The 65,474-nt window shown below is 43.4% G+C and overlaps 1 protein-coding gene across 1 annotated transcript; it reads right to left on the bottom strand.

The window, feature by feature from the left end:
* Window positions 1-30,607: 30,607 nt before the first annotated feature.
* On the bottom strand, window positions 30,608-63,499 carry PGGT1B (protein geranylgeranyltransferase type I subunit beta). Its single transcript, XM_075601435.1, has 9 exons — window positions 63,298-63,499; window positions 59,295-59,413; window positions 47,020-47,087; window positions 44,750-44,901; window positions 43,075-43,207; window positions 37,686-37,731; window positions 35,195-35,379; window positions 34,302-34,410; window positions 30,608-32,666 (listed from the first exon to the last, which is right to left on the bottom strand). The coding sequence occupies exons 1-9, from the start codon at window positions 63,414-63,416 to the stop codon at window positions 32,488-32,490; spliced, it is 1,110 nt and encodes a 369-aa protein (XP_075457550.1). The 5' UTR covers window positions 63,417-63,499; the 3' UTR covers window positions 30,608-32,487.
* Window positions 63,500-65,474: the final 1,975 nt, after the last annotated feature.

Here is a 65,474-nt window from a genome sequence, read left to right as displayed (position 1 = left end):
TTGATGGGGGAGGGGGCATGCACGGTGGAGTGAAGATTTCTGCTTTTAAATTCCGTGAAAAGATATAAATGCTTTTTATTTTTCCATAAATTGGTATGTTGTGTTTATAATTAAGTACAGTACTATTTATGAGGTAATGGGTTGGTTTTGTGAGGAGAGTGATGGAAAGGAAACATTCACAGTACAAGTAATGTTTATAAAGTAAACATAAGCTCTAATAAATGCTTATGAACACATGAAATAAAGTTACTGTATGTATACACTAGTTCCCTTACCTTAGTAAAGAAAAACAACTGCAACCCCTCCAAAATGTTTCTTATTCAAATAAAACCGTCTGTTTGGGAGGGGGAGGAGGGGGTTGAACAAAAAAATGCATTGCGGAGAGTTAAAGCTGCAGACCAAGCAATATCCTACATGTGTGTTTTTTTTAATAAATCAGTTCTGTACTATGAGAAAATACTTGTAGCATTTTTTTAAACAACTCTGAATGACATTTTTATGTATTATAATGTAGCAAGCATTTTTTGTTTTTATAGCAACCATTTACAAAGTCACATTCGCTTCCTCTTCTGAAACAAGCTCTGGTACACCTTTTTTGAGCCCTGCCCTCTCTCTAGCAGTGCACAAATTCTATCTAGCGACTGCCTGGTCACATGATATTCCCCACAGAACTTTGCATCTTTGGTCCTCTTCTGCTGGACTGAGCCTTTTAGTGAACCCCTAAGCCGAATAATCACCGATCGATCATAGGAGAACGGATCGATCGGCAACTTAGCTAATTACTTATGATTGTGTGGATTGTATTTTTTGAACAGCTGGTGGCGATTATTACCCTTTTGTTACCTGTCTTTGTTTGTACAAACACACCACTGCATGTGTCAACATTATTAGGCAATGTCTGCTGCTGTGTTAATAAAGCAATGAGTTCCCCAATCTCTGATTAATTGATCACACATCCCGGAGTAGTCTCCACTCCCCCGCACAAACATACAGGCAGGGCTGGCTTGATATCAGTGCAGTGGCACCGAGCCCCGCGCTTACAGAGGCCCCGCGCTCTTCCCCACAACAGTGCGGTAGTGTCCGGGGAGCAGGCAAGCTCCTGGACTAGGCCTAAGATATACACCCCATAGGCCCCAGGCAGTCCCCTCACTGTAGTGAAGTGTGCAGGGCCAGCCGTATCATTAGGGATCTCCCTGTAGTGAGGGACCGCAGTGGAGCGGAATCCAAGCAGCAGATGAGTTCTTCTGCAGCATTAGCCTCGTGCAGCATCCGGGTGTGAGGCGTGAGGAGCTACTGTCAGAGACCCCACCCCGTGGGGCCCCGTCACTGACCGCAGCTTGTCTGGAGTACTACCTGGTTAGGCTGCAACCAGGCAGGAAGATACCTGTGCACCAACGCAAGGGGGAGGGTAGCGCTGCCCTCATACACACATTGGGAAGGGTTTTTTGCCGGACACCAGGGTATAGGTGCCCAAGCACCCTAGGCATCATTGGGGCTAGCTACCCCGAGGCTTTCTACTGTTATTATTCTTGTTATTGTGTACTGTGGGTAATATTTGGGGACTACTGTGGGACACAGAAGTAAAGGAGTTATTATATAATCCTGTTGTGTTGTGTTATTGGGGTATACCATAAATGTATACGTGTTCCTATGAGGAGCCATCCCGCTCGCCGGGATCCTCATAGGTGGGGGCGCTGCACCAGAGAGAGAGAGAGAGAAGACACCGTCACCCCCGGCTCCCCATGAGCGGAGGCTCAGGCCTTCTGTAAGTCAAACAGGCAGCACCAGTACCGTAATTACCGCTATTTCCCATAGGGAGAGGGTGTAACATTTATAGGCGCTGCTGAGATTCAGACCTGGGGTGCCCTGAACCAAATTAAACCAAAGACTTACCGTCTTTGTACCATCAAGACAGGAGGTCCACCAGTGTGCGGTGGAGTTCCAGGTACCACCCTGCCACGTGGTGGCTGTTGTCATTACACTAGTGAAGGAAATTGAGAGGGGGGGAATTGAGTGAAAAGAGGGACTTGGGTGAGGGGAAGAATTGATTGAGAGGAGAGGGGAGTGATTGAGAGAAGGAGTGACAGAGAGGGGGAAGAGGGAGTGAGAGGGGCAAAGAGGGAGAGGGGCAGAGTGAGAGAGGGGGGAGCGAAAGACAGAGAGTAGGAGAGAGTGGGACAGTGAATGGGGAGAGAAATACATGGGGGGGAAAGTGGAAGTGTGAAAAGAGGGGGGGAATAGATGGGGGAAAAGGAATAGAGGGAGGCGTGAGAGCGAAGAGGTATGTGTGAGAGAGTGGAGGTGTAAGAGGGAGATGGGGGAGAGGCAAAACTGTCAGCAGCCCTGCCCGGTCCATACATTCTGCCATTCTCCCCCTCCCCTACTGCACCCCTGCGGCAGCGACTAGGAGGACAGTAGCCTGCCAAAAAAACTGTGCCCAAAAAGGTTCGCCACCCCTGCACTAAACTAAACGTGATACAGTACTTGCTCAGCACTGTGAGGACAGTACATGCAGTAAAGCACGCAACGTAGATACACCTTTCAATGGAACTCACAGCCACTAAAGATATTCACAGTGCAGCTCCATCTGGTGGTCAGATGCAAAAACTGACATTAAAAGAAAAAATACCTCCTAACCGCAGGATGACATTGTGTAGCCTTCCAACAGCTGGCACGGTACTGGGAACAGTAAGTCTTGCTACATCAGAACAGTACATCCCAGGGGGGGCCATATTGTTCTCTTGACAATAATTCTTGTCGTAATATTGAAATGTCTGGAGATGATTGGGTGCCCCGGGCAGTGAGTATCACGTTTCCATACAGGGTACCGGCTGCATTAAATAATCTAAAAAAAAAATGTATTTATAAAACATTAATGTGCAGCATACTGTGTTGTTTTTAAAGATATAGGGGCCTATGTAATAACATATTTTTTTCACATTTTTCTTGCTACAAAATAATACAAACCTTAAAAAATGTGCACCATACTGTATGTTTGAAGACTTTATACTGTATAATATGATGCAACAATTTGCTGTTTGAAATTAATTTAGGCATATCCCTGATTGATACAATTGAAATTAAAACTAAACTATGTATACTTTTTTTTTATTTATAACTAGACTTAAATAGCATGAAACATCCATGCTGCGTCAATTATATTTTTAGGTCATACATACTGTAGCAACCTCGTACAGTGCTAACATTATTAACAGTCTTTTTAGGATTCACACACGTTGACCATGGCAAAGACATATCTGTACGCCAAGCGAAGTGTATTTCTGTGCAGCAAAACAAATGGGGGGAAATAATTTTGACGCAGCTGGTGCAGATAGAGAAATGTGAGGTTAGTACATAAACTCACACAAGTGGAATTGAAATAGAGTTTGACATAGGACAATGTTAGTACATAGGCCCCATTAGGTTGTTCCTTTTTACTGAGCGCTGGTTTTGTTTCTTACACACACACACACACACACACACACACACACACACACACACACACACACACACACACACACACACGACTATTTGGTGGAAAGGATGTATAATAATGTTGAAAAGAAACATGGAAGAAAATCTAATATGATGTTGTTTAAAAATGGTTTATAGTAAACACACCACAGTACAATGTATATTTTGGTGGCATAAGTAATGTAAAAATGTGAGGTATGTGTCCTTCTAGGGTGTGAGTGGGTTAGAGTTGTTGGGTGGGTGATCAGTATGGGTGGCGGGTGGGTGTTCAGTATGGGTGGCGGGTGGGTAGTGAGTGCTGGCTGTGGGTGGGGGTCCCGCTAGGGTGTGAGCAGGTGTGAGGCGTCGGGTGTCTGGTGAGTGCGGCCGGCGGCTGGTCAGGGATGTTGGTGCGTAGGGGTGTGAGTGTGGTGGGTGGTGAGTGGGTGCAGCGGCTGGTCAGTGATGTTGGTGTGTAGGGGCGGGAGGCAGCAGGTGTGTGTCGAGTGGGTGAGAGGTGGTGGGTGTGTGTCGAGTGTGGCGGGTGGGTGGGTGTCAGCAGGTGTCTGTTGAGTGCGGGCGGCGGCTGTGGGGCGCAGGGGTGTGAGGCAGCGGATGGGTGAAAGGCAGAGGCGGGAGGCAGCGTGAGTGTGGGCGGCGGGTGGGTGAAAGGCGGGAGGGTGGCGGCGAGTGGGTGAAAGGCAGAGGCGGGAGTGTGGGCGGCGGGTGAAAGGCAGAGGCAAGAGGGCGGATGAAAGGCAGAGGCAGAAGGGCGGGCAGCAGGTGGGTGAAAGGCAGAGGCGGAAGGGCGGGCAGGTGAAAGGCAGGGGCGGGTGGGTGAAAGGCAGAAGTGGAAGGGCGGGCGGCGGGTGGATGAAAGGCAGAGGTGGGAAGGCAGCGGGAGGGTGAAAGGCAGAGGCGGGAGGGCGGCGGCTGGGTGAAAGGCAGAGGCGGGTGGGTGAAAGCCAGGGGCAGGCAGTGGGTGGCTCAAAGGCGTGGGCGGCGGGTGGGTGAAAGACAGGGATGGGAGGCCAGGCGGCGGGTGGGTGAAAGGCAGGGGCGGGAGGGCGGGCGGTTGAAAGGTAGGAGGGTGGGAGGGCAGGCGGCGGGTGGGTGAAAGCCAGGGGTGGCCAGTTGAAAGGCAGGGGCGGGCGGGAGGGCGGGTGGGTGAAAGGCAGGGGCGGGCGGGAGGGCGGGTGGGTGAAAAGCAGGGGCGGACGGCGGGTGAAGGGCGGGAGGGCGGGTGGGTGAAGGGCGGGAGGACAGTCGCGTGAAAGGCAGGGGTGGGAGGGCAGGCGGCGGGTGGGTGAAGGGTGGGAGGGCGGGCGGGTGAAAGGCAGGGGCGGGAGGGCGTCGGGTGGGTGAAAGGCAGAGACGGGAGGGCGGGCGTCGGGTGGGTGAAAGGCAGGGGCGGGTGGGTGAGGGGTGGGAGGGCGGGCGGCGGGTGGGTGAGGGGCGGGAGGGTGGGCGGTGGGTGGGGGAGGGGCAGGCAGTGGGTGGGTGAAAGGCAGGGGCGGGAGGGTGAAAAGCAGGGGCGGGGGGAGGCAGGGGTAAGGGGAAGGCAGAGGCAGGGGGAAGGCAGGGGCGGTGGAGGGGTGGCGGGGGGAGAAGGCAGGGGTGGGGGGGAAGGCAGGGGGGAAGGCAGGGGCAGGGGGGGAAGGTGGTTGGTATGGGTGGGGGAAGAAGGCAGGGGGAAGGGCAGGCGGGGAAAGGCAGGGGGAAAGGCAGGGGCAGGGGGGGAAGGTGGGGGGAGGATGAAGGCAGGGGCGGGGGGAAAGGCAGGGGGAAGGCAGGGGCAGGGGGTGAAGGTGGGGGGGATGAAGGCAGGGGCGGGGGGAAAGGCAGGGGGAAGGCAGGGGGTGAAGGTGGGGGGGATGAAGGCAGGGGTGGGGGGAAGGGCAGGGTTGGGGGGAAGGCAGGGGGAGGGGGGTGTCACTGTATCTGTCACTGTGTGTGTCTGTCACTGTGTGTGCCAGTGTGTCTGTCACTGTGTGTGTCAGTGTTTTCATCACTGTGTGTGTGTCACTGTGTGTGTCGGGGGGAGGCAAAAACGGAGCTGGGGGGGACAAAAACGGAGCTGTGGGGGCAAAAACGGAACTGGGGGTAGCAAAAACGGAGCGGGGGGGGCAAAAACGGAGCAGGGGGGCAAAACGGAGCGAGGGGGCAAAAACGGAGCGGGGGGGCAAAAACGGAGCGGGGGGGCAAAAACGGAGCGGGGGGGGAAAAAACGGAGCGGGGGGGGCAAAAACGGAGCGGGGGGGGGGCAAAAACGGAGCGGGGGGGCAAAAACGGAGCGGGGGGGGCAAAAACGGAGCGGGGGGGGCAAAAACGGAGCGGGGGGGGCAAAAACGGAGCGGGGGGGCAAAAAAGGAGCGGGGGGGCAAAAACGGAGTGGGGGGGGCAAAAACGGAGTGGGGGGGGGCAAAAACGGAGCGGGGGGGGGCAAAAAAAGAGCGGGGGGGCAAAACCAGAGGGGGCGGGCAAAAACGGAGCGGGGGGGGCAAAAACGGAGCGGGGGGGGCAAAAACGGAGCGGGGGGGGCAAAAACGGAGCGGGGGGGCAAAAACGGAGCGGGAGGGGGCAAAAACGGAGCGGGAGGGGGCAAAACGGAGCGGGAGGGGGCAAAAACGGAGCTGGTGGGAGCAAAAACTTAGCTTGGGTGGAAAACAGAGCTGGGGTGGGGCAAAATCGGAGCTGGGGTGGGGCAAAATCGGAGCTGGGGGGGGGCAAAAACAGAGCTGGGGGCAAAATGGAGCTTGGGGGAGAAAAATGGAGCTTGGGGGCAAAACGGAGCTGGGGGGGCAAAACAGAGCTTGGAGGGGCAAAACGGAGCTGTGGGAAAAAACAGCTGGGGAGGCACAAACGGAGCTGGGGTGGCAAAAACGGAGCTGGGGGGGCAAAAACGGATCTGGGGGGGAAACGGATTTGGGGGGGCAAAAATGGATCGGGGGGGGCAAAAATGGAGCTGGGGGGGCAAAAACGGAGCTGGGGGGGGCAAAAACTCACACGTCTCAGTTAAGCCCCCCCCCCGCAGCAGCAACAGCCACCACCACCACCACCACCACCACCACCACCACCACCACCACCACCAGGGAGCATATCCTCACCTCATGCGGCAGCAGCAGCAGTGTGGCTGGGGGTTGGGGACCCCTGGGTTAGAGCGCACTGCCCAATGAGAGCCATGGGGGCGGGCGGAACACACGGGGGGGGGCGAGACACACCGGTCAATGAGAGCCGTGGGAGGGAGGGGGGACCGACGGACCAATCAAATGGTCTACAGGGACTCACAAACAACATTTTACGTTTTATATATATATATATATATATATATATATATATATATATATATATAATATAATATATATATATATATGTATGTATATATTCATGTAGAGGTATCAGTACCGTGTTAGCCGAGCTTCAATAATCAAAAAATAAATAGATGATACCGTTCTGTGGCTATCGAAATGCTTTTAATTGTGCGAGCTTTCGAGATACACTGATCTCTTCTTCCGGCGATGTTACAATGAATGAAGCAAGCAAAAGGTATACTTAAAAACAGTGTCTCTTGGAATGTTATCTGTGCTTGTCCTTCCCCCGGTGTGGATGTGTTTTATATATACTGCATTTGCTAAGCTAATTCCCTGAGATGTGTTTACTGCATAGAGCACACCAATTACTTTTTAGCCCCATTAGCACATACAGTATAATATTTTGATGTTGTTTTTAAGCAAAACATGCATTTCAAATATTTTGTTGCAATGAATTTGGATAATGTCGGTTTTAATGCCGAATTGAGGGTCTGAGTGTGTATTGCTATTATGTTTTTGCTTTGTACATCTGGAGTTACATGCAACTTCCTGTAAATGTTAGAACAAAGTATACTGTGTCTGCACAGTTACAGTATGCATACGTACAGCAGTTATGAATTGACCACACACTTCACAAAAATGCTGACATATACTTTTAACTGTTCAACATCAAATGGGATCTAGCTACAGTACATACTGACAGTAATTGTAAAACAGAAACACTGTTTAAAACATTTTGTTTGTAGCTTTTATTAGCCAAAATAAAAACTGGAAATAAAAAGTTTTGTACATATTGTAGAAAAGGGTCATTTAAATGTTACTCTACAACAGGAATAGAGTATTGTAGTTCCTTTTCATGCTGGTTTCCGTTCCAACACTTGGCTGATACTGTTACTGTATTATACTGAGGTAACATCATCTGAGCATCCTTCTTATGAGTCCGAATGTAAAATAATATCTCTTTTCTTTCTCAGGAAATGGAGCATGTGAAGAGATATCCTTTCTGTTTGCTATAAGATACGGTATAAGTGTATCAGGTAGCATGCTCTTTTGTTACAGATTTATCTAAACAGGTACGTTTATGTTTCCAGCGTGAAGTATTTTCTGACTGAAGAGCTGTCACTGCATTTGTACAGTGTGGAAGGTGATAGGCTGAGATGACACAGACCAATCAATGGGTAGAAATGCAGACCGACCCTATGGACAGAGCGAAAACAATATTTAAACCGGCAAAATATTTTATTAACCCTTTGCGTGCCCCAAGATGAAGTCACTACATCATGGGGTCTGGCACTCCAGGGACTTCATGATGTAGTGGATACGTCATGCCCGAGGAGTGCTTGTTTTTCATGTTAGAGCTCATCCCTTCACTGCGGATCGCGTCCTGCAATCCATAGGATGCAGGATAAGGGCTGTCGCGGTCACATGACTGCTCTCAAGAGCAGTCATGTGACCTCACTTTGCCAGCTGGCTATAGCTCCTCCTACTAGCTGGGGTAGGACAAGGGTTTGGATACAGGTATAAAGGAGGTGTGGCCTTATCCCTGGGGTGTTATTCTTGTTATTCTGGACTTAACAAAAGGATACTAGCAAATACCCTTAGAGGAAAAGTCCAAGTGCAAAACAGCCTTTGCCACTCCCATGGGTTTATACCAGTTGGTGACAATGCCATTTGGACTGCATGGAGCCCCAGCCACATTTCAGAGACACATGGATAAAGTGCTGAGACCTCATAGGGCTTATGCCACAGCCTACCTAGATGACATTGTCATTTATAGTAAACACTGGCGGGCCCATCTAAATAGGCTAAAAGCGGTCCTCAAATCTCTAAGAGAGGCAGGGCTCACAGCCAACCCTAAGAAATGTGCCTTGGGTAAAGCGGAAACCAAATACTTAGGGTATGCAGTGGGAGGTGGAAAAGTAAGGCCACTAGCCAAAAAGGTAGCTGCCCTGAAAGAAGTTCTGACCCCCCAAACAAAAACGCAGGTACGCTCTCTGCTGGGTTTAGCAGGATACTATCGGTGGTTCATCCCCAACTACTCGGAAGTTGCAGCCCCATTAACGGACCTCACAAAAAAGTGTGCCCCTACACAAGTGGTATGTCAAGGGAGTGTCAGAGAGTCAGAAAATGTGTCTATCAGAGGGTCCTGTCCTTAGAAGCCCAGACTTTAACAGGCCTTTTGTAGTGCAAACCGAGGCATCAGAGATAGGGCTAGGGGCAGTGTTGTCACAACAGTTTGAGGGAGTGGAACATCCGATCCTTTTTCTGAGTAGGAAATTGTTCCCGGGGGATAAAAACTACTCAGTGATTGAGAAGGAGTGCCTCGCAGTAAAGTGGGCAATTGAGGCTTTGAGGCATTACCTGGCAGGAGTCCATTTTACTCTGGTGATGGACCATGCTCCATTGAAGTGGTTAAATAGTACGAAAGACTCTAATGCTAGATTGACCAGGTGGTATATGGCCCTCCAACCCTTCTCGTTTGAGATTCAGCACAGACCTGGAAAAGAAAATGCGAATGCTGATTTCTTCTCTAGAGAAGGGGTGGATGGTCGGGCTTCAGCCGTGCGTGGCCCCAGCCACATACTAACAGGGGAGGAATATGACAGGTGAATAAACGTCACCAGCCATATGCCTGGCAGACCTATGTTTAGGTTTGCAGTGCAGCAGTGACGAGGTTAAGTTTCAGCTGAGAGGGCTGCTTAATTAGTCTGATCCCAGATGCCTCATCAAGGGGTTTTAAAAACACCAGGCTACACACACATGCAGCCTGTCTGAAGCATGGAGATACACTGAAACTCTGGAGGGAGAACAGCTTGATTTAAGGTCTGTTTTCTGGGACAGTTTTTTTTATGCTAAATTGTTTCTGTGGAGTTTGAACAGAAAGGGCCAAGCCCTGCTCAGGACTTATACTGCTTTACTTTATTTATGCTGAAGAAAAGCTCTTGTTATTTTTGTGTGCCATTTTGAGGCTCAATAAAAAGCCTTATCAAGAAAACCGCGTGTGGTTGCATGTACCCTGCAACAATGTCACTTTTGGTTCCAGAGAGGACAATAGAGTGCATGTTTGGAAGACCAATTATGTAACTTACGATTCCAGGGAGGACCGCAGAAGCCATTTGTAGTTCCTGGAGGAACGATGACACAACTTCCGGTTCCACAGAGCTCCGATGATGTTACTTAGGGTACGTGGGACATCAGCAAAACACACAGGCAGGACAGACAGTTATGTGAAAGGTAACCCTTTGCCACTGTATATTGTTGCAGCTCAAGTTCTTTGCACATACCATCGTCCCGCACCTGTCTCCATTACCACAGGTAGGCATGGAGAATGAGGTGGGCAGGGGGGTATCTGATGATGATGATGAAGGGGTGATCTGATGATGATTATAATGAGGGGGAGATCTGATGATGATATGGGGAGATCTGATGATGATGATGATGATGATGATGATGAGGGGGAGATCTGATGATGTGGGGAGAGCTGATGGTGATGATGATGAAGGAGAGAGATGGTGATTAAGGGGAAGAGCTGAGGAGGGATGATGAGAGAGAGGATCAGGGAGATGATGGGGGAAGGGAGAAAACATTTGCAGTCAGTATTAATATTAACGGGGCCCTCGAAAAATGTTTGCACGGGGGCACGCACATATCTAACTACGCCACTTCCCCAAGGTATGTGTTTCAGGATAAGGAGTCAGGTACAGGGCTGCTCCGCAGGGCGGTCTGAGATGCAGGATTCCATTCCCACAGATTCCATAGTAGTGGTTTCCGGGCATCCCAAGAATCCATGGAGAACTACAGTATACATGTCACTTTCGGTTCCAGGGAGGACCATAGAGGGCATTTATGGTCCTTTGGAGGACCAATTATGTAACTTCCGATTCCGGGGATGACCGCAGAAGCCATTTCTAGTTACTGGAGGACCGATGACATCACTTCCAGTTGCACAGAGCTCCGATGATGTTACTTAGGGCACGTGGGATGCCAGCAAAGCACACAGGCAGGACAGACAGTTATATAAAAGGTAACCCTTGGCCACTGCATATTGTTGCAGCTCAAGTTTTTTGCACAAGACTCTGATATTAGAATATTGAACAATACAGTTTCTGCCGCTGGTACTCAATACTGTAGCTCATCAATTTCAGTGATCATATGGTTTTGGTTAAGTCAATCGCTGCATGACATAAATAAACTGAATTGTGTAGCATCATAGATATATAGAAATGTAGTTACATGGGAAATTACATTGGTACAAACATAAACAAATCCATTTGAAGGAACACATACAAAAACAAAAAAAAACCACTCATCTGTTTTAGTAATGAGTACCTCTGCATTAGTGCAAGAGATGGAATTAGCAATCTGTGCCACCAAAGAAAAATGCCTCTGCTGCATCCTCGCCCACAATTAACTTTGAACTACGGTATATCAGACTTTTAGTCGTTAACTAAGGGAGTTGTATCCTAGTAGGAGTCAAACTATAATAACCACAGGTACCACTAGAGTGACCATTATAACCCCCCAATATTGGTCTTTAGCATAACTTGCCCCACTGAACTCCCGCCTTGCCGCCTTGCTCCTTGATCCCCAACTCACCCCCAGAGATAGGTGGACAGATATCAAATTAAGATTGTGGGGTTTCCTATATTGGGTGAGACCCTTGAGATCCACATCAACCCTTTTTAGAAGACACCCCAACCCCCCCAAATATCCAGAAAACAGCAAAGCCTCTTCTGGGGTTCAATAGGCTCACATGGAGCATAGCCAAAGTTCACCCGTGTCTCCTCACTGTAGTTTGAATTTCTCTTCAAGGCCTCTGGTCTTCCTATGTACACATTGCAGACTATTGGATTCGAGACCCGCCAGCAAATGCTCTATCTTGGTCCTTAGGAGTTGGTCATCTCTAGAAAACTTAGGGTCATTGCTCTGAGCCGTCATGTTGCTCTGATGGTGTGTTCGGTGTGGGTCTGGGACTCAGGCGTCATTTGTGTTTACTCACCACTGACTATTCCTTTTGATGCGGTCTCTGGGGCTTGGGGTTGTTCTCCCCATTGGCATCCGGATTGGGCCTTGGGATATCTTTGTTTCTGAGGCATTCCATGCATTCTTTCTTCGACCGGATTGTGGACAATGTCCCTTTATAGTGGACAATGTCCCTTCATAGTGTATCCCTCCTTTCAGAGATACCTAAGGTAATAATGGACAGGCCCTCCAGCCAATGACTGTGAACCCAGGAAGCTATTAATGTGATTGGGTATAAGGAAGGAGGATGTATGGGAGGACCCAAGAGAGGGATAGGGATCAGGCTGTGAGTTGAGGGGTCAGAGCTGCTGCGGAGAGAGAGCTGTTAGGAGTCCCTCTCCTAAGAAGAGCAGAGGCAAATCAGAGCAGATTGGTGGCAGAGCCATCCCACCCCCCAGCATGAAGGAAAGCAAGGAGTGCCCCTCAGAGAGTGTGGTAACACTATCCTGCCAAGCAGAGGATCCATGAGTAGTCCGGAAAGAAAAGTGTTCAGAAAATCACCCTTCTACCCTGCAGTATCCTTTTAAAAAAATACATACAACCTCACCTTTATCTTTACGAAGCAACATGCCTGCACCTTTAATTATCAGAGTAAAGTCAATGAGCTGCTACGTTGCTCCGGCACCAGAGCTGAGTAATGACATTGGGGTGACACTAGCACAGCAATACATAAGTGTATTTTAGTTTCCCTGTTAGAATAAGTGTATGTAGGTCCTCCAAGCAGAGGGGCCCTGATCAATGTGTTCACATATATATTTATCTATACACATGCCAGTAAAAAAACGAAAAAATCCAAAGCTCTGCCAATGGTGGGAGGGGAGCTGTCCAAGGTACTGCAGGTACTGGGCTTTTTTCTTTCCGCTGTATTGCAGTCACTCAGCGATACTTGACCCTGACTGAATTCAGATTACGGCACATCAAATCTTGGGACTTTGCACAGTCCTATTTGGTGTCGCAGTGAGCGTTCTATTGTGCGGTAGATCCCAAAGAAGAGCTAATGGTTTAAAGCTTACAGCAGCCCTCGTGATACCAAGCCCTAAAAAATAGGGACCCAGGAGGGAAGTGGGATTGCCTTAAAAACAACAGGCCAAAGCAAAAGCAAAAGAATCTAAACTCCTTTATCTTTACACTTTTTAAAAAGAGAAAACAAAATTATACTTGGGGAACTAAACTGCATTATGTTATCAACTTATATCAGAGTGCATTTTTGAGGAGGCCACTGCATTGAGTACCATGTAAGGGTTCCCTTTTGTAGACATGTCTAAGCCTTCTCTAAAATAATTTTGGTGGGACTCCATTGAGTAAAGGGAGCCTGAGCCAGCATATTACCAACCTACTGTAGTAGCGTCTCAGGAATATTCTTATTCTTATTAATAATAATAATGTCTCAGCTACTATACTAATATCTAGGAGATCATTTCCTAAATAGTTTCCATCACTGGGAATATTAAATGGCAGCTGCTATTCATGTATATTCAGCAAAGATAAGTTGCCATGGGAACATACAGGGTCAAGCAGTAATAAAAAGTCAGGACAAAATGCCAGAATAAAACAGCTACTGTATAAACAATGGAACTTGTGCAATACCAAAATCATCTTTTCGGATGTTGTGATACTGTGTGTATTTTGCTAATGTCAATTGTTTTCTCTAAGACGCAGAAGCTAGCTTGAATTGTAGAAAGATGCTTGTCATTAATAAAACTTTTTTTAATCTCACCATTAATATAAAAAGTTTTCTTTTTAGTAGAGGTTAACATTTTCAACCTTTTAGACAGATTATATTCTTTAAAGATGCAGTTTTGGACATATAATGGACATATCTTCAAACATATCTTGAATCTCATGTCAAATACATTGTCGCTTTACAAATTCTCTGCAATTATTTACATTTTCTGTTACAGTTTATGATAGATAACCTAACTGTAAGGGGCTCATTCTATATCTGCCAAGACAGCCGATCAGGGGGAATATTCATCCACAATCGGCTGTTTTGTGGATATAGAATAAGCCCCTAAGTGTAAAAAAAAAACCCACTAACTACTACTAGAGTTATTACCGGTAGTTACTTATGGGTAAAACCTAACTGAAGAAAAAATCCACCAACGTAAGCAGAAGAAGAAAATATATCAATTAAACGAATTAATTGTGAGGAATGAGAAATGGTTTTGCTGGAATTGAAAACTGTAGCCAGAGCCAAGTTATAAACTGTTCTTAAAAAATTGTAGTAGCAGTTATTTGATGCGTTCTCCAAAATATGTTCTGCAAATATTTGTACAAAAAATATTGAATGATTTAATAACAGAAACATACAAAATACTGATGGCAGATAAGAACAACAAAGGCCTCCCTAGTCTGCTTATTCTCCTCCGAACCGAGTAGTTGCTACTTTATATTTGGGTCAATCCCAGGCATTTTTTAATTCCCTTGCAGTTTTAGCCTCCATCACCTCTGCTTGGAGACTGCTCCATCACTTCACCACCCTTTTCATGAAGATGTACGTCCTCATATTTTCCAAGAGTTTAATTGGAAGAGAAGAAAAGAAATTGATTTGTACAATGAGGTCTGGGCTGAATAGGAAATTGATTTGCTCCTCAATGAGGTCTGGGCTGAATAGGTATTTAAGGAACCTACAGCCAATGGAGAGCCAGGGCGGAGCGGAAGGATCGAATCCCATAGGCTGCTGGGACACCCAGGTGTGCCCTATGACACAGCCAAATTGGGAATGGAGGCGGAGCTACGTGTCATGCGCATCACCAAAGTGGAAAGCCGGTGACCCGATCGCGCGCCACTTGCGCACCGCGCATGTCCCTCTGCTGAGCATGCCTGAGTTCTGGAGGCGGGACCGAGCGTGCGCCGACCCACGTGCGTCACAGAGGTCAGGGGGTGGAGACTGAGATGAGCGTCAGAGGGGAGGCTGGATGAGCGAACCCGCCACATGCAAGTGCAGGGGCGGGGACCGGAGGCGGAGCCCACGGAAGGGCAGACTGATCGCGCACGGTCCGCGCGTGCACATAGCAGGACTGTGGGATTGCGCATCCTGAGTGTCTGTCATGTCAGGGGTCTTCGGGTAAGGAGATGGTCTCCAGCCGTCAGGATGGCGAATTCTCACAGATATTAACCATACATGGAGAAGGATGGCCTGCTCTATAGAAATGTACTGCCATTAGATTTTTTTCCGGTATCTGTACCCAAGATTTTTTTAAATATTTCTAATTGCCGACTTGTATTCACTAAGCCTTTCTCTCAAAGTATGTGAGGTACATCCAACATACAAAAATGTGCATGGGCGAGTAAGCATATACATTACATGTGTGCCCGAGAAATGTATAAATGGCTGTATGTAATGTTTCTTTCCTGTAGAAAGATGTAGATTAGAACATATTTTGTATCATAAGTATGAGTACATTGGACACAATGTCCCCAACTATAGTTGCCTATTGGAGACTTTCCTAGCCATGTTTGAAACTGTTGAAATTTTAAGTTATTAGAATGACATGTGCATGTGCGGCCAGCAAGTGCCAAAATTTAGTTTTACCTCTACAATGATGATATATAGGTATGGTGTGTGTGTGTGTGTGTGTGTGTATATATATATATATATATATATATATATATATATATATATATATATATATAGAATTATACAATGGAGCATGTGCTTCCTCTTTCTGTTTTTTTACACATACAGTTGTGTGAAAAAGAAAGTACACACTCTTTGAATTCTATGTTTTTACATATCAGGACATAATAACAATAATCTGTTCCTTAGCAGGTCTTAAAATTAGGTAAATGCAACCTAAGATGAACAACAACACATAACATATTACACTGTGTCATGATTTATTTAACAAAAATAAAGCCAAAATGGAGAAACTATTTGTGAAAAACTAAGTACACCTTATGCTTCAATAGCTTGTAGAAGCACCTTTAGCAGCAATAACTTGAAGTAATCATTTTCTGTATGACATTATCAGTCTCTCACATCGTTGTGGAGGAATTTTGGCCCACTCTTCTTTACAACATTGCTTCAGTTCATTGAGGTTTGCGGGCATTTGTTTATGCACAGCTCTCTTAAGGTCCAGCCACAGCATTTCAATCGGGTTGAGGTCTGGACTTTGACTGGGCCATTGCAACAACTTGATTCTTTTCTTTTTCAGCCATTCTGTTGTAGATTTGCTGGTGTGCTTGGGATTATTGTCCGGTTGCATGACAAATTTCGGCCAAGCTTTAGCTGTCGGACAGATGGCCTCACATTTGACTCTAGAATACTTTGGTATACAGAGGAGTTCATGGTCGACTCAATGACTGCAAGGTTCCCAGGTCCTGTGGCTGCAAAACAAGCCAAAATCATCACCCCTCCACCACCGTGCTTGACAGTTGGTATGAGGTGCTTGTGCTGATATGCTGTGTTGGTTTTCGCCAAACATGGCGCTGTGCATTATGGCAAGACATCTCCAATTTGGTCTTGTCTGTCCAAAAGATATTGTTCCAGAAGTCTTGTGGTTTGTTCAGATGCAACTTTGCAAACCTAAGCCGTGCTGCCATGTTCTTTTTAGAGAGAAGAGGCTTTCTCCTGGCAACCCTTCCAAACAAACCATTCTTGTTCAGTCTATTTCTAATTGCACTGTCATGAACTTTAACATTTAACATGCTAACTGAGGCCTGTAGAGTCTGAGATGTAACTCTTGGGTTTTTTGCAATTTCTCTGAGCATTGCACGGTCTGACCTTGGGGTGAATTTGCTGGGATGTCCACTCCTGGGAAGATTGGCAACTGTCTTGAATGTTTTCCACTTTTGAACAATCTTTCTCACTGTAGAATGATGGACTTTAAATTGTTTGGAAATGGCCTTATAACCCTTCCCAGATTGATGGGCAGCAACAATTGCTTCTCTAAGATCATTGCTGATGTCTTTCCTCCTTGGCATTGTGTTAAAACACACCTGAATACTCCAGACCAGCAAACTGCTAAAACATCAGCTTTTATAGAGGTGGTCACACTTGCTGATGATCAATTAATCAAGGGCATTTGATTAACAGCACCTGTCTGCTACTTAGCATCTTAATTCCTATGTAAGCAGTAAGGGTGTACTTAGTTTTTCACACATAGCTTCTCCATTTTGGCTTTATTTTTGTTAAATAAATCATGACACTGTGTAATATGTCATGTGTTGTTGTTGTTCATCTGAGGTTGTATTTACCTAATTTTTAGACCTGCTAAGGAACAGATGATTGTTATTATGTCCTGATTATATATATATATATATATATATATATATATATATATATATATATATATATATATATATATATATATATATGCAAAACCTCACCAACAAAGGTCCTGTGTCCAAATGTAGAAAAAAAATTCTACAGTTTGCCTTGCCACCCCCACATGGTGTGAATAGATTAAAAAATAAGGAATTTAAGATCAACAGTTTTATAAATTGTAAAAGTCAATTTGTGGTTTATCTCATAACATGTGGTTGTGGCAAGAGGTACGTGGGGAGAACGACTAGGGCCCTTAAAGTCAGAATGTTAGAGCACTTAAGGCTCATAAGATTGAAAGACACCAATCATCCAGTCTCTAAACATTTCACTGAATGTGGTCAGGGAGGAACTAGTAATTTTTCTTTCCTGGGGATTGAATCAGTTATTTCTAAATCTAGAGAAGGTGATCACATCAACCTTCTGGACCGTAGGGAGGCGTATTGGATCTTTATTCTCCAAACACGCTTCCATATGGGCATGAATATTGACTGGCAGCTAACACATTTCTTGTAAAATTATTTTTTTAATCGTTCTACTATATTGCAATTTAGGTTTAATAAAATCAGCTGACAATATTTCAGACACTTAATTCTGATCAAAAATAACCTTTGAATTTAAGATTTATTATGAAAATGTTATAAATGAATTTTATAAAGTTCTAGTTTAAATTGGTTCTTTGTAAAGAATATTATGAACATAATACATCAATGTGTTTTTTTATATATAATAATTGTTGTGTTCCCTGGTTCCTAGGATTTAGGTCCACAATCTGTGTTATGCAGTATATATGTTTTAATATGTCTTTAAGTTTATCTTTTTGCACATTTTTAACCTTAATTATGTTTATGTTTTCTATATTCTTACTTATTTTCTTTACAGAAAGTTGTGACACACTAAGTCTTTTAATTTTCTTCTCTTATGTTTTTCTTCTTTATAAATCAGTATTCTTTAATAAGTGTTAGTTTAGCCTTGTATAGCTTTATTTCGTTGTAATGCGCATGCCCAGTGAGTAGTATTTACCTCTGTCTTGCAGGGATGTTTAGTTATGCATTTATAGTGTGTTCCTATACCTGCCCTTATCCAAAATGGCCACACTGCTTGTGGGACTTCCCTTTGCCCTTAGATCGGCACTGAGTCGCTCTGCGCATGTGCGATGACGCGCGCAGCGTCATGACGTCATCAGGTTCTGATTTTTGGCGCGAAACGGCCCACAGGTAAGAGGGTATATAATGGATGTTATAACATTGTGTTTTATCCTTGAAAAAGAACACTGTGACGTTCGAAACGCGTTGGATGGGTCTTTTATCACATTAAAGTGCCCTTTTAATTATTTTTCGTTTTGGGTCCTTCCTGCTCCGTTTGTGCTGGTGCGCTTTTGGTCTCCTTTTTCCCTGTGTCCAAATGTCCTTAGCCAATGACAACTCAGATCTTCTCCACAGCGGGAGGAGATAGGACGCATTGTGGGGGCACTGATATCACCAGTGGTGAAAGTCCACGGATCAGCGTCCACAATATCTCCAAGGTGCAGGCATGTGACCAGCATCACCGATGACATCACAAATGATAGATCACATCAGTGAATGTGGGGTGGATACAGGTGATTCTGGAATTGGTGACGTTGGCATCCCATATGTCAGTATCTATGTAGCACACTAAAGACTACTACAATAGCACCGTGGACAATTTACACTCTAATCAGCACTGAAAGTGTTCATTTCACCAAAGCTATCATCACGGCAAAGCATTGGGAAGCAGTGTGAGTGGGGGGGGGGGGGGTATTGAGAAGCCCAATACCTGTGAGATGTGGAGGGTGAATAGAGAAAGGGATAAGAGAGGACTGATACTTGTGGAGGGATAAATGGTCCGCAGATACTTGGGGAGGCATCGGGATCAATGGGGGGGGGGGGGGTGTTGAGGACTCGGGTTGAGAACCCCTGATATAGGAGAAAGTGGTGAATCTCTAAAGCTAATTGAGAGTGAGTTATCTGCCTCAAACGTCCTCTAATGATTTTTATTATCATTTGTATTTTGGATTGTAACGGATTATAAATTGAAATAAACAGAATTATCTCCCTTTTTCTCACTAACTGTTTTTTCCCCCATTTTCTCCAGTACGTGTTCTCTATCAAAATCTTGAACCCTCTCCCTATTACCCTCCAGGATATTATCCTTATATCCCATTTGCAAATCTTTCGATCATCTGTTTAGATCTATCTCTCCTATGTAAGGGATCCCTCACTAGGATTGTTATTTTAGGAGCATTATTATGTCAAAATATTAAGCACTTTATGTTTTATAGAACAAAGGAATAAAAAAAAAAACTTGTTTAGAGAAATATAATACAAACTCCAAACCTTTTAAGCAATATTTCTTGAAAGTAGAAGAAAAAAATGAATATCAGCTCAAGGAAGGCAGTGAAAAATATAGTGTGTATAGAGGTTGAGTTGAGGAGCTTCTGATGGGTAAGGAGATATTGAGTCAGGAGATAGGAGATATAGGGAGATGCTAAGGGGGCTATATGGGCACTAAGAAAGTACTTACATAAAGTGAGAGGTGCCCCACTGTGTCGTGTACCTCTGTGAGTGTTCCTGATCCTCGCCCCGCGTCTTCAATAGGCCCGGTGTGGAGTAAACATTGCTCACTATGAAGCACTGTCTTTCTCCTCCTGCTGCAGGGTGTCTAAGTGACTGATCACAACCAGACTCACCTCTGTGTCCCCCGATGGCGTCCGTCGATCAAAATGACTGCAAGAGGTAGATGGATTGAATGGACTGCCGCTCCAGGTAGGAAAAATGATGGAAACTCAGCAGCGTTTGAAAAATAAAATCATTTTAATGAACTAAGAAACAAAGAAGTCAAGAGCAACATCCAATGTGACAAAAAAACACAGTGAAATACCTATATATCTCTTGAAATAAGGGTAATTTAGTTAACCCTTTCATCAAAGTGTATAAGCCTGCAAGCCACTTTCAAGGCATGACCATAATATCGCAGGTCCTAGCACTAACTGATTAAAATCCTCATTTACCTCTATAATTAGAGGAAGGATGGTCTTGGCATTGAACCTGTCGCAACCAGCTGCATGAAAAAAACCCCCCGCTTACTTGGACAGTTTGGGGGGGTTTCTGAGAGCTTGCTGGGTATGTGTGTCAATTTAATGAACTACATAAAAAAAAGAAAACGGAACAAAACGCCTCCTCCCACACGTTTCACGCCCACTATGCCACTTTCTCAAGGAGTATGCAGTCCATTCGATCCATCTACCTCTTGCAATATTCCTTGAAAGCGTGTTATTTCCAATATTGAAAATGAAAATGTTTCTACCCCTTTAGTGCTTTTGGTTGGGCTGCTGTTAATGCCACTTCAAAGTAAAGTACAATTTGCGCGAGTAGCTTGTTCAAATGTGCGGAATGTCCATTTTGATAGACGCAAAGAAAAAATTTGATTTTTGTTACAGAATATGGCTAGATGTAAAAGAATTTGCTGTGACTTATGACCTTGTGAAACCACCGAGGTTAACAAGAGCAAACTTGCAGCTACTAGAATATACCTGTTTTCCTTAAAGAATGGAACATGAAATTAAAACCTGACTCCAGACACTCAATTAGTTATGGGAGCCTATATTTTATTTACTGCCCTGTATTATTTCAGAAATGTCTGATGAAGTACATTACATTTTTATATAATATTCAGGAACGTTATAATTTTAACCAATCATAATTAGCTTGTAGCATAACATGCACTATTAGGCCTTGATTATACTAGGTCCGGCAGTGCGCGTGCGTGCGCTCCCTCTTGACGTCACTAGGGCGATGTGCATGCCCGAAACCTGCACTGCAGGCAGGAGGCATCGGGAGGCGACGCGGAGGCGTGGCCATGAGCAGTTTTCCCTCATTGGTTGAACCACTCACGTGACGCGGCCGCCGCACGCCAAATTCTAAATTGAAAATCTCCTGCGCGCAAACTATGTGAAGCTGCAGTGAAGTACATTCATTTGTTCCGGCGGCACGCGGCATCGTGCGCACACGTGCCGCCGGTATAAGCACGGCCTAAGAGAGCTTGCTTGCATGGCTAAAACAACATGTGTGTACCTTTGCCCACAAACACATTTTCAGAAAAGTACACATTTGGCACATTGTTGCTTTCTCAAAAGCTACCAATCTCATGAAATTAGTTTACATTCAGATCGCCAATTACTTATAGCAGTGATACCATATGGGGTGGTTCCCGCGGTGTCTCCCTGGGCTTCATCCAAAAACAATATACATATAATGGCGGATTCCAGGAAGTAAAGTGGGTTTACTTGTGATGTAAGTGAGCATTGGGGCTACTGTGGCTCACAATATATCTTTTGCATTTTTCTAAAGAAGGCGGTGCTTGTCTTTTTTTCTTGTCGTTCACATATTTGGGGATCCCCTGGTAGGACCCAGAAGAGCCGAGGAACCCGGCCTTAGAAGACAAATCACTGTGACCTTTTTTTATTAATATCATTCTGGGACTTTAAGTTCAGCATGGAATTGTATGTGTTTAAAATCTATTATTGTGATATAAAGTGTTAAATAGGTGGTCCAAATTCTTCCAGGTGTAAAAATCTTTAGGAAATTTGGGAGCGCAGGAACTAAAAAAAGGAAGAAATAAAAGACACAAATAGTACAATACTGCCTCTTCAAAATATGTGTCTTGAGTGACCTGATATAAAATTCGCACTCACATTGGTAATTACACAAACAGACATATATCCATCGCGGTACTGGACAACCATTAGTTGATAATTCTCACCAAATTGCAGGTATCTCAAGATGAAAGAGAAAATAGCAGCACAATAGTGCAGATCAATAAGGTAATAATACTTTAATGTAGCAATAGCTTGAGTGCACCCCCACACTGACTGATACAAAACAGCATTGATATCAGGAAGCGAGGAGAGAAGACGTATAGAAACTTCGTCTCAGATGATCTCACCGCTGCCACCGCCACCCGCATAGATCTCGGCGTCCCTTGTGGTGCCTCCACGTATCTTCTGGCGATGTACTACCCGGATGTATGGAACTCCGTCGGAACAGCAGATCTCTCAACTCCTCTTCCGGGGACTCGTCTCCAATCGCTACTCAACACGTTTCACCTACAGTACGGCTTCGTCAGGAGTTGTAATTTATATTATATGATGTGAGCCTTAAACACCCTTATTGGGATACCCATCATACTGATATATCCACCAAAAGAAATGCTGAGTGCTAATAGCAATACTAGAATAGATATCGCAAAATGCATGTTGATTATGCATAGTGGTTAAAATGCTATTTAAACCTAATGTTAACAAAATTCAGATACAACACTAATATTAATAAAATAACCAATAAGATATCTGGACAATGATTTCAAAACAGAAAGAGAGAACAGAATTAAAACATGAATTATACAATTAAAAAACTTTAATTATGCAATAAATAGATAACAATATACATTAAAAAACGAACAACGTTAAAAATATTAAAAAAAACCAAATATGACCTGTGTTAAAAATACAAACAAAAACTAAGAGAAAAATGGATAAAAAGATATAAAGAACACAGATTATAAAATGAGACAGTAAGAATATGTACATAATAGAATTAAAATAGATAAAACAAGTTACAGAGAAAGGGCACACATACTATACTGTAATAAAAGCACCGATATCAATATCTGCATTGAGACCCCCTGGGGCCAAAGTTTTTAATTTATGGAGCCAGAAGGTCTCTCTTTTGCCTAGATTTGTGGTACGGTTGCCACCTCTCCAATTTAAGGTGACATGTGGGTTGGGCTAATGGTATCTATCAAAATGTCTATGAGGTGGGTCATGAGCTTGCGTCTGATGTTACCCACGTTCTAAGATACGTACTCTAAGGCCTCGTCCAGTGTGGCGCTGAGCGGGCAGGTGCGCTCACGCTGGCCGCGATGAAACACTTTGCGACAATGTGTGTGGCCAGCGTGAGCGGGCGCGGCTGCTCGGCGCTTAGCTGCTTGCCGAACAAGCAAATTTGAATTTGCTGCTCCCATCTAGTGCGTCACGCGAGCAGTTCGCCCAATGAGGGCGAACCAGCTCCGTGACATCGTGGCCGCGCCTCCAGGTGAGCGCGCGCCTAGCCGGCCACGAATCGCCCAGCCGAGCAGGCGCAGCGCACGAGCGCCAGTTCCTTACCCGGCCGAAGCCTTAGGCCGAGTCCATCGTCCCTGCTGGAGTGCTGAGGCGCAGGGAAAGCGGGTGTTTTCCCTGGCCTTGCGGTTGCTTACCGCAAGCGCTCTCAGCAGGCCGTCAGGGGGCGGTCCGGGGCGGGCCAGTGACGTCACGGAGCTGGTTCGCCCTCATTGGTCGAATCGCTCACGTGACCGGCCTGTCTCGCCAACAAGCGAGGGAATTTAAAATTCCCCTAAGACCTGCGCTTCCGCAAGCGCTTCCGGAAGCGCAGGTGAGCCCCTACTAAAGCCGCTCTAATTGCGGCTGTAGGGGCTCAGTGCTGAGCGGGAGCGCGCGTCAGCACGCTTCCGCAAGCAAGCGCCAAACATGTCCGGGGCCTTAGAGATCTCGTGGGTCTGCCCATGTACTGTAACCCACTTGGACATTGCAACAAGTATATCACTTGGTGTGTCCTGCAATTTAGATATCTATCTCGTATGTTTTGCCTGACACTTTAGAAGAAAACTTAATTTTATCAGCAGAACTAAAAGTGCAAGCTTTACAGGATAAACAACCACATTTTAGATTTCTCATTTAAGAGATAACAATATTCTTCCTCTTTTAAAATGCCAAAACTTTTACCTCGAAGTAAAAGAATCTTAAGCTCTTCTAAAAATTCCTGTTTTGTCTGTTTTAATATTCCTAGCAGTCATTTCATCTTTTAAAATTCGTTATGACTCCTTAACATAATACTTTCAGTCCATAATCACAACACCCCCTCCTTTATCTGCTTGTTTTATTAGAATATCCTCATCTTTCATTGACATTAAGTAGCTGCCATGAGATTCATATGATGGAACGATGTTCTAGAGCAGGGGTGTGCAAAGTGGGGGCCGCAGCGGTTACAGAGGCCCCGCGCTCTTCCCCAAACCACTTAAATTAAATGCCGGGTAGCGTGCACAAGGCCTCTGTAACTCACTTACCTGATCTCCAGCGGCTTCTGGCGTGGTGTTGCCATAGCAACACGGCGTGAAATGATGCCGGGGGTCACATGACATCATCGGGACGTCAGAAATGCCGGCGATCAGGTAAGTTTGTGCACCCCTGTTCTAGAGGGAAAACATCTGATCACCTGCTCTTAATTGTTAATCTGTAGGCAAACCTCTGATTATCTGCTGTTTGTTATTACAGCCATAAAATATGTTGAAATATTGTCTGTTTATCAGGAACTGTGAACATAAAAAAAAAAAAGGCTTAACTCTTAAACATTCACATCTTATTTAAGAAAATTATGCAAATTGTTGTTTTATTTTTTACCACAAAGTATAAATCTTTCACCAGAGAAAGCATCAAGTGGTGTTTGCTTTTTGGTAGCTAGCTGTTCTTGTTCTCAGGAAGTTACTGTATGTACCACAGACATTTCATTAGTTAGAGCTGCAATGTAACTCTAAACTTAGAAACATGACAGGCCAGCACACTACAGCACTGACAGGAAAATGCCGTCACGTCTCAAAGCCAATTATTTATAACTCAAGTAACACAGGATCAACAATGTCAGACAGGGCAGCAATGTAAATTAGTAATTGCAGCAGTCTGGTTATAACCAAATTGACTTTTAATATTCTAATCATTACGTATTTGTAACCAAGTGGGGTGTGGTTAAGAAATAAGGACATCGGAGGGTTAAACATTTCAATGTGCTCACTGTCTGATAGATGCTAAAAGGAATCTCTTAACAAAAAAAGAGTTTTACAACATATTTATTAGACAACTGAACCAAGAGAAGACTCCAGAGTGGAATTGTGCTACTTTACAGCTCTGTGTACCTCTCTGGTTAACGACTTTCTATGAGCTGACCTAAGGAACCATCTTGGATTTTTTTCTAAAAGAGTTAAGTCCTGAACCAGCATCCACCATCTTGAAAAAGGAACATAAGATACCAAACAAGGTGTTAGCTGCGGTAAAGCTTTTTCATATTTGGAACAAGCAGGTAGGGGTGTGCATGTGTGCGCCTTTAACAACTGCAAGAGTAACCAAGATGCCTTGGAACATCTACAGTGGCGAGAAAAAGTTAGTGAACCCCTTAGGATTTTCACATATTCCAACCCTAAAATCTAATTAGATCTTAATCTAAGCCCTAATAATAGATAAACAAAACCTAATCAAACAAATGACACAAAAACATGATACTTGATCAACATGCACCCACAAATGATTAAACTTTCAATATCCACGTGTGAAAAAGTATGTGATACTTTAGATTCAGTACCCTAACCCCCCCCCCCAGCAGCAATAACTTCAACTAAGCATTTCCTGTAGCTGCTGGTCAGTCTCTCACATCGGTTTTGAGAAATTTGGGCCCATTCCTCCTTATAGATGTGGCCAGGTCCCCTCTCTGGAGTTCCCCCTCGATCCCCTTTGCTTCTCCGCTCACCTCCGCTGCAGGGGGACTGCGGGATATGTGGGCGCTGCTGGAGTTGGCGGAGGACCTGCCGGGCAGGTGGGGAGAAGGTGGTGAGGAGCACAGGGGCTCGCGGCGATTAAGGCGGGGCGCCACCATTTTGGAAATGATTGCGCATGCGCAGTGAGTCCCCATAATGCGGCGGCCATTAGAGGAGATAGACATGCATGCGCAGACGGCACAGAGTGGCGTCCATGATATAGATAGCTCTGCAGAGGGACTTCAAGCCCCAGAAGCCACTGGGACTGCGGATGACATGTGAGGCACAACAGCCAATAGGTCTGCAACTATACCCTGCTCCCGAGGAGTTGATACATTTGGCGCCCTGCGAGCCACGCCAGTCAGAGCTGGGACAAGAAGAAGGTAGGGTATGTGTGCAGGGTGTCTGGGACCCCTGCACTAGGCCAGAGAGTCCCTTAAGCCCCGACTCCCCCTTGAGCTTGTGGTTTCTGCAGGGACTGGCCCAGTAGATAGGTACACTGCCTCAGTAGCATATGCGTGAGGTACACAGCCAGAACGCAGCTGCAACCTGGCATCAGGTGGTCTGGGACCAGATAACCACGCACAGAGAGAGACTATAAGGTGGGACCTTCCAGCCAGACACCAGCCCACGTGGAGGCGGACTCATAGCCGACGATGACGGTGTGGACTGGACGGTTCTTTGTCTTCAGTCGGCGCTACCGGGTGTTGGAGTACCTGGAAGGTATCACCAAGTGCACCAACTCTACACATGTTAGTTGTCGGCAGCGCTGTCATACACACTTGGGGTGGGAGTGCCTATTGTGGGCCGGACACTAGGACATTGGGGCCCCTGCACCCAAGTACTGTGGTAATATTGTGCAGGACTCTCGCTATACACCTTATATGGCGTGGTTGGGTATTATATGCATGTATTCCGTTTGTACTCAGTAAATATTGTTATACCATATTCTGGTGTGTGTGTGTTACTGGGTACATTGTCCTGTGACGGGGTTATCCAGCACTGGTGGGATCCCACACAGGTGGAGGCGCTATCATCAGACATATCCGATACTCCCCAGGGTCTCAGCAGCGGAGGCCCAGACCTCCTGTGAGCCACAGGTAATGCACCACACACATAGTAGCCGCCATCTCTCCCAGGGGCGGCGGAGAGTGCGCTACATAGAATTGCTTCAACTCCGTGACATTTGATGCCTTCCTTGCATGGACAGCTCGCTTCAGGTCCTGCTGCAACATTTTGATGGGTTTAGGTCCGGAATTTGACTATGCCATTCTAAAACACAGAATTTCTTCTTCTGCAGATCTGTTTGTATGTTTGGGATCATTGTCTTGCTGCATGACCCACTTTCGGTTCAGCTTCAGTGCCTCTAGAATCTTCTGATACAATGCATATTTCATGGTTGTGTCAAAGACCCGTCCAGGTCCTGAGGCAGCATAGCAGCCCCAAACCATCACACTCCCCCCACCATGCTTAAGGCTACAGTCCCAGTCACTGCGTGCCCGTGCGTCGGGGCTCGTGCTCGAGTTTCAGCCGTGATCTGTGGTCCTGGGGGTTGTGATGGGATGCGCGTCGAGAGAAGAGCAGGGGGAGCAAAGACCAGATTTACAAAGAGGCAGCAAGGACTGATCACCATGACACTTGTGTGAGACTTCAACCAGCAAAAGGATCACCGTGTTCACATAACATAGTGCTGGAGATCACAAAAAAAGAAATTGCACCATCTGACTTTTTCAATAATTTATCCCAATAATTATTTTTTTTGCTTTAAATAATATTACTTTTAAAGTAATATTATATTTTTTAAGTACTTTGAATGAATAGTTATTATTACCTGCCTTGTCTGATTTAATATAATTACCAAGGAGGTGGAAAGGGTATCTGCACTCTGATTGTTTGACAGTCAACCATGTGACACCGTCACCGTACGGAAAGACAAAATTCTGGTCTTCCCAACGTAAGGTTGGCCATCGCACTTTGTGTGCGCACTGACAGAGACGGCCCTCTATGGGGCCGGTCCCAATGTTCACACCGCGCACGGTCACGATCACTGGGACCAAGGCCTAATAGTTGGGATGAGGTTCTTCTGTTCTAACGCAGTTTTGTTTTTCACCAGACATATTTCTCATTGAGGTCAAAATGTTCTACCTTTGACTTGTCTGTCCAGAGAACATTGTTCCAGAAGTCTTCTGGATCATCTATGTACTTTTTGGCCAATTTCAGACAGCAGTCATGTTCTTTTTAGAGAGCGGTAGTTTGATTCTGGCTATCCTTCCATGAACACCATGCTTGTTCAATCTTTTTCTGATAGTTGTCATGAACACTCACATTAGCCAAGGTGAGAGTGGCCTGCAGATTGTTGGATGTTACTCTCTAGTTCTTTGTGACTTCCTGGATGAATTGCCAGTTTGTGCTTGGAGAGATTTTGGTAGGACGACCATTCCGGAGTAGAGGGACTGTTGTCTTGAACTTTCCATTTTTCTGATATTGTATTGGTGGAGCCCAAAATCCTTAGAATTGGTTCTGTAAACCTTTCTAGACTGAGGAGCATAAATAACTGTTTTTCTGAGGTCCTCAGAGATTTTTTTTTTTGATCATGTCAAGACGTGTTTCCACACACCTGTATGGTGAAGACCAAACTCACAAAGTTTCTGATCTTTAAATAGGGTAGGGCATCCCAAAGTCACCCTTGAAAATCTACCTAATTATTTAAACACCCAATTATAATTATCCCCTTTAAATAACTGAAAAAAAAAACAGTGTTTCACTTACCCTGACTTTTAATTACTCATTGTTTGTCTAATTCATATATCATTCCGTTGCCAAATAAATTTAATTGGTTAATATAAACCGTATTGGACATTTAAGAAAAGACTGGTTTTGATTCTAGAAAGCCATCATGGAAAATGATGGAATTTTCGTAATTATCATTGGGGTTCACAAACGTTTTCTTGCCACTGTATACTACTTAGAGGTTTCAGTGGCTATATGATTAAAGCATAAAAGTACACTACATTACAGGCATACCCCGCTTTAAGGACACTCACTTTAAGTACACTTGCGAGTATGGACATATGCCGTTTGCCTATTGGGCGATATCACGCATGCGCCTGTCAGCACGTCCTGAACAGCAATACCAGCTCCCTACCTTTACCGAAGCTGTGAACTATAGAACCTGTTACAAATGCGTTATTTACATCAGTTATGCACGTATATAATGATTGCAGTACAGTACATGCATCGATAAAGTGAAGCACTACCTTTTTTTTCCATTTAAGTACATTTTCGCTTTACATACATGCACCTGTCCCATTGCGTACGTTAATGCGGGGTATGAATGTAGTACACAATTGTAGTCTGTTTTAAGCTATTACAAAGATACGCCCTTACCTCTGTTGCTCGACTGACAAAACTCTGACTCAAGCCTTCATTCTCTGCCGTGTCGATTACTGTAACCCCCTGCTGTCCCGCCTTCCTGCCTCTCACCTGTCTCCCCTACAATCGATCATAAATGCTGCTGCCAGAATCACTCTACGCTTTCCTAATCTGTCTCTGCGTCTCCCCTGCTGAAATCCCTCTCCTGGCTTCCTATCAAATCTTGCATCTCGCACCCAATTCTCCTCCTCCACTTTTAAAGCTTTACTCCCTTCTGCCCCTCCTTACATCTCGGCCCTAATTTCTTGCTATACACCATCCCGACTCTTGCGTTCTGCTCAAGGATGTCTTCTCTCTACCCGCTTTGCATCTAAAGCCGTCTCCCACCTTAAACCTCTCAGCGACTGCCCCACGCCTCTGGAATGTCCTTCCCCTCAATACCCAACTAGCGCACTCTATAGCCACATTTAAGACCCACCTCAAAACACACCTGCTTAAGGAAGCATATGAGTAGCTCCGTGACTGATACTATACACCTCATACATAAAGCTTGGCCCCCTGCAGACACACTTACCAGAACACCCTCCTACTGTCTTTGTACGTTCTTCCTACCTACCAATTAGATTGTAAGCTCTTCGGAGCAGGGACTCCTTTTCCTAAATGTTACTTTTATGTCTGAAGCACTTCTTCCCATAATGCGTTATGTTATTTATGATTGTCACGTGTATTACTGCTGTGAAGCGCCATGCACATTAATGGCGCTATATATAAATCAAGTCATACGTACATATTTTGTATACTACATAAACATATACACTGTGTATATTAATTTGTAACAGTTACACACGGATACTATACACCACATAAGCACTGGCCCTGACCCCTTGCAGACGCACTTACCAGAACACCCGCATACTGTCTCTAACTTCTCCCTACTTACCATATAGATTCTAATCTCTTTGGGGCAGAGGCTCCCTTTCCTAATGTTACTATCATGTCTGAAGTGCTTATTCCCATTATGTGTTATTTTCTAGTATCTAAAGCCCTCTCCACCCTTAAACTTCACTGACTGCCTAACAACTCTGGAATGCCCTTCCCCTCAATACCCGACTAGCACCCTCTCTATCCACCTAACCCACCTTAAGACCCACTTGCTTAAAGAAGCATATGAGTAGCACCGTGGCTGATACTATACACATCCCTGCAGACGCACTTACCAGAACACCCTCCTACTGTCTCTCTACGTTCTTCCTAACAACCAATTTGATTGTAAGCTCTTTGGAGCAGGGACTCCTCTTCCTAAATGTTATTTTTTATGTCTGAAGCACTTATTCCCATGATCTGTCATTTGTATTTGTTATTCATATGATGTTACGTGTATTACAACTGTGAGGCGCTATGTACATTAATGGCTCTATATAAAGACATACATAAAAAAACAACATATACATACAGTACCATTTAACTGGTCAACGGAATCTCCAATTCACATGTACAAATCACAAATGTACCTACATATTCCAGAACTACTACTACTATAGTACTGATTTTGAATAAATGAAAACAAAACTTAGCATGGAAACCAACTTCACAACTGTTTATTGAGCAATAATTTGCATGTAAAAATAGTATAAATCACTATAGCTCATTTGGTTAAATAATACTTCTGTAATAAATTGCAGTTGATGGCACACATTCTAAGGTCAACAATTGGCAATGTTGTATAATAAAGCATGGAATACTGGATAGTGTGTAGCTCCTTCAACTATCGCAATGTCCCACATGGGAAATATTTCCCGCACTGTGATGTTTCCAGGCGGTAAAACCAGGTAATTTCTGCTATGAGGAAGTTTAAATAAGGCTGGACACAATGTTAAATAGCTATCTGCTTTAACTTAGAACATCCAATAATCTAATTAAACGAGAGCACTGAGCTCTAATACCTTGCCTACAGTGAACCTTAAAGTCAAATCAGTTTAGCTTCACTTCTCACCTACTGTACCTAGAGTCCCCATCATTATGCACCCTTGATATTGGCAGAACTTTTAAGTGCCACTAAACCAAATATGTTATGATAAATCTCCCATCCCTCCCCACAATAAAACAATTGTACACCTGTGTATTTTGCTTGAAAGAATGAAATCCTGACTTACTAATGTAAACAATTATGGTCCTATCACAGATATAACGGAAGGTTCCTGCTCTACTATACAAAATACTAAGGATGGGGCGCTATCTGGGATGAATATAATTATATTCTAAACTGGATAAAACAGATCCAAAAAGATACCACTAGGATGCACTCTAGTCAACTCCTCTTCTATTTAAAAAAAAAAAAAAAACACTTCATATGGTCCAATTACAAACAACTAGGAAGAAGTTCTTGCAAGTGAAAGACCCGTTGAGTGCACTGATGTCACCATGTGTGATGACACAAGCGCGTCCTAGGACAGTCAGTGAGTGAAACAAAAATTACTATATACATTACTGTCATTTTTTTCTACTAGACATATCTGGAACACTGCCAATCACACTTTGCTTACAAATTAGTCACTGCAACTACATTACCATTGAGACACTGTCTCCACTTGAGCACCATTTGGTATATCTATCTGCTCTTCTACCTTTTCATACAATTTGATTCGCAGTCCATTTACTTCTATATAGATTTAGTATCGGATAGATTAAACCTATATAGGTACATTCATAGTAGTTTTTTCATTTTTCTTCCCGCTTACCATTTTGATCATCTTATAAAGTTCCAGTGTCCCAGCTATAACGAATGATCTTTTGTAGACTTGACTGATTAGTTCTTTCCTGATTTTATTGATATGATGTCATTAAGGTCAGTTGCCGGTCCCTATTAAGATATAGGTTACAGCTTTCGTTATTTGGATTTTTAACAGTACTGTTTTAATAGTTAGATCTCCTCTTAACTTTTTTTTTAGAAAATCATAGAGGTGTTTTATAGAGTGCACCCTAGCAGGATCTTTTGGGATTTGTTCTATCCAGTTTAGTATATTATCAGACATGGAATAATGACCCTGTCCCAGCACAATGTTTTTAAGTGTGATGTACCAGGATGAAAACTGTCTAAACAGTAGGAAGTCTAGTCAAGATCTGATTCTTTAGAATATTCTTTTATATTATCCAACCATCTCCTTTTCCATTACTTCCACAAACAAAAATAAGGAAAAGGAGAAGGACCAACATAATGTTGGTCTCCAGGAATCTTTCTGAATGAGATATTTCAAGAGACACAGTGTTAAATAATACCAGATTACAAAACAATTTTATTGAAGTGCAAGAGAGCTTAATGAAGGATGTTTAACATCACCGTGATATTAGTCAAAACACTTTGATCGAATGACTCCAGTACACGAAAGAGCACACTTGGTTAACACATGGCTTTAAAGGTTGGGCTACAATTCTGCAACTTAATGCAATGAAACTGTAGGTCAATTAAGTACAGATGTGCATATTATTTATCTTTTCATAGTCCTTTGCTTTCCAGGCATCATGGAGCTGCTGAAGACGTTCATAGGTCCTTACGCTTACATTCAGTGCCGGGTGTACTTTACTGATACCAGATTCCCCCATCAAAGACAGACCACAGATCCCAAAGTAGGCATGCAAGGCATCTAATAGGATGAGGAAAAAACATATGAAATGGGTGAAGTTATTTCTATGGATAAAATATGACACAATTCACCATATTTCTCTGAAGTTGCAAATGATTCCTGCAATTTAAAAGAAAAATCTGCAACTTTAAAGAGATTGTCTGAATTTTGTTTGCTAAAGCAGGAATATAGGTTAACTTTAACCCTGCTGTAATATTTTTTTTTTGTTTTGTTTTTTTAAAAGCAGGGAGTCTCCAGGGCTGAACTGTGTTAATTTCAGTTCCGGGGGAACCCCTGCTTCCAGAGAGATTAACCCCAGTAGCAGTGCCGGTATCCCTGCAGGCAGAGAGACTGTGTGCCTAACATAATGGCGGTTTAAATGTCCTGCGTCACACGGACTAATAAAAAGGCGTGATGTCATCTGGTGTGGCTTCGTATTGGTCCACGCAACCTGGACCTTTCAACTTCCGAGAGATATCGGCACCCCCTACGGAGGCAAGTATCTCGGGAATCGTGGGGTCCACCAGAGCTGAAATTAACACAGCTCGGCTCCGGAGACCAACAATGCACAACTTGGTACCGTCTCACTTTTGACAGTACCTGTTACGATTAACGATTACAGGCATGAAACCAATTATGTACTTTAAGTCTCACTCATGTAACAGAGAAAGCAAAGTGAATATTTTAAAGGTAGCAACTATGTTAAAACATGGATTACCATACCTTTAAGGGGTACCAAGTATTAATGTTATTTTTGTAATATTCTCTCTGGCCCTTATTCCACAGTAAGCCGCTTCCCTGTGAGGTGGCTTCACAGCACATTTAATAGGAGTTTCATCTTCAGAAACACAATCTGGTATTCATAAGTCCAAGTTATCTTAAACATTTATATTTTTTAAAGGGGTGCATTCATTTCAGGAGATATATTTTAACCATTGGTCTCAGAGGAAAACATGGCATCCACAAAGGTTATTGCACGTGATGTTTAACTGAAATATTGTGTGCCAAAGTAACATTTCCCTAATTCACCAGCTTTCTAGCAATGGCTCCTGCAGTAGACCATATGCTTATAAACGTCAGAGAAAAGGATAGGTTATAGAACAGCTTCCTCAAATAGAGGAATACAGTGTACAGTGATTTAAGAAATGTTCAGGAATGATTTCATGTATTATGTTCCTGTGAGCAATACTTTAACCTTGTCAGTGCTACAATGGGGATATGTCACATCGCAAGACGCCACAGTACCTAGGCTTCGGCCCCAGTGTCTACTGCTGCGCTCGCTACGGCTTGCGTTGCAGGAACAAGATCCGCCCCTCAATCTGGCCGGTCCCAATAGCTGCCTGCAAGCGCATGTAGCGATCGCGATGCACGACCAGATTTTTGTGTTTTCTTGTGGCGACGGAGCGTTGACCATGGCACGGTGGCGGTTCTGCCATTGAGGGTGAACCAGCCACATCACGTCATGGCCGTGCCCCCCTCGTCAGATCTCCTGCTCCTCCCGGAATGCTCAGAGACTGCAGATCGCGGCTTTTACACGTGCACGCGCCCCAGCCCTTCAGGCGCGCGTGCAGCAGTGTACACTGGGGCCGTAGCCTTACGGAATTAATTTAAAAACAAACAACCTGTAGAGAAAAAAAAAGTGAAACAATTGATTACCTGGGTGGCTATCTGGCCATTTTGCAAAACCACCAACAAGGCGATCCTGGGTGGACAAGATAAAATGTCTGTTTCTCTCTAAATTTGTATACTTGAAGATATTTAAGAGCTGTAAAGAAAGAAAATAAATATGCATGTTCATATTCTGGTAAAATAAATAAATAAATACAGGAACATACTGCACGTTTTGTGGTAACAGCCCACTTCTCACATAGGTATATACAGTACTGTACATCCTAATTATAGACTTACTGCTGGCTAAGCCTCTACTGATAAGCTGCAGACAGCAAGCACTAATGGCTATGAAACACCCATGGTTATTATTTGTTGATAAATTCCTATTACAGTACTTGCTTATGAAAGACAAAAGTGATGTTTTAATGTTTTTAGCAACAAACTCATTGCTGGTACTTGTCCAGTCTTCTAATACATGTTTAAGTATGGCCGCAACCAAGAGCTATATATTCATATTCCTACACAACAACAATAATGTCTTCCTCATATATACCCAGACACCAACAACACAAAATATGTTCCAACAAATTATTAGTAGTAACTAGTTTTGGCCTTCGTCATTTCAATCTTGTATATGAAAATGGGATTCTAATACCCCGCTCGTCAAAGAGGAGGGATGGGCAAACTTTTTCTAGAAAACCACAATCATGATAAAAAAAATTTTTAAAAAAAAGAACAACTCGACAAGTATATGCTGCAGCAACATCCTGATCTTACGGATTAGAAACAGTGGCCCGTAGGGAGGCAGAAGAAGCCATTTCCTCCGTCTCTCCTTAATGGCCTACAATTACTACAGTTTGCAAGCTTTCAACAAACGAGGAATTGGTCATTTATTATATGGCAAGGGATTCCTTCTTTTTCCCCCTCTCTGGATTTACCGTTAAAGTAGCTCCCACCCAAAAGGAGTAACATGTGTCAACGGGTTTGTTTGGTCTTCCATTGAAGCCATTTTGTTGCCTCATTATGCACCACCTTCTTATTCTGTTCAGCTCCTTCTCTGAGAAGACGTCCTCCAGCTTTCCCATGAGGCAAAGAGCTGCAATCCCACAAAACGTGGAGCCACCTGTTAAGGAAGAAATGTAACTGAAACTAAACAAACTGCAAGCAAAAAAATAAATAAAGTGAAATTACACTGCAACTTCTCATCTGTGTACAATTTCAAATTCTTAATAGAAGATATTCTAGTAGGCTTAAAATGCAAATTCTGTTTTATAGAACGTTTGTTCATGTATGTGGCATTGTTGGACTGGAGTAATTGTGTATTACACAGAGAATATCTATTTTTTTCTGATACAGACCTAATAATTAGGATTGCACTACTTTATATGTCTTCTCTTCTCCATATAGATCACCCGGATCCACATACCCAACCAAGTTGCGCATTGATAGAAAATACAACTACAGGACAAACCAACAAGAATACAAACCCTTAAGGCTACAATGGAGTTATTTTAGGGAGTGAATTTCTCATCATTTTAACTTTAATATTAACCAAAATTAAAATTTTCTCCTCTTTTTTTTCCCCCCATCGTGTACATTTATATTATTTAAGAGATTCTAGAGAGGTCTGAGACTTGGCAGTAGGGAAAGGAACGGTTTTCCACCACGAAATCTTTTGGATCAGCACTATACGTTTACACTAATATTAATCAGCCAGATGTGATTTCTAATGTACATATTTATTACATGGGATTGTGCGATTTCAGCCTTATTAATAGCCACCATTTTTATTTACGTTTTCACATAAACCTCGTTCTTATTAAGGGCTAGAGGGTCTTTATCACAGTTTCACTTCATTTTATGTAAAAATTTTAAAGTCAATTATTGTTTAGGAAGAAATAGGAAAAAAAATATTTGACTTAAAGGTGCAGCCTCACATAGGACCACAGTGACCAAAGGACCGTAATAGTGATACTGTACGTTTTAAAAGAAAAAACAAAAACAGTATTTTTACATCATTAATGGAAATGCATACAATTTAAGATGTTCCTTTGTTTATATTTACAACTGGAAATCTTTAGTGGAGGCTGAATGTCAGGTTGAATCACTAACCCCAGAGGTAAGGTCAGATTTATGCACATCCCTCTTTATTAACAAGGAAAGAGATGAGGAGTAAGCGGTAATGCTCCCGGTTTCAGTGCTATACAAAGATTCCCATGAGAATATATAGTTGTATTTACAATAAGGAGGCCTGCGTTCTCTTTGGATAGATGTTCTCTGTGCGCCACTGGACTGTTATTCTAAAATTGGATCAGCACGTCTCAAATTCCTTTGTAAGGTTTGTGCAAAGAAAGACGGGCATTTCCAACTTTGGGCAGACAAGATTTCCCCAGCACACTGGATGAAATCGGGGAATGTGACATTTTCATTTCTCTGCCACTTTAATAGAATTCCATGAGAGTAATGGCCCAAAACCAACGGAAACATTTCCAAAAGTAAAAATAATTTTAGGCTGTTAAAAATAACATCTGAAAGCACAAGACAAATTTGGGGTTTACAGGGAAGCAGCCGGTGTTGGTATTATATGTGCCATGCCCCCACAAAATGCATTGACATAAATTCTTATATAAAAATAACAGCCATAATAAAACAAGTTTCTGTAAAAAGGATCATGATTGCTACGGTGACATTAATAAATTTAAAAAAATGACAGAAAATATGAACAGTCAAACCTATCCTGCTTATCACTCAGAATATGGAAACAAAAAGTCCAATGACATATCTTATGAACATCTCCATACAAATAAAAGGTTTTGAATACTTCCCTCACTAGATAATACATTTTCTTCAATTTACTTATTTATTTAGTAAACTTGCTTTTATATGGAGGTAAAGTATTTTACTTTGGATTCATTTTTGCTTTACAATGTACGTTTCCTCTGTATTTTTTGGTATCTCTTGGCGTTTGTGTTTCTTCCAGGTTTGTATATAGTGACTATAATTCGTGCTTGGGAGGGTGACGGGACCACTTTTTGCACCAGGGCATATTGCATCATTGCTTTAGTAGCTGCATATGATGTGCAGGGTGATGAAGTCCTAAGGGGACCAACCAGGAAGATATAACCAATTATATAATCTATTCACTTTTTTTTTTTAAAGGATAAGAATAAAGACAGCACTTTGTAGCACATCTTAAAATATTGTGAACATTGCTAAAGAAAGAATGTTATAAACAGTTCAGATCATATTTTTAACTGATGAAAAAACAAAGGAGGTGAAACACTGCGAAAAATGAAGGGCTGGAGGCAAATCGATTAAATAGTTAATTTTATGAGCGTAGCGTGAACAAAACAAAAAAATAAGATCAGACTAAATCCTCTGGTGCATTATATTTACAGTAACTGAATGGATGAAAGATGGCATTCTTACCATGGGCTTCTAATCCAGCACCTTGACCCAACCCGTTTTCGTAAGACTAAAAAATAAATAAAAATGTAAGTTGTTGAAGACAAACATTGAGGATTCTTAAAAACAGGTTACACCCTAATTGGGAGACACTAATGTGAAGCTTTTCATATAAAGTAATAACTTGGTTTGATAGGTGAACAAAGGTCTATATTTCAATAAAATAACCAAAGTGGGTCATCCCAAGTAATGGACTATAGTTTCCCCCTGCGTGCTGCCATATTTGGTGTCCTGCTAGTTAACTGCCCCTGTTACGTAATGTCATTTATGGCTCTGCCCATGAGAGGGACAAGTTGGCAACAGCAGGAGGGGTTGTTTCAATGGATGTGATTTGAACATAAAATGTATGTTCAAGATTGTTCCTTTAGAAGTGACGTATCACCATTGTCACAAGTATACAGCTATATCATTAAGTAACACTGCAACTCCCTATCCTCTGTGGAGAGTTGATAGTTACAATACATTGGTATCCACCACACCTGGAACTCCTTTACCATAAACAAAGGAGCAATTCCCTGTTCTCCTGTAAAATTTATTCATCTCAAATAAAATAATTTAAAAAAAAAGGATATGTAGTGATAATTTTTTTAAAAAAAATCCCCGAAAAAAAACAAAACAAAAATAAAAAACCCCATGAGGGCAGCTTCGTACTACACAAGGGAGACCACAAGCTGTCACAACAAATTATTGCTAAAGATTATGAATGTAGAGAAAACGGTTTATAGTTCAGTTCATATTGTTAGAATTGCTGCAACTAAATACAATTATCCTCAACTCCAGTCCTCAAGCTCCCCCCCCCCCTCCCTACACACCACCACCAACAGGTCAGGTTTTCCTGCTTCAGCACAAGTGGCACAAATAGAATAGTGGCTCAGTCTGTGCTGAAGCCACCTAATCTGAAGCGGAGATAGCCTAAAAACCTGACCTGTTGGTGGAGGGGGGGGGGCGGGTTGGGGACTTTAGTGGAGCACCCCATATTTACTCTTCCCCTCTTCATGGAAACAAAACATGTCTTCTATTTAAATGCATGTACACGCCCTGGTCGGTCTGCTCTGGCAAAATTGAAAGACCCAATTAACCAACAATGTATTCTTTCCAATACAGTTATATATTTAAATATTGAGCATTACCGTAAACCTTTTACCACTGGGTGAGTTTATAATAAAACGACCCAACAATGTTCAGCTATAGAATGGATTAAAGATTGTTACCCAGTTAATTACAGTAAAGTTGTCTCAACTATCAACTAATATGGTTTGTTCAGAACATGAAGAAAATTTTGAAACTTTGTTATTAAAGTGTCCGATAGTATAAAATAAACATTGATGAAGTAGTATTTAAGCAGCATTTAAAATAAATCAGGCTGGTAGTATTAGATAATAGTGACTGTTTCTATTGTTTTTTTTTTTTTTTTAATTCAACTCTTCATGCCATTTTTAATAAGCTTTAAAGCATCCTTTGGTTTCTATAGCAGGTTTTAGCACACCTCACCAGCAAGATCTTTGCTCAATTCCTCAATTGAGGAAGCTAAAATACTTTTGCAAACAAAGAAGGCATCAAAACTGGGTCATGTTTGCATAATGGGGGATTTTTATTATCCAAACAGACTGGGGCAATGAGATTAGCATTACAACAAAAAGAAACAGGTTTTTGAGGGTGCTTAAAGACAATTATATGACCCAAATTATTGAGGAACCAACCAGGAGAGGGGCAATGCTGGATTTGATAATATCAAATAATGTAGAAGTAATATTCAAGTCCTGGAACATTTGGGTATCACTGATCATAACATGGTCTCATTTGAAATAATAATAAAAAAAAAAAAACTGATTACTTAGGTTCAATAAAGACCTTAAACTTTAGAAAGGCAGATTTTAATAAATTGAGGACTAATCTATCAGTAATACATTGGGATGATGCTTTTGCAGGGAAAAATGTAGAAGATAAATGGGCAGTTTTTAAAACATTGTTAGAAAAGCACACTTATCAGTGTAATAAGTATAAAAGAAATAAGTCAAAACCAATGTAGCTAAATAAACAGGTAGGGGAGGAAATGAAAAAGAAGAGGCAGGAGTTTAGATTCTTTAAGTCAGAAGGGACGGAGACATCGTATCAGAATTATAAGAAATGTAACAAAAATTGCAAAAGGGCAATCAAATTAGTAAAAATGGATAATGAAAAAAGGATTGCAATAGAAAGTAAGATCAACCCTACAAAGTTATTTAAGTACTTTAACAAAAATATGAGAAAATAAAATATAAGACCCTTTCAGTGAGAGATGGGCAGGCAGATTATTGGAGATAAGGAAAAAGCAGAGGTAGTAAACAAATTTGTTGCCTCTGTTTACCAGGGAAGAATCACAACCTCCATATTAATGAACAATTGGTTAACTGAGGAAGAAGTTCATAGGCAGCTTGAATTTTTTTTTAAGTAAATAAGGCACCTGGCCCCGATGGCATACATCCAAGAGTTCTCAAGGAGTTAAGCTCAGTAATAGCCAAACTATTATATTTAATATTCAAGGACTCCATTTCCACAGGCTCAGTACTACAAGATTAGTGTAAAGCAGATGTGGTGCCTATATTTAAAGAGAGAGCTAGATCACAAGCGGGGAATTACAGACCTGCAAGCCTGACTTCAACAGTGGGGAAACTACTTGAAGGTTTAATATGGGATAATATTCAGGAATACCTAATGGGAAACAAAGTTATTAGTAATAGTCAGCATTAATTTATGAAGGATAGATCATGCCAAACTAACCTTATTTGTTTCTTTGAGGCGGTAAGTAGGAATGTAGACCAGGGTAATGCAGTTAATGTGGTCTACTTAGATTTTGCAAAGGCTTTTGATACAGTTCCACACAAGAGGTTGGTGTACAAAATAAAGCAAATTGGACTCAGTAAAAATATATGCACCTGGATTGAAAACTGGTTGAAGGACAGACAACAGAGGGTTGTCAAATGGAACTTTTTCAGGTTGGGCTAAAGTAGTGAGTGAAGTACCTCAGGGATCGGTACTGGTACCCCTGCTTTTTAACTTGTTTATCAATGATCTTGAGGTTGTCATCGAGAGCAAAGTCTCCATCTTTGCTGATGATACGAAATTGTGTAAGGTAGTAGAATCAGAGCAGGATGTAATTTCTCTCCAGAAGAACTTGGAGAGACTGGAAACGTGGGCAGGTAAATGGCAGATGAGGTTCAATACAGATAAATGTAAGATTATGCATTTGGGAAGCAAGAATAAACAGGCGACATACAAATTAAAATTGGGATATATTGGGGAAATCCTTGATGGAGAAGGATTTAGGAGTGCTTGTAGACAGCAGGCTTAGCAATAGTTCACAAAGTCATGCAGCAGCTGCAAAGGCAAACAAGATTTTAGCTTGCATTAATGGGGCAATGGATGGAAGGGAAGTAAACATAATTATGCCCCTTTACAAAGCATTAGTAAGACTACACTTTGAATATGGAGTACAATTTTGGGCACCACTCCTTAGAAAAGACATCATGGTAGAGAGTGCAGAGAAGAGCCACCAAATTAATAAAGGGGATGGACAATTTAACTTACGAGGAGAGGCTAGCTAAATTAGATTTATTTACATTAGAAAACAGGCGTCTAAGAGGGGATATGATAACTATATACAAATATATTCGGGGGACAATACAAGGAGCTTTCAAAAGAACTATTCATCCTACGGGCAGTACAAAGGACTCTGGGCCATCCCTTAAGGTTGGAGGAAAGGAGATTTCACGAGCAACTAAGAAAAGGGTTCTTTACAGTAAGGGCAGTTAAAATGTGGAATTCATTACCCATGGAGACTGTGATGGCAGATACAATAGATTTGTTCAAAAAAAGGTTGGAAATCTTTTTAGATGGGAAAGGTATACAGGGATATACCAAATAAGCGTACATGGGAAGAATGTTGATCCAGGGAATAATCCGATTGCCAATTCTTGGAGTGAGGAAGGAATTTATTTTTCCCCTTATGAGATATCATTGGATGATGTGACACTGGGGTTTTTTGTTTGCCTTCCTCAGGACCGATAAGCAAGTATAGATATAGGATAAAGTATCTGTTGTCTAAATTTAGCATGGGTTGAACTTGATGGACGTATGTCTTTTTTCAACCTCATCTACTATGTAACACTTTCCTGTTTGGGATAATGTGTTGCAAATGTTCCCAGCAGTTTGATCTGCAAACTGTAATAATAGATAATGTTACCTTAGTAATATAAGGATACATTGTAGCTGCCGAGTTACACTGACTGAAGCAGTCATGTTGGGCAGACAATCAGGATTTGTTCAGATTTATAACAGGAGCACCAAACGATTGCCAGCTTAGGTAAGAATGTAGAAATATACATGTCACTTTCTTTACATATACAAATAAGAAAAAATAAAAAACTTGGAAAGTAGTATTGCTGCTTTTAACACGGGGCATTAAAGGGTTAACGCAGTCCATTACAAGTCAGGCTAAAGCCTTACAGTATATATTATTTTTTACAAAAAGTAACTCCCCTGCACACACGGTAGATAAACTAAACCTTTCATGGAACAATTTACATATAAAAATGATAGGCTTGCAAATGATGACTTGCACGGCCTTTCAGGCCTATGAATAGGGTTCGGTAACTTGCAAATCATAACCTAAGATAAGGCATAGGAACATTTGACTGGCAAATACTGTGTCCTTTTGTAATTTCTGAAAATTAAACAATGCAACATAATAATTTAAAATAAACATATTTATACAATTACTTCTGCAACACCCATGCAAAAAAGGAGTAGATAAATATACTCATTGTATCAAACACATGCTAAAAGAAAGAAATTACATTTTATGTACCCAACAAGTCTATAGCAATACTTTCAAACTAAAGTTTGGAACATATTTTCAGCGCAACATTTTAAAAACGATTAATTAGACAAACAGAATATTAAGTGTCATACACGAACGATCTAGAGAGACTATAATGCCAGGTGTCAGGCAAACATGTACAATGGATTTATTTGCTTCCACAAAGAAAAACATCAACTCAACTTGTCCGACTATAGTATCATTGATATGGGTGCTGGACGGTAGAAGTTTGCAGAAGATTAATTGCCAATATATAGGAGACTTCTAGAGAAAATGGAAGAGAATCAGATCTGTGGCAGCTTCTGTAACACAATGGTGATGGCTTGCAATGGTTTACAGTGTGCATTGCCTTTTAACAGGGCAAAAACATGTATACAGAAGTGCAAGAACATGAACTTTGAGGGTGCCAAAGGTTGTTTCTTAAGAATGACACAAATTAAAAGCAAACATGAAGATTGCTCAGTTTCAGGTTTTACTTCAAAAAAGAAAACTTACCATGCTCCTCCGAATGTATTCAATTGACTTCCCAATATTGATCCCTGACCAGTCATTCAGCATGTAACAAATACAAGCTGCACAGTACACAAATCTCATGTCATTCTCGCTTCCCTCGGGCACAGCACAGAAACTGGAAGACAATTAGATGTTGCTTTCATGTAATAGTTAAAACATTACAGTATATTAAAAAAAAATAGATGTGCTGTAAATTAGATGGCAAATAAAACACTGCAGACGTGACGTTATCGGAGGTGACAATCATTACAGCATACACAGCATCCAGGAAATAATTTGGGAGGATGTCACCATAGGTAGATGGACTGCCAAGCTAGAGGAGTTTATGTGTGAGAGCTAACTAGTCATCAGTACTAGAGATGCAACCGCAGATATGAGGTTACACTGTGATAAGCACCTAAATACCATACAGTAAATACTTATACCATTTTTGCACTGGATTGGGAGAACCACTAGTATGAACAATAGTAGTAGTAGGCTCCCCCTTTTCCAAAAGGCGCTATTGAAGTGTTTCAATAATTCATTGATTATTCCTAAAATCTGGTCTGGTTAGGGCATCAGAAGAGGGCTAAGAAACAATACTAGCTATTTACTTTAGAGTTAAAAAATAAAGGAATGTAAAAAGAAATAAGTGTTTTTTTTAATCAAAGCAGCAAAAATATCTTTAAAAGCAGCAAAGCACCTTACATAACATTTTTTTCATTCTTTTGTTATAGTTTTGAAGCAGGTGGCCTCCGGAGCTGAATCCGGTTAATTTAAGCCCCGGTTAACCCCTGCTTCCAAAGATACCTGCATAGCAGGTGCCGGTACCTCTGCGGAGTTTTAATCTCCAGGTGACGCAGGATAATAGGAAGTCGCATCGGATGGCGTCCTAGCCTCCTATTGGCCCACAAGACGCGGGACATTTAAACGCCATTATGTTAGTCACACACGTTTCCTGGCTGCATGTGACACCGGCATCCCCTACAGAGGTATCTCTGGAAGCAGGGGGTCCCCAGAGTTGAAAATAATGGAGTTCAGCTCCGGGGAGCCCCTGCATCAATCCTAGAAGAAAATACACGTAGTGTAAGGTATTTTGCCGCTTTAAATGTAACGGCTTCATTTTGGCAGAGGTTTTGAAGAAAAAGTTGATTAAAGACAATATGTTTAGGTCGCCTTTTCTTTATTCAAAAGTTAAAAAAAAAAAAAAAATGGTTCAAAAAGTTTGCTTTATATAGAAGCAAACTTTTCCCGATTTAACATTTTAATTAAACAAACATATGTAGCTGGTGTTTCCCAAGAAAACGATGTTTCATCTTCTTTACTGGTATATGCTGGAAATCAGAAGTGTCCTTTAAATGATATATCTAGCTGACCTGTAACTCTTGCATGTCCTGAAAAAAAAGAAATGCTATTTTTTTTAACGCAATGTATTTCTTTGACACCTTGCAGATTTTTCCCAGTATTGTACCAATGTACTTTGAAACACAGACCACACCGAGTCCAGAGCAATTGGCTCTAACCTATTACAGTAGCATTCTCTTGAATAAAGGGTAATCCTTTTTCCCCCCACCTTATCTTACCCGGACCATTGCTCAAAATATAAGCTCACTGAACATGCACCAGGAAATCCCTCTTAATGGCTGTAAAGACACTGATAATAAAACCCATACTGTACCTTCCATCGTGAAGCTGAAGAGCACGCAATCCTGCCAAGCAGGCTTCCTTATTTACACGACTCAAATCATCCCCCAGTATAACGAGGCTGGAGAGAGCCGTGTAAGTCATTGCGATGTGACTACTGTCATAAGGGTGAAGCAGTCCATGGCCCTAAAAAAAGGAAACAAAAACGTAATGCTGTTAGAATATCAACAAGATTGCAGGATTTACTGGGCGCAGCAATGCTTTCCGACCAATATTATTAGCGAGTTACACAAATGGCATGAACCTTATTTTTTATTAGTTCAACGTTTTCGTGCCATAATGCATGGTGCAGGACCAGCGCACCTTCATCAGGAGTCTACTATTAAAATGTCAATCTGGTGACACCAAGATTTATATTCATATGATCCATTAGTCTGGCAGTGGGCACTAGCTTTGGGCTTCCAGCAAGCTGTAGGCTTTTTTTATTTCGTTTAAACTGTGTGAGTGCACCCATCTACCCACTACGAGTTATTTGGGGGAGCAATGCATGTGTACGATATATGAAAAGCTCCCGTGTTGATCTATTACCGGGAATCATGAAAAAGGAATAAATCTACAGATAAAAGGGATCAGTGATTTGCATTGCACAAAACAATGTGATACACACAGAACACATACATCACTAAGGAAATATTAAGCAAGAACAAATATTTTAAAAGTAACTTCTTCAAACAGGACAACGCCTGGCAGTTAACTCCTTCAGGGCTGGAGGGTCCTCCAATAATTTTCTTCGGGACATGTTAGCACTGAAATGGCGAATGCCTTCAGTTGGTAATTCCATGCTGCAAAACTATTCATTTTTATATTTAAATTTTTTTTTTTTTAAACCCTATATTAAATGTATAAATTATCATTGAGCAAATTCAGAGGGGAAAATACCCAAGGTTAAAGTGACAGGCTGTGTTCCAGGCCAGAGACTGACAACCACAAATGGAAATAACAATAATTGAGCTGTGCATAAATGAATACGGTTGGAACTATTGGCAGAACTACTGCACACGTGTAGTGAAGGTAATCTGCGGGGACAGACCTGTAACCGAGCACAGCACATTTCCTGATGCGTGTTGTAATGCTGCAGGATTAATTACATACATTTCACAGATATTCCTGCATATCCTGGGCCTGTATTCAATATTTGCTGGGGACTGTGCGAGTTTTGAGTGAGCTATAGCAGAACATGGTGGTGTCCGACACTTGGCGGCATTGAAAATTACAACTCAATACGTTATCTAACATGCTATGCTCCTTTAAAGTATGGATCGCTATTTTCTGAGGTTACCTTGCTACCTTCAGACTGCACTTGGCTCTGGGGAAAGCTTCATTTTTAAGCCTCGGACATTTTATATTTTAAACTCATCTCCTAAAAAAAGCATCAGATGTTGAAAATCGAAGTCATTTTAAACATTCGATGCACCAACAAAAATTTAATTTAAAACAAAAAATGCAAATTAGCACGGCCCGTTGCTTTAATCCCTTTATCACCATAATGACGTACATCAATAAAAGTGCCACCCCAGTCCTCCTTATGATGGACACATCATTGCTCCTTGCTCATTTCTTAGGGACTGTACGCGATCGGCAGATTACTATCACACAGAAGAGGCAGAACAGAAACAGCATCAGGTGATGCTCCGAAGAGCGGTCATGTGATGCGGACATGTCAGACGGTCGCCAGCCATAGGTGGCACGACCCTCTGGCAGTGAAAAGGTTAAAATAAGAAATCCTCTCTGTTGGACTTCAATTATTCTGGAGTCTCACAATACAAATCTGTGGCATTCCCACAGCGGGTTTCAGAGAAGTCTATTATTTTCTGCTTTTGCTCCAAAGATGGCCATTACCGATGGATTCGCTTCCCAAACGTGCCAGAACTGAAACAGGACAGGTGTATTTTGGCATCAGAAATCCCTTCAGGAAATGGTTGCAACCTGACAGCAACACAACGCTCTCATCTAACACATTGTAGGTGTATACTACCTCCCCCAACACAATTTTAATCTTGTCTGTAAATATTACAAATGCCCATAATCACATCTCCAACTGTCCATGAAAGGTCTGAATTTAATGTATAATCTCTGTTCCTTTAACGTAACCATGTATTGTCACCATAACTCTGTGCAGGGACAGACCTGAAATCGAGAGGTAACGCCTATTCATTCCTGGTAAAATATTTTATAAATAAAAAATGCATTTCTTTTTCACCAGCATTTCTTTTTCACCAAATAAAGATGTATATGGCAACTTACCTTAGAAGGATTAAACGGTAACCCCAAACAGGAGGAGCCCCGAAATCCACAGTGATCTAGATTTGATTCTGAAGGAATTCCAAGAGAGAAATGACAAATCAATGTAATGGCATTATCAGGGGGTGAGATATTCCCTTATGTTAGGTAACAAATATGAAGCTGTACCCAGAGAAACGGAAACACCGTTAATACCAAATATTACAACAGATATTCTGATGAAGGCTATATAAAAAGCAGGCGCCTCACTTCTACCCAGAGATGGCTCATCAAATATTTGAAGAATAGATAAAGACTTTTATAGCAGGTATCTATGCCTTCTGCACAGACTTTGCCTTTCTATCAACGTTAATAGGACAGCAGATTAAAGGCTAGATTTCTTCTTTTTCACTTAATTAAAAGTACAAAAACCCGTGAAGTTACCTTTGGGTCTCAATTTGTGTGTTATAACAGTGTGATTGCATACCGTTGTAATAGGGCGGCATTTATACCGCCTGTCTGTTGTGTGTTTTATATGTGTGGTCTATTAGACTTTATTTAATCAAATAAATATTTTATCACTCGTCTTAGAGGCTTTATTTTAAGTCATACGTCATTCAATTTTTTCTGGTCATTAATTCCCGGTGCGTTGTGTATTGTGTTTTTGTCTTTTGGGAGCCCCCTTTTAGGAGCGCTTTTGGGGGGAGATGCGTCACGCATGTAGCAGCAAGGGGTGACTGCCGTCCATAAAGAAAAAACTCAGGACAGCACGAGCGCGGATAGCAGACTGTTTTTTACATTCAAAGTGTACTTTGGTAGATTAAATCAGCAACCTCAACTGCTCGTTTTTATTTATTGGAAGCTGCAATGGACGACGCTGCAGTTTCCTATTGGAAACCAGCCGGCGCCACCTGTAAGAATATTAGGAAGTGCATGGGCACCAAAAACTGAAAGCATGTTGAACTCTAAGGAAATATGTCAACTTCATCCACTGTGTGACAAAGTCATATCTTTTCAAGTATTACATCTGTGGTATACCAAGGTCACCTGAGGCAAAATGGTTAAACCCGTCCCTCTAACCCAGTGTGCTGCAGTAAATCCCTTGGCTAGATTTTTCTTGGCATTATTTGCTCATGCTGACTCAGGGTACTGGAGCTGCTGCAGTCCGTTCAATGTGCTCAGTGTGTGCACTGCAGAACACGCCTTCAAGAGACTATCTGCAGATAGATTTGGCTGCTGAGTCAGTTCAATTTCTTTCACCTTTTCAGTCTCTTTTAAGGACTTCATGTTGCCACTTCATCAGAATTTGCAATCATGCCCTTGTGCAAGCACCAGTGAAGCCTGTGATTACATTTAAAGTGAAAACACTACATATGCCAATTCATCCTAGCAGCTTTTAATTCAAGGAGCACAAGGTTAAATATCATGGTCTCCTCTTGCTATGCTTAAAACTACAGGACGAAAAAACTTAAATGTTCAACCATAAAACCTGCTCTAAATTTAAACCATCAATTCCAGCAATGAAAGCACGTTAAAGATGTAACATGAAAGCACTCATTGATGCAACATTTCATGCTTCTGATGCACAATATGATATTTACAAGAGTTTATCTGGCCAGATAGTGGAATGCATGTCTGAACAGCCCAGATTCAGACATTGGTGGGATGACAGTGTTATAAATTATCATGTAACACCGGACAAGACAAATAGAACAATATTTATTATTCCATGTAACATCGTAAGGTCTTATTGTAAGCTCTTGTACCATGTTAAGACTTGCACATGTTTCGATAGCAAACAAGTCTTTTGGTAAATTAATAGTTTAAAGACCGCACATAAAAATATTATTTGTGAGCACATTCACAAGTCTCAGACAGGTCTGCAACCCTGTCTTTCCCCATTATCAGTGCAGTGCTTCCACTGCAGCTAAGGATTCTGGGCAATGACTGCAAATCAACACAGTGTCACCTTTTACTCCATGTCCATTTTAACATGGACCCCTATGAGCTTATGCCTGCCATATCACACAGCTTTTCAGCATAGCCTGGGTTAAACCTGCCATATTACACAGCTCTTCAGCATAGCCTGGGTTAAATAAGTGCATAGCCAGAAAACCTACTCACAACCATCACTTTTTTTGATAAATCAGTGCTGTACTATGAGAAAATACTTGTAGCATTTAAAAATAAACAAAAATAAACTTTTTTACAAAAAATATTATTAGGCAATTATACAGTTTACATACACAGTACAATATATACAGCTCAATACAAAAACATTTTTAATTTTAGGGGGTGGAAGAGTAGCAAAAATAATTGCCAAAAAGATGGGGCCTCCCTGAAGGAAGGCTTAGAAAAGGAAAAAGGGGGATAAAAATAAACTTTTTAATGTTCTAATGTTGGAAACATTTCCAAAGTGACCGCTCCTTCCCCTTCTGATAGGCTCTGACTCGAGACCCGCCCTCTCTCTAGCAGTGCATCAATTGTATCTAGTAACTGCCCAATCATATTCTAGGACTACATTGCCCAGAATGCTGTGCAAGAACTGAATTAAATAACCCTGAGCAAAGCGATCGATTACAGGAGAACGGATCGATCTGCAGCTTAGCTAATCATTTGTCAGTGTGCAGATTGTATTGATGCACATGTTGAATGGGGGAAAAAAAAAAAAATATATATATATATTATTTTTAAAACGGTAGCTTGAACTGCAGCTTTAAGACCCTTTGGGTCTCATCAGTGCAATGTATAATGTACCTCTGAATCACACTGATAAGCATGCCGGCCGGTGTAAACCACAATAGAAACCCCGCAATCAAGCCGGACATCAAATGAAGTCAACTAACACCAGCCGCTCAAGATCCAGGTATGCATAACAGGTAACAAAGCCCTCATCAATACGGTTTAAGCACCGGCGGTGAATGATGGACCCATTTGCTTGTAGTAAAGAAAGATGTAATCCCAGCGTGCATCCAGTAGAAAAAAAGATCCGTAGGAATAGAACAAATGATACGAAGCACAGCAAGAAACAAATAAAAATAAATAATAAATGGAGAACTGGAAGTAGCATCAATAGTAAAAAAATAAATAAATAAAAATGTGTTACCGCACGATGCCCGTACAGAAACTGAACACAAACTATGGCGCTTTATCAAAGAGCATAGTCTACAGGTATATCGCCACCTTAAACAGGAGCTGCTCCGGCGGAAAGGCTGCAATCAGTGTCCCACCAGGTAAACTGACCGCCAACCACAAATGTGTCATGGATCCAACCACATAAAAGATGGCCCCCGCTTCCTCGGAGCATCCCAGGAAGATCGCGCAGGTGCAAAATGAAAAAATACACTAATGCATTAAACATAGGTTATTTAGTATACTTAACATAGTAAATGTATGTCAAGTACAAATATTTGAAGAAAAAAAAAAAAACAGAGGATGTTAAACCAACAAATACTGAACAAAATTAACCACAGTATATCCATAAAGTAATCTGTTTTAAATAGATTAAATCATAACAGCATTAATTAATACTGGCTTGGAATAATATCCACCTAATATAAGGAAAACAAAAATGGTACCATAGCTACTAATGCAACAATGTAGCCCTTAGCATAAACAAATAGTTATACTCCATATAGTTAACCTATGCAGGGCACCAACATGTAGCAAGACTAGTATAAACTGCAAAACTCTCAGTCTAGATACAAAAATGGCCAAATAATCTTGACAAAAGTGATATTAGATCTAAACAATAGCTAGATACCAGTTGGGGCTAGATCAAGGCCGCGCAACACTAATCGTAATAAAGTTATTAAATCCATATTCATTCACCTTAGAAAATATATAGCAAGCAATATTGTAAAGATATCTATAACAATCACATATAGTCTAATACCCTATTTCCTCGATTGTAAGACGCCATCGATTCTAAGACACACGCTTAATTTAATAAAAAAAATTGGGGGGAAAAAATCCCACTATATTAAATGTGCAGAATATTTTTGTTTATTTTTTAACTAGCATGGTCACATGACACTTCAATAACCAATGGGGAGAGAGGCAGACACAGAATTGGGGGGGGGGGGGGAGAGAGAGAGAAAATGGAGGGGAAAAGGGGAGGGGGGGAGAATGGAGGGGAAAAGGGGAGGGGAAAAGGGGAGGGGGGGGGAGAATGGAGGGGAAAAGGGGAGGGGGGAGAATGGAGGGAAAGGCGGGGGGAGAATGGAGGGAAAGGCGGGGGGAGAATGGAGGGAAAGGCAGGGGGGTGAATGGAGGGAAAGGCGGGGGGGGAGAATGGAGGGAAAGGCGGGGGGGGAGAATGGAGGGAAAGGCGGGGGGAGAATGGAGGGAAAGGCGGGGGGAGAATGGAGGGAAAGGCAGGGGGGTGAATGGAGGGAAAGGCAGGGGGGGAGAATGGAGGGAAAGGCGGGGGGAGAATGGAGGGAAAGGCGGGGGGGAGAATGGAGGGAAAAGGGGGGGGGAGAATGGAGGGAAAAGGGGGGGGGGAGAATGGAGGGAAAAGGGGGGGGGGAGAATGGAGGGGGAAAAGGAGGGGGGGAAGAGAATGGGAAGGGTGAGAATGGGGGGGGGCAGACAGACAGACAGAGAGACACACACAGACACAGAGAGTGACAAACACACACACAACTACCTCTGCACCTCCTGCATTTCACACGGGGATTCTGGGCAATGGATGTGCCCTGACAGATCTTCGATCCCTCTGCACCTCATGGGGGGCGGGGGTGGGGGCGGGGGGGTGATCGCAGCCATGTGCTGTTTCTGCACACTGTGAATATCCCGGCCGGTATCTGCAGCAGCGCCCCCTAGCAGATTTTTTTTCTTTTTTTAAATACATCGATTCTAAAACGCAGACCTATTTCAGCCATGTGAAAATAGGGGGGGAAAAAGTGCGTCTTAGAATCGAGGAAATACGGTATATTGGTTTAAACAAAAGTGATAGCCAATAACATAATTATAAACTAACATTGCAGATTAAGACATAATCATGCCCAAATCTAACTCCAACAAAAGGATAAATTGCACACAAAAAAAAAAAAAAAAAATTTCCCACAAACATGTATATACATATGGAAAGTGAAAAAAAATATGAAAAAACAATCAGACCTCCTTGGTTCCCCTAGAAGAAATCATGTCCAGTTACAGGAAATGCTTAATATCCCATTCTGTATGAATTCCTTTAGGGGATATTTTGTATCCGCAAGTTGTGTCTGCGGTCCCGGTTTTCTTGGTCCTCTATGCAGTCATTTAGTGCACTCATTTCATGCCCTAATCTGTTTATTTCGTCTGCCGAGGATTGAGATTGGAGTATATCCTCCATTCCGTCTGTTCTTTGAGAGTGTACTTATACCTGTTTTGAGACCATTTATTGCAGTATTTATATCTTCTTGGAAGCTCTGTCTCATTCTTGAAGAGCTTTTCCATATACCTGTACTCTTTGGTCAGGTCCTTGCTTTCTGTGTCCTCGTGCAGCTGCTCGCGGGTTGTCTCCACCGGCACACACGTTGCGGTCCCCTCTTGGGAATCTGTGTTATGCTCCACTGAGCGCTGCTGCAAAATACTTAGATACGTCCTGATTTTGCGTTCTTTTGGCTTTCCCAGCCATTGTGTCTCAGAGTGGATGATTTCCACTGAAAAGTGTTTAAATCTTTTGCGGTTTGTGCTCTATCTGATCTTTTTCTATAGGAGGGTCTCGGGAGCTCTTCTCCTAGGCGGCCATACTCTGACGTTACCGGATGTCTCTGTTTAATAGTTTATTCAAGCACACAACAAATTCTCTTACTTGGAAGCTCTTTATGATACCAAATAGTGCCACCTGCTACTAAAAGTCGACTACTCAATAAAAACGGATCTAAATATAGCAAGAAAACGAGCCAGAGATGTACAACCTTCAAGATCATTGAGATCTGTCAATGCTTGACCATAAAAAGGCATTTTAATGGATAAGTACTCCACTATGAGACCGATGGTGCCAAAGAACAGGTACACTGACCCCAAATCAGAGACAGCTAATAAGTCGGAACACACACACACACACACACACAACACACACTTTCTTTAGGAAAGCCATTATTCACCCTTTCAGTGCCAGAGCTCTTTAGCACACTGCTGAAGTATTTTTTTTATTATTTTAACATTTATACTTTTTTTTTAATATTTATTTTTATATTCCATTTTTTAAATTTTATTTTCATATTTATATCCATTAAATATTTTCTATTTCTGCCACCCCACTACCATTATATTGTCTCTCTTCACGATTACATGCTTATTGTTCATATGCTGTAATTTTTTGGTCTCGGTTCTGTGTTTGTGCGACATTGGTCTCTTAATGTGGCTTCTCATCTATCTAAACCTCTCTTTAGTTTAGATCCATTGTATGTCATCGTGTCTACCATTTGTCTTTGCATTATGCACATTGCTGTTACTACGATTGACAACTATTGCCTTTAAACAGCTGTGTGCATATTGTATTTTCTATTCTGACAATTTTGCACCTACTATGGCACTTTATTTATATTTAATATTATTGCAAATGCCTATTTATCCATGTGTAACATGGTATAATTAAAGCCTTTTTTCCCCTCCATCCCACTAATAGTGTGGGAGTAGTACCATTAGTGTTACTTATTCCATGACACTCTTAATATTTTCATTTAGCAGAATGTTGTAAACTGGTATTGAACCTGATCGCTCATATTATGGTCTCTACTTGAATTTATTATGTACATTTGTTTCCATTCTGTTACCATAGTCCCTCCTCTCATCGCGCTCTTTTTCATTCATCTCAGTTACTATATGTCATGATGTTTAATCATAGCCTCTGAAACACTGGTCACCAATGTTTTCTATTTCAATCAACTGTGATTGTTTATTATGCGCAGCTGTTGGTTGGGAATTGACTATTTAAGGACTCCCAGCAACTCACTGGCTACAGCGCTGATGAAGTAACATTACCGGTGATGAACGCGTTGGGACAGCCCCTTACCTGCGTGTTGCCTTCACGCTCAAGTGCCCTCTGGAGTCTGGTGGAGATTCCTGTTAGGCTGAGGCCCCACTGCGGTCTCCGGCGCGTGCGCGCGGGCCACCAGCCCCTTACCTCGTGTGTGCTGGTTCCCGCTGCCGCCTTCCGACACCACTGACTGCGTGCTGTGACGCGTCAGCCTGCAAGAAATGCAAGCTTCTGGTGATCAGAAGCGCCGACGCGTCACGTGGTGCACGAGTCAGCCAATGAGGAGGGGAGCTACGGCAAGCAAGGCGGCCGCGTGCAGTGGGGCCTCGGCCTTAGGCTAAGGCCCCGCTCCCAGAGTCAGCGCACCCGCACTGCAGACAGGCGGTGCGCTGACATACACAGACCTAGGGAGCGGGAGTGGGAGGCTTGACAGGGAGGGGGGGCGTGGCTTGAGCGGAGGGACCCGCTACTCTCCCCCCCCCTCCCTCCACGGACTCGAGCTGGAGCTGCTGAGGGTAAGTTTAAACACACACACACGCAGGCACTCATACATACATACATACATATACACACACACACACACACGCAGGCACTCACGCACTCATACACACACACACACACACGCGCACACACATGCAGGCACTCACGCACTCAGGCATACACACACACAGACAGGCACTCACCTGCTTTCACTCCACACTCCTCCCCGCTCCCCGAAGCCTCTCCTCCTCCCGAAGCCTCCCCTCCCCATTGGCTCACAGCCACAACACATGACGCGTCAACGCTAGGAAACACCATTCTCTTGTGTCTCCTAGCGGCTGACGCGCCACAGCGTGTAGTCAGCTGTGCCGCCAGGGGGGACCGGGACCGGCTCGCGAGGATTCCCCTGCTGGTGGGGAACTCGCGACATGGCCGCCCGCGCCAACGAGCGCAGCGGGACCGAGGCCTTACTCTGCATCTCATGTGATTGATTCTCGTCGTTCCCTTAACATTTTGGCGTTCATCTCACGCTGGGACTGCTCCAGCCGTAGACCTGCTGCTGCAGGGATGCGAGTAGCGGAAACTGCTCATTGCGGATGCCAGTGGATACTCCCTCACTCCGACTGTCATGAGACTTATTCTCACAATGTGATTTTACACGCCACTCGTGAGTGTGCCCGTGTTAAGGCTTTTTTTTATTTTTGTACCACTAAATTTGTAACCAGATTTACACTATGTGGTGCGCGCTCTCTCTCCCTCTATCTAATTACCTTTGGATGTACTGTAGCACAGTCCCGTTGAGAGCTGCGGAACTGCCACTGCAAATCGGACCCTTTGGTCTTCATATGAGACTCTGGTTTCTTCCTTACAAAGATCACTGCAGGATTGCTTCTGCATACGCTTTTTAATTATTTCATTCTTATCTGTACACTGTTTTGCACTCAATTTCATTTCCTTGACCATTCACCATTACTATGTTATTGACACACACACACACACACACACACACACACACACACACACACACACACACACACACACGAAGGGACCTGAAAGCATGCACTCTAAGCATCAGTTAGCCAGTAATGGTATCTACATCTTTCAGTATGAGATACTTAAATACTAGTGCAGCCCACTTACTCCATGCACCTGGAGCACAACATGCACATTAGACCTCCAAACAGATGTGTATAAGCCAATTTCAGGCAACAAACTAATCACAGGTCAGGTGTGTGATCCCCAGAGATCTGAATGGGTAGCGCGTGTGTGATCCCCAGAGATCTGAATGGGTAGCGCGTGTGTGATCCCCAGAGATCTGAATGGGTAGCGCGTGTGTGATCCCCAGAGATCTGAATGGGTAGCGCGTGTGTGATCCCCAGAGATCTGAATGGGTAGCGCGTGTGTGATCCCCAGAGATCTGAATGGGTAGCGCGTGTGTGATCCCCAGAGATCTGAATGGGTAGCGCGTGTGTGATCCCCAGAGATCTGAATGGGTAGCGCGTGTGTGATCCCCAGAGATCTGAATGGGTAGCGCGTGTGTGATCCCCAGAGATCTGAATGGGTAGCGCGTGTGTGATCCCCAGAGATCTGAATGGGTAGCGCGTGTGTGATCCCCAGAGATCTGAATGGGTAGCGCGTGTGTGATCCCCACAGATCTGAATGGGTAGCGCGTGTGTGATCCCCACAGATCTGAATGGGTAGCGCGTGTGTGATCCCCACAGATCTGAATGGGTAGCGCGTGTGTGATCCCCAGAGATCTGAATGGGTAGCGCGTGTGTGATCCCCAGAGATCTGAATGGGTAGCGCGTGTGTGATCCCCAGAGATCTGAATGGGTAGCGCGTGTGTGATCCTCAGAGATCTGAATGGGTAGCGCGTGTGTGATCCTCACAGATCTGAATGGGTAGCACGTGTGTGATCCTCACAGATCTGAATGGGTAGCACGTGTGTGATCCTCACAGACCTGAATGGGTAGCACGTGTGTGATCCTCACAGATCTAAGATCTGAATGGGTAGCGCGTGTGTGATCCTCACAGATCTAAGATCTGAATGGGTAGCACGTAGACATTCTTTCAAGTCAAATTGCTCTTTACGGAGTAAGCAAAATAATACAATAGTTTTGTGACCAATTCAAAACAAAGGCTGAAGTAACAGATTGACCCGTTGAGGAAGAAAAACTTGTGGTGCAGTACCATTAACAACGGAATCAGACATTTGGTTGCAGTCATTTTGCCACAAAAAAATGGCCGCCGACGCTTTGCCACGTCTCACCCCTGTCGCCGATCCGCCGTTGGAATCCTCGCCGCTTCTAAGGTAAGTTTAGCGGCGAAGTAGCCAGCGGTGGCAGAAGCAGGGCGGGTTGCGATAAAGTTCCGGCAGCCATTTGGTCACCGCCCACAACTAAAATGGCCTAGACAGCATTTACTAACCAGGTAAGAAGATATTGAAGCTCACAAACATCCAGCCCCACAGATGGGGTGAAAGTCTCATGGCAGAGCTTTCAGAGGAGTTCCGATACTGCAGATGTCATTTATCAAGCAGTATTAAAAACAGCAAAATGCATAGGGAAGGAACCGCCCCTTAGCTGGAGATTATGCTGCTGCACCTGGGGCCTACCCAAGCGATGTCACTGCATGGGAACGCAGTCGAAGTTCGGAGATGTGCAGGATGAATGTGGTAGAGAGCGGCATCTGCAGTATCAGGACACCTCAGCGGAAAACACTGCTCTGAGTACGATTCATCCCATCTGTGGAGCTCGATGTTTGCAAGTGTTTGAGCTATATACTAATTAAAGAATGCGCTCAACATACAATGTGATCTAAACTAAATAAAAGAGTATGGGGTAGGTGCTGCTTGAAAAAGAACTGTTCCCAGTTCTGAGTGAAAATATTTCCAAGAGAATCAGCACACCCCAAATAAAAAAAGGGGAAAAAAATAGTGATGCACGTTCACAGAAATGTTCAGCAAATTCAATGGTGAGGTATGCACTTATATGAAAGTGCCTGAGCCCAGGCTATAAAAGGTTTCTTTGCTCCTCTGCTCCCACCGTGGATAACAGAAGGATTCTGAAGCCTCTTCTTTAAAAAAATAAAAAAAAAACTGTACTTTTTAAGAAGAGGCTTCAGAATCCTTCTGTTATCCACTGTGGGAGCAGAGGAGCAAAGAAACCTTTTATAGCCTGGGCTCAGGCACTTTCATGTAAGTGCATACCTCACCATTGAATTTGCTGAAGATTTCTGTGAACGTGCATCATTATTTTTTCCTCTTTCTTTCTCCCTTATTTATTTTGAGGTGCGCTGATTCTCCTGGAAACAAGTGTTTGAGCTAGAAGATCTATTTGTCTGTTTGTATAGTAATTTAAGGATAATGCACCATTAGGAATCCTTTCTTCATAGATTTTGGTTTCTCCATGCACCTGAGCAACAAAGAGCAGCATAATGTGAGCACTGATATTCTGGGCCCACCGAAACAGCCATCCACACTCTTACTGCTACAGAGCAATTAGAAGCCAGGACCTCCTCACTTAAACCCTGTGCCATCAAGCAACTTGTCTCACTCCAAGAACAAAACCCCACACAGATCAACAGCCTGTCAAAAAAACAAAACCAACAGAAAAATGAAGGAGCAGTATGTGATTGTGGGAAAATGGTATCCAGCGCTCAAAGAAGCTGGAAACCTACCACAGCCAACAGAGAGAATACACTCAAGCACCCTACCTACTGAAGGTAAAAGACCCAAAGCAGAGACAGACCGTGTGCCAGTACAAAATGAGCGCCCACAGCCTGGAAATGGAAACATGCAGAACTGGAAGCCCCGGGAGAGGAGACTGCGCCAGCGATGTGAGCTAGAAGATGAAACCCACTTCCTCCAGTGTTGCACACAATACTCTGACGTGAGGAGTGCCCACCTGGAGAAACTCGCAGTTCTTATCCAGAACTTTAATAATATAGAAAAGAACCAAAAAATAGCGATCCTCCTGGGAGAAAATGAAACCACAGCAGAACTGGCTGCACACTATATCAGCATCAGCCACAGGACGAGACGCCCACTAACCCCCACACCCCTGTGTGTAACTTACCCATGTACCGTGCAATCATTATACCCTACCCCTTATAATTCATGTAATGTGTAATCATTGTACCCTACCCCCGAGTTATTCATGCTTTGGTAATACTGAAATGTTACATCATTCCAATAAAGCTGTTTTGTATATTGTTTCCATTATGTACACAGGACTGTTTTTCTCCGATTTTATACTACTATTCATTTTGTACTACTTTCTATTCTGATTTTTTATGATTGCCTGCACTTTGGATCAGCCCTTACATTTGTTTGCAGATATTTTATTTGCACATTTTCCTATTCGTCTGACCCATTGAGGGCAACAAAGGCGCAATGTGCTTCAGGATTCTGCTCACTGCTGCAAACCCACATTAGGTCTCATGTCAACTGACCGCACTGCTCAGTTTGAGTTTTTTCCTTAACCTCGTTTAAATGATCTGCCCAACACTTTTAAATTGCCCATCTCTGGCAGAAAGTGAAACGTTCTGTTTTTAACCACTGTGCACATGATGCACCATATAACAGCATAGTTTCAGTTTGCATTCCTAATATCCTGTACCTCTTCTTTTTAGAAAATTAAGTGGGCAAAACCTACAGAGCTGCACAATTTCCTCCTTAAGGTTACACACAGCATTATGGGCAGGTAGATGTGTGCAAGATGAAGATGTTCCAAAAGCCCCCAACAAATGTATTCGGGTTACTCAGTTTCATTATTAAAATAAGCTTGAAAGATGCATAACGGTTACATTATACTAATGAAACAAAGTTGCAGGTTTAAAATACACTCACTGTCTTCCGTAGGAAGGACTTGAAGGGAATAAATCCAGTCAACAATGTCGGCTTTGTCTACCACATCCAACGAATCCAACATATCCAGACCAGAGAGTGCAAAAAATGCAATGGTTAATCTAAAACAAAAAGGACGATACAAAAACAGAACTTCCCAATTAGTAATGAAATAAACCGTAACCCTTTGAGTACCAGAGGTGGAAACAAATAGCACAAAACGTGTGCCCCTCTGAAATTCAAGGGGTTAGCATGGTAGCAGTGCATGTTAAATTGTTTAGGCATACTTTCTGTATATTATATTGCTATTATTGCTAAGCCCCATTGAACGCTCCTTCAGAACGTCCATTTTATAAACAAATGATGAGTGCTCATTCTCACCCCATGTAACAAGCCCTGCCATATTTAGATAGCTCTTCACACCTGTAACATACCTGCCATAATAAAATAACACATAATGGGAATAAGCGCTTCAGACATGACAGTAACATTAGGAAAGGGAGCCTCTGCCCCAAAGAGATTAGAATCTACATGATAAGTAGGGAGAACTTAGAGACAATAGGAGGGTGTTCTGGTAAGTGCGTCTGCAAAGGGTCAGGGCCAGTGCTTATGTGGTGTATAGTATCCGTGTGTAACTGTTACAAGTTAATATACACAGTGTATATGTTATGTAGTATACAAAATGTACGTATGTCTTCAGTATGTACGTATGACTTTACTTATATAGCGCCATTAATGTGCATGGCGCTTCACAACAGTAATACACGTGCCAATCATATAATAACAAATAAAGATATCGCATAATGGGAATAAGTGTTTCAGACATAAAAGTATCATTTAGGAAAAGGAGTCCCTGCTCCGAAGAGCTTACAATCTAATTGTTAGACAGGAAGAACGTACAGACACAGTAGGAGGGCGTTCTGGTACGTGCGTCTTCAAGGGGCCAAGCTTTATGTGTGAGGTATATAGTGTCAGCCACAGAGCTACTCATATGCTTCCTTAAGCAGGTGTGTTTTGAGGTGGGTCTTAAATGTGGATATAGAGGGTGCTAGTTGGGTATTGAGGGGAAAGACATTCCAGAGGTGTGGGGCAGTCACTGTGAAAGGTTTAAGGCGGGAGAGGGCTTTAGATACAAAAGGGGGTAGAGAGAAGACATCCTTAAGTAGAACGCAAGAGTCTGGATGGTGCATAGTGAGAAATTAGGGCTTAGATGTAAGGAGGGGCAGAAGAGAGTAAAGCTTTCAAAGTGAAGAGGAGAATAGAGTGCGAGATGCGGGATTTGATCGGAAGCCAGAAGAGGGATTTCAGCAGGGGAGACGCTGAGACAGATTTAGGAAAGAGTAGAGTGATTCTGGCAGCAACGTTTAGGATAGATTGTAGGGGAGACAGGTGAGAGGCAGGAAGGCCGGACAGCAGGAGGTTACAGTAATCGAGACGGGAGAGAATGAGGGCCTAAGTCAGAGTTTTAGCAGTCGAGTAACAGAGGAAAGGGCGTATCTTTGTGATATTGCGGAGGAAAAAGCGAACAGGTTTTAGCTACCTTCTGAATGCGAGAGGAGTCAAGTGTGACCCCCCTAGGCAGTGGGCTTGTGCTACTCGGTGTATGATAGTACTTCCAACATTAATGTGGAAGGAGGTAATAGGGCCAGGTTTGGGAGGAAATATGAGGATTACATGTGCTACATGTACACACACACTATGGGTTCACTTCTGTGATGCACAGTGTACATAATGTTCCTACCAGCCCCACATGCCAGATTCATATCAACCGCACACACGATGTATATCCACAAACATATAAATCACCAAGGGCTGAAATAAGTGAGATTTGTGGGATCCAAACAGGAAAAAGGTGACCAATAATTGGAAATCTACTGCCTATCAGTCTTTAAGATAACAGGAGTTTAAAACAAAGCTATATATAGTTCAGGTCAGATGGCATACGTACTGTACACTGTGTACATGCCGTTCATGTGACAGGGTGTACGTAAACTCTATATAATGTTCACGTTTTATGTCATACACTATACATATAACATTCATGTCAAAGGGTGTAGATACACTGTGTACAAATGTGTCTATTACTCTTAACAGCAATGAGCTAGAAGGTGCATATATTGGTCCCGTGTCTTGGTGCTCACGCTCACACACACGCACAGTGCATATAACGGTCCCGTGTCACGGTGTGCACACACACAAACACACTGTCCATATAACGTCATGTGTCACGGTGCTCACACACACACACACACACTGTCCATATAACGTCACGTGTCACGGTGCTCACACATAGACACACTGTCCATATAACGTCACGTGTCACGGTGCTCACACACACACACTGTCCATATAACGTCACGTGTCACGGTGCACACACACACAAACACACTGTCCATATAACGTCACGTGTCACGGTGCTCACACACACACACACACACACACACACACACACTGTCCATATAACGTCACGTGTCACGGTGCTCACACACACACACACACTGTCCATATAACGTCACGTGTCACGGTGCTCACACACACACTGTCCATATAACGTCACGTTGCTCACACACACACACTGTCCATATAACGTCACGTTGCTCACACACACACACTGTCCATATAACGTCACGTTGCTCACACACACACACTGTCCATATAACGTCACGTTGCTCACACACACACTGTCCATATAACGTCACGTTTCTCACACACACACTGTCCATATAACGTCACGTGTCACGGTGCTCACACACTGTCCATATAACGTCACGTGTCATGGTGCTCACACACTGTCCATATAACGTCACGTGTCACGTGCTCACACACACACACTGCCCATATAACGTCACGTGTCACGGTGCTCACACACTGTCCATATAACGTCACGTGTCACGGTGCTCACACACACACACACACACACACTGTCCATATAACGTCACGTGTCACAGTGCTCACACACACACACTGTCCATATAACGTCACGTGTCACGGTGCTCACACACACACACACTGTCCATATAACGTCACGTGTCACGGTGCTCACACACACACACTGTCCATATAACGTCACGTGTCACGGTGCTCACACACACACACACACTGTCCATATAACGTCACGTGTCACGGTGCTCACACACACCCTATCCATATAACGTCACGTGTCACGGTGCTCACACACACCCTGTCCATATAACGTCACGTGTCACGGTGCTCACACACACACTGTCCATATAACGTCACGTGTCACGGTGCTCACACACACACTGTCCATATAACGTCACGTGTCACGGTGCTCACACACACACTGTCCATATAACGTCACGTGTCACGGTGCTCACACACACACTGTCCATATAACGTCACGTGTCACGGTGCTCACACACACACTGTCCATATAACGTCACGTGTCACGGTGCTCACACACACACTGTCCATATAACGTCACGTGTCACGGTGCTCATACACACACACAGTCCGTATAATGTCACGTGTCACGGTGCTCACACACACACACACACGTCGCATGTCACAGTGACACACACACACACACACACAGTCCATATAACATCACGTCACGGTGCACACACACTGTCCATATAACGTCACGTGTCACGGTGCTCACACACACTGTCCATATAACGTCCCGTGTCACGGTGCTCACACACTGTCCATATAACGTCCCGTGTCACGGTGCTCACACACACTGTCCATATAACGTCCCGTGTCACGGTGCTCACACACACTGTCCATATAACGTCCCGTGTCACGGTGCTCACACACACTGTCCATATAACGTCCCGTGTCACGGTGCTCACACACACTGTCCATATAACGTCCCGTGTCACGGTGCTCACACACACTGTCCATATAACGTCACGTGTCACGGTGCACACACACACTCGCATGTCACGGTGCTCACACACACTGTGCATATAACCCCCCTCCCTACATACATATCTATAAGATATAAAGTCATACACAGTATATTAGAGAGACTGTCCCTTACCTGCTGGTCTCCAAGGAGGAGCACTGCTCGGGCAGAGCCTGCAGGCTGCGCTGGAAGTATCTCACGTGTCGGTCCGGCAGAAAGAGCAGCCTCTCCTCGGGCAGCTCATCCTCCGCCATCTCCCCCGCTGGCCAGGCCTCCCGCCGCCGGGCTCACAATGCCACCACTTCCTGGATGAGCGGAAGCCGGATGCGGCGCCATGGCGACCGACTGCTGTTATCGCGTGACCGCGGCTCCTGGGACGCACGTGAGTAATCAACAGGGTGACAGCCGGCGCCATGTTGTGGTTGGCAGCAAGGCTGTGGGAAACCTATCACTGCATACAGCTGGTTTGCACATATTACGATTTTTCTTTCGCTTACAAATGTTCTTGTTGCTATGGTCCCTCCCACACAGTAGGCAAGAATTAATGTATACATATATATGAATGTGTAAGTAGATACACATCACATGTTATGCAACTTCTATGAAATAAGCTTCCACATTCAATGATATAAAAATGAACATGTTTCCTTATGTGTTTGCACAGAAAGACACAAACATTCTAACTTTGTTCAGTTCAAAAGAAATAAACGTGGTGTAATTGTGGCAAACTGAAGGAATGAGACAACTCGCCACTAAGAAATGATTAAGGGGTTAACTTGAGGAGCTTTAGGGTAAGGAGTAGGGTGACCATTCGTACCGGTTTTACCGGTACAGTCCCGGTTTTTTGAGGCCTGTACCGGTTTAAGTCTGTCCCGGTTTTTGTCCCTGGTCCCGGTATTGCGGTGCAGCGGCGGTGAGGAGAATGCGGCGGCCGGTAAGTATTGTCTATGTGCGTGTGAATGCTGCCGGGGGGACTGAATGATGGAGAATGCCGGGGGCGGGACTTAGAATGCCGGCCGGCATATCTGTGTCTGTGTATCAGTGTGTGTATCTCTGTGTGTGTGTGTGTGTATATGTGTATCAGTGTGTGTGTGTGTATCAGTGTGTGTATGTGTATCAGTGTGTGTGTGTGTATCAGTGTGTGTGTGTGTATCAGTGGGTGGGTGTGTGTATCAGTGTGTGTGTGTGTGTGTGTGTGTGTATCAGTGTGTGTGTATCAGTGTGTGTGTGTGTGTGTGTGTGTGTGTATCAGTGGGTGTGTGTGTATCAGTGTGTGTGTGTGTGTGTGTGTGTATCAATGGGTGTGTGTGTATCAGTGGGTGTGTGTGTGTATCAGTGTGTGTGTATCAGTGTGTGTGTGTGTATCAGTGTGTATGTGTGTGTATCAGTGGGTGTGGGTGTATCAGTGGGTGTGTGTGTATCAGTGGGGGTGTGTGTATCAGTGGGGGTGGGGGTGTATCAGTGGGGGGGTGTGTGTGTATCAGTGGGGGTGTGTGTGTATCAGTGGGGGTGTGTGTGTGTATCAGTGGGGGTGTGTGTGTGTGTATCAGTGGGGGTGTGTGTGTGTATCAGTGGGGGTGGGGGTGTATCAGTGTGGGGGGTGTGTGTATCAGTGGGGGGGGGGTGTGTATCAGTGGGTGGGTGTGTATCAGTGGGGGTGTGTGTATCAGTATCAGTGGGGGGGTGTATCAGTATCAGTGGGGGTGTGTATCAGTATCAGTGTGTGTGTAACAGTATCAGTGTGTGTGTGTTTGTGTGTGTGTGTGTATCAGTGTGTGTGTCAGTGGGTGTGTGTCTCTCTCCCTCCCTCTCTCCCTCCCTCTCTCTCCCCCACCCTGTCTCCCTCCCTCTCTCCCTCCCTCTCTCTCCCCCACCCTGTCTCCCTCCTTCCCTCCCACCCTGTCTCCCTCCTTCCCTCCCACCCTGTCTCCCTCCTTCCCTCCCAACCTGTCTCCCTCCTTCCCTCCCACCCTGTCTCCCACCCTGTCTGTCTCCCACCCTGTCTCCCTCCTTTCCTCCCACCCTGTCTCCCTCCTTCCCTCCCACCCTGTCTCCCTCCTTCCCTCCCACCCTGTCTCCCTCCTTCCCTCCCACCCTGTCTCCCTCCTTCCCTCCCACCCTGTCTCCCTCCTTCCCTCCCACCCTGTCTCTCTCCTTCCCTCCCTCCCTGTCTCTCTCCCTGTCTCCCTCCCTCCCACCCTGTCTCCCTCCTTCCCTCCCACCCTGTCTCCCACCCTGTCTCCCTCCTTCCCTCCCACCCTGTCTCCCTCCTTCCCTCCCACCCTGTCTCCCTCCTTCCCTCCCACCCTGTC

The sequence above is a fragment of the Ascaphus truei genome, chromosome 1, assembly GCF_040206685.1.
Source record: "Ascaphus truei isolate aAscTru1 chromosome 1, aAscTru1.hap1, whole genome shotgun sequence".
Classification (NCBI taxonomy): Eukaryota; Metazoa; Chordata; class Amphibia; order Anura; family Ascaphidae; genus Ascaphus; species Ascaphus truei.
The sequence above is the reverse complement of the archived record's forward strand: the minus strand, read 5'-3'. Positions and strand labels throughout refer to the sequence as shown.

Excerpts from the sequence above, each read along its gene's own strand:
- PGGT1B (XM_075601435.1), bottom strand. The coding sequence starts at position 63,416 with ATGGCGGAGGATGAGCTGCCCGAGGAGAGGCTGCTCTTTCTGCCGGAC. Across the intron at positions 35,380-37,685 it reads TGCTGGATTAGAAGCCCATG|GTGGCTCCACGTTTTGTGGG; the intron begins GTAAGAATGCCA and ends CTTCCTTAACAG. Across the intron at positions 32,667-34,301 it reads ATGGCCAGATAGCCACCCAG|ATGCCTTGCATGCCTACTTT; the intron begins GTAATCAATTGT and ends TCATCCTATTAG.